Raw genomic sequence first — 72,089 nt, forward strand, 5'->3', positions numbered from 1 at the left:
TTATGTATTAAGAATCTAGAATAGAAGCTTAAAAGAGTTAGTTAATGGATTTTACCTATATTAGAGCCATACGTTTCGACTCTCCCATCTCTTAGATCTCTTAGGTAAATGGGGCAGCTTCGTCTCCAATGCCCTTTTCTCTTGGCAATAAAAGCAAATTGATTCTTTTGGAACATGACATGAAACTAATTCAGACATTTCCTTTCTCTTATGATTAAACTTTTCGATCATAGCATGTCTTTCGTTGCCATTGTCTATATCCATAGAGGTCTTGAAGGCAGATTCACCAATCAACTTTGCTTTTCTATTGCGCCAAACCATTGCTGATTCAGCAGCAATAAGCATATAGGTGAGATCTATAAGGGTCACGTCGTGGTTCATCATATAGTACTCTCTTAAGAACTCACTATATGAGTTAGGAAGTGACTGAAGAACCCAATCAACAACCATCTCCTCACAGACAACGGATCCCAACATTCTTAACCTATCAATGTGTGACTTCATCCCTAGGAAGTGTGCACACACCGGCTTTCCTTCTTTATGTTTACTTGCCAAAAGGGCTTGAGTGATCTTGAACTTTTCAAGCCTTCAAACTTGTGGGTTAGGGAGAATAATTGGAGGAGGAGGAGGAAGTGAAGTATGATCTCTTGTTCCTTGATCGAATCGTGGAATATCATCTTCATGTGGAAAGCTTGTCCCACGGGATTTGGGAAGACCATAGTTGTCGAGCTTTGACATCTACAAAACAGGAGAAAACGAATTCAAGTTAGTTGATAGATTGAGTCCTTAGTAAATCACCCAAATGAGATACTAAGGCTAGGACCCAACACAATATTCTACAACTCGGGAGAGGGATGCCGTAACCCAAATTGCAGAACATTTGAAGGTAAGTGAATGACGATTCACTAATTTCCACCATCAAAAACAAAAAAGAAATTTAAGTTTTAAATCTATGAAAATTCCTAGATCCTTTGAGATTCATTGAACATTTCAATGGCATGTTTAAATCTCGATATGCCCCTCTTGTTTGTGACTGGGATGCCGAAGATCACAAAGCGGGTGTGAATAACCAAGCAAACTTACATGGTGCCCTCACATGTTACAGTCACCTATTCGATGTGCCGGTAAACCACACACGCTCCACCGAACTATGACCAACATTGAGTCACCCTTTGCTACCTTTGCTTAGAACCATTTAGTGTGCCGGTAAACCACACACGCTCCACTAACGTCTTCGCAAGGGCACAAAGTGTAATTTCATGGAATTGCATCAATTCACTTTGCCTAAGTAACTAAGATTGGGAATTTGTAAAACATTTAGTTACTTTTGTACTTCATTATACTTATAATAGAAGGTTTTGTCCTATCCTACCCGTTCGGCTAATGACCCTCCACTAGTCAAGAGTGCGGTGGGTAAGAGTGGATACCCATTCAATCGCCATTTTATAAGCAATTTCCTTAAACACCCCTTATAGACCAGCTTCGTGAATGAGGCCTACTAACGGTAAGACTGACTTTTACTCATACATATATATAATGTTAGACTTTTAATGTTATATATAGTATAGGGTGTATTTTACAACTTTTCAAATACTAGGTGCTCAAATTTAATAATTATACTTTTAATTCAATTAAATTGTAAGCCAAACCTTTTATGGATTTATTAAACCTCTTTTAATTATGCACCTTAATTAATTAATAAAACCATAAAGGGTGTGATTTGAACCTTTTCAAAACAATACTAGGGTTTTAGAATTTAACATTCCTAATTAAACTTTTAATTAACTTTTAAATTCCAAAACTTGAGGGCAAGTTTTGAAACATTTCAAACATTAGGGTTTAGAATTTAAATACACATGAAAATTAAACAATTAATCAAAATTTAAATTCCAAATCTTGAGGGCAATTTTTGAAACCTTTTTTTCAAAACATTAGGGTTTTAACTATTTAAATTTCAAAACAACAAAACTTTTGGGTTCAAATTTAAACTATAAAACCTAAAGGGATTAATATGAAACTATTCCAAACTTTGTCAAGAATATTCTAGATCACATAATTCAAATAAGGCAATTAACTATAATTGGTGGTTATCTAATTAGATCTAGTTCAAATTCTTGCAAGATAATGATCAAATAATTTCCATAACTTAACATATATAAAATAAGGTAACAATTATCTAATTAGATGACCAAAATCTTTTATTTTGACAAGGATAATCATAAGGGATTAACAAAATTCGAATTTTATTAAGTTTAAACAATTATGGCAATTATCCTAAGTCAAAATAGGTAAAAATCCCGAAAATCCGCCTGTCTGACAGCTAAACTCGCCGAGTCCCCTTATGGACTCGTCGAGTAGGGGCCTACTCGCCGAGTCCACAATGGGACTCGCCGAGTACATCAGGCAGGAGGAAAAAACGATTTTTTCAAGCATGAACAAATTAACAAGGCATCAATACAATAGAAACCAATCAAGGCTCTGATACCACTGATGTGTTTTGGTCCTAAGAACATCCTATGTGCTCATACAAACCCTAATGCTTGGATCTAGGTTTCTCTATTGTACATGCAAGTTATCCAAGACTATAAACCCTAATTCTAGCATACAAGTAATCATATTAACATAAGAATGGGTTTAAGATATTACCTTGATTGTTATGTAGCAATAACAATCCCAAATCTCCTTGTATTGACTTTAGAAAGCTTAGAGTCACAATTGTCACTCCTCTAATGTCTCACAAACACCATAAGCAAGAGGATGAAGAGGAGAGAGGATGGAGGCTGCCCAAAAACATGTGAAACCCTAGAACAATGCTTCTCCACGTTTTTGGGTCATAAGGGGTCTATATATAGTGAGGCTATTAGGGTTATCTAACAAGGAAACCCTAATTTGGATGCTTAAGCCCTAAGCAACCCATGGACTCCTTTAATAAGGGCCTTGTACGATTTCCTTATGGGTTTCCCCATAGAATTCGTCCACTCCTTAATATAAGACAATCCATGGCTCAAATTTCAATTATCTTATAATTACAATTCCAGTCCCTTAAGTTTAATTAATCTCTTTTAGTCATAAAACTAATTACCAATTAATTATTGACTAATATTAATTAAACAATATGATTTCCCCTTTAATATATTATTCTCATAATATATTAATAAATCATATTTAATCCTTTCTCTCCATAATTCATCCTATCAAGTTGCTTTGGTGAAGGCAACCCAAAAGGACCATGCACCATCGGGTCAAGTACATACCAAAATAGTTATGGACTTAGACACTAATCCAACACTTTCTGGGGTGATTCTTCCCCAGGATCATTTTGGCTTCAAGGGTTGGCCTAGGATAGATCTACCTTGCCTTATGGAGGGCAATGTTATATTGCTTGATGGGAATTTGTTTGTTTAGTGGCTTGGCCACATTTTTTGGATTTGTCCCGCTTGCAACCTTATAAATCGTATTCGTCTATGGTCATTTGGTCTTATCCTGGGAGCTCGCACTGTGGGCTAGGGATTAGTCCCTTCTTTAGGTCCTGGACCAATTTTCTTAGAATAGGGCATTTTGTCTAGTTTTCTTTGTTAGGATGTCCTTTTTAGCTAAGGTTTATTGATCACCCCTTTGGGACTTTGTTCTAAGCCTTGGATCTCAGAGGTTCGTACTTCGAGCCCAATCGTCTAAGTCATGCCGAGTTCGTCACCTCGATGCTTGGGGAGTTAGGTGCTATTTGTTTCAATGGAAAGGTTATGATCCTTTGAAGCCTTTATTTATGCCCTGACTAGGAGTTGTGGCTCTTTTGGCTTAACCGACACATTTTAGGGAAAGGTCATGAGCCTTTGAAGCCTATGGTTGCATCCTTACAACAGTTTCGCTCAAACGATATGAATGATCAGTCCTTGTTATCATTTGGTAAACATTTATAACCTCTTATGTGAATTATATCAAGCTTGAATAGAAACATTCTAATAGTTTTTTTTTTTTTTGAAATTTCAACTTTCATTACTTCATTAGTAGTGTTTGGAGACATCTACATTGTTTGGTAAGTAAAGAAAGAGAGATGATTGTGGTGCAAGCCAATTCCTAGCTCTTTAGATGGCCAACTGGGATGTGATTATCCATTCGAAGTTTGATCACATTTCCCTGTCCACGGATGTGATTTGACTGGGATTTTAGGGGTGGTGGTGCGGACTGCATGCTCCCTAGGTCACAGGAGTGGATCCTTCGCCCTAGGCTCTTAGGGGCATGAAATCCCCCTTGATGTGCATTTACAGTCTTGTTTGTACATTCCCTGTTGAAATCCTTTTTGTTGAGCCTGCTCATGTCTAAATGTTGTTTCATCATGTTGGTGTTATCGCCCAAAGTTTGGCGTTCACAACGACCTGCTTGCAACCCTAAGTGGTGACATTGATGTTGTTTCTTTTTTCAGGTTGTAAGGCACTTCTCCGATGGGGGGTGGTCCTTTGGTGTTTGTGACCTAGTACCCTAAATATTCACCATTCGTGCTTCCCTGGGGCTTGACCGTGTTTCTGTGCATGCCGGGGCTTAGCGTTCCTGGCTTATTTGTCCTCCTCAAGACGATTCTCAGCTCCCTTTGTGTCTCGGTTCTGCCTGCCTAGCTCTTCTCTAGGGGTGAGTGTTTTTCTCTTCTTGACTGCGTTCTCCTTATCACAACTCTTAGGCTTCCATGTGCACCGTTATTTGGGGAATTGACTTGGAGAGGCTCGTACACATGGTGATCTAAGCATGATTTGGACCAGTCGAAGATTTTTGTGGCCTCACCAATTTGTTTTGAGTTGATCTCTTTTTTTTCTTGCCCAATGATGTTGTGTCTGTGCTAGTAATTTCCTCTTAGGGAGCTTGCTCAACCTTGGGATCCCTGCGCGTGCGTGTCACTCTTTGCTCTATGGCTCGTTGTCTTCAAACCTTTTGGTTTTTAGACTTGAAGGTGAGAAGGGCCTCACTGATGGTTGGCAATCGTCTTACTTCACTTTTCCATTCTTTTCACGGGTCCGTCCCGAGCTTTTCTTCGTTTGTTGTGTTACTTCTTAGGTATGGTTCTTGAACCTAGTTTTGTGTTTTTGCTAGAGCTTGGGGGTTCTTTTTGGTGTTGGAGGGTAGTGCATCCTCGCTCGAGGTGGAATGACCGATACACTCCTGATGCTACCCACAGTGGTTTTTTTATTGTCGAATGGTGCGTAAGTAAGTATAAAGAAGTCAAACCCTAATGAGTGTTCATGCCCATTGTTTGTGCGAATTCCGGCATAGTTGTGTTGCTGCTACTGCGCCCTCCCCCCATTTTCTCTAATCGACACATTTCCTCTCCCGCTGTCTTGGTCTCGTGTGGTAGTCGTTGTGATCAGATGCTTCTTCATGCGGTGGCATGTTCTTCATTTCTTTGGAACGTGCATTGTTTCCAATGTAGCTATGGCTTGGCGGCACTGTGTGTGAGGGTAGAAGGCAACGATTGTGGATGACCCTATTCTTGTACTAAACTTCACCTTGTCGTGAATCGTTGATGGTATGGCTTGGAGCTGGAAGAGTGTTAGTCGTCCAAGGAGCATATCATCGTCGGCTGGGCGATGTATTACCAAGAACTCTATTAACCTTGTGGTTTTTTGCTTTCCTTCATGGCTGACTAGGGTGAGCGGAAGGTTTATGGTGCCTAGCAGCCATAACTGATGTCCCATGATCCCGACGAGTGGATCACTGGTTGAGGGTTTTAGGCCTACTTTCCAGGAGGCTGGGAGTTGGCAGATTCAATGCTTGTAAATAATGCCGGTGTTACTGCCGTTATCGATTAGCACTCAATAAATTTGCTTTTGGTGTATGTAGGCCATTATCACGAGTGGATCCCTAGGGTTCCACCTGAGCATTTGTGGATCTTTTGACGAGAAGCTAATACTGAGGATGTTTTTAGGTAGTGCCTCGATATTACCGTCAGCTTTGTGACATCCCCAATTTCATGGCCAGAAAAGACCGATTTGTTTATGCTTTGTTTTTAAAATCAGAGTAATCGTTTAAAGAAAATTGTTGCGGAATTTGTCCCCAAAATAAAATAAATATGATAAGAATTTATCAAAGCATTTCTTAAAGAAAAGTATTTTCATTATATAACAAAATCTCGGGATGTCATGTTCCGATACAGACACATAAGCATAAACAGAACTTACATTTATTTACACTAATGATTTACATCTCCTTTATTCTCTCAGTGAAATATGTCTTCGTATTGATACCTGTGATACAAAGAAAACTGAGTGGGTCAGGCTTGAGAGTCTAGTGAGCATATAGGGTTTTCAACCCACAATAATACATTTATTATATTCAATTATCAACAATCAACCCAAATACCCATCCCCATTATCTTCTTTATTTATTAAGGTTTTACCCTAAGAATCGATTATACTTTCTTCATTCATTCCTAAGGGTTTACCTAAGGAACTGGCACACAGTCCATTTGCTACCACGGTTTATACAACAGGCACTACGTCGCATAGTCACCAGGGTTCATAAAATTGGCACTACGTCTCATAGTCACCAGGGTTTACACAATAGGCACTACGTCTCATAGTCACCTGGGTTTACACAAAAGGCACGAAGTCACATCGTCACCAAGGTTTATCAAATAGGCACAAAGTTGCATCGTCACCAAGGCTTACTCAATAGGTACGAAGTCGCATCGTCACCAACTATTCCATCTACCCATGTTCTACCCAACATTTTTGTAGATATAAATACAAACACAATTTAAATCATTTAACACCCTTATAAAAACATCAATTCCAAATCCATCTCAAATAGATAATTAATATATAACACATAGCACGTATTTTATAAAATACTTCATATTTATGTGTAAGATGAAAGTGACTATACACTCACTTGATCAGAAGATGATCGGGCAGCACTACGGCTTGCAGAAGTAGTGTTTCTCCGTCGATCTGGAAGATCTTTATAAAAACCGGCTCCTCGCGGGCAGCGGTTCGGCTCGGGAATAACCCTCTTCGGGATCCTCGGGGCTTCGGATCTTTCTTCGGGGCTCGGAAATATTACCGGGGCTTCGGGGTATAAACGGCACGCAAAACGAGGCAAAAACTAGAGAGAAGAAAGAGTTTGAACAAGAGAAAATGGCTGATTTCGACTTCCATTTATAGGCTGAGGGTCTGGGATTACGCAGGGCGTAATCTCAAATTACGCGGGGCGTACTCGAGTTACGCAGGGCGTACTTTGACTTCATTGCGTGCGTCGACTGGTGGCACTCGAGTATTGGTCAGACAAGTTGCATCCGACTGAGTACGCTGGGCGTACTCAAATTACGCTGGGCGTAATTGACTAGTCGAACTTCTAAATTGCGTAACTTTCGCATACGAGCTCCGTTTTTGACGTTCTTTATATCCACGCGTAGGTGAGGATACGCTATATAACTTTCATTTAGACTCCGTTGGCTAATTTTGACTTTATTTTTATTATATTATTTTTAGTAGGCCGGGACTGGAAAACTCTGTTATAAATTCATAGCTTCTTCATCCGACGTCCGTTTTCGCCTATCTTTTTATCGTTTCACTACAATTGACGAGATCTTCGATTCTCGTTTAGATTGTTTTGGCTAAAAACCGCTCGATCTCGAATCGAGTATTCGGGCTGCATACTGCTAAGCTGAAACTTAGAAAAATCATAACTTCCTCATACGAAGTCAGATTTGGACGTTCTTTTTATGCACGCTCACGGTTTAACGAACTCTAAAACTTTCGTTTAGATCACTAAGGCTAAATATCACTCTAACATAAATTCACTTTTTACGTCGCGCTGTGTCGTGCTGGTTCTGTCGCGAAACTTCGACAGGTCATAACTTCTTCGTTATAACTCGGATTTCGGCGTTCTTTATATGCACGAAAACCTTGTAACATATACTATAAATTAGTTAAGATTATTCATTCTAAATAATCTTTCATCAAAAATTCATTTTTGACGCTTATCGTCTTTAAATTGACTAGCCCTGATCTACGGGCGTTACAAGCTTCTTGGCGTTCGCTCCCCTTGTGGGGTTCCACAATGGTGAAGATTTCTTCCTTCTTAACCATGTGCTTGGCGGTGTCCTTCCGAGCTCGAACCTCTTTGTGATCAGCTTTGAACTTGGAAATTAGGTGTTTTGCAACCTCCACAAGGTTGCCAGTCAGCTATTTTTCCTCCACTTCTTTTTTTTTTTCAGTACCGTGCATTCACCGGTATCGTGAGTCTTGTTCTTGTGGTATTCCCAATGTTTCCCTTTTTCTTTGTTCGACTTCAGCGGTGATTTTTCGAAGACACTCACCTCAGACTTACTGCTTCGGGACTCATCTTTGCCGAACGGACGAAATCTGCTAGATGGGTGCCTCGAGTGTTCACTATGTTTATCATTGCCCCCGTCATGGTGATCCCAGTGGTTGGCGCTAGAGCAGGAGCCTGCTTCTTTCTGTTTGAAGTATGTATTCACCACAACTTTGAGGTTGACTTCTTTTTTTTTCTTCGCCCTCGATCTGCCTGAGGTACTTTTCCACCCGATACTTGAGTTCATCTTTAGTGTTTTGGCACTATTTCTTGCACCTTTTTGGATAAAGGGTCGGAGAGAAACCCTTGGGCGAAGGCACCCGTAACATGGAACTCTTCATGACCTGGGACGCTGAGCGTTGCGAGGGTAAACCTGTTGTAGTATGCTCGCATGGACTCGCCCTCATTCTGTTTGCATGGGATGATGGATTTTCAATCCTCTTTCCCCTTTCTAAGCTGCATAAAATTATTAAGAAAGAGGTATCGCAGTTGTTCGAAACTTCAGATTCTCCCTGGGCGCAACGCTTTGAACCACTTACCTGCATTCCCTAATAACGTGATAGGGAAATACGTGCAACTGAACCTCTTGTCCATTCTGAGCGATGTCATCATCCACTCGTAGGTGTCGATGTGCTCATCTGGGTCGGTTGTATCATCGTATTTTGGTATGTTTGGTATCATGGCTGAATGAGGTATCTCATACTTCAGGAGCTCTTGGCAAAATGTCGAGCTGGTACTTCACACTAAGCCTTCCATCTGGGGGAAATGGAATCCACCATATGTCATGAGATGCTGGGAATGGTATGAACTGTTGTATCCCTCGCCGTACTCGTAGTTATACCCTTAACTGTACATGGATGTCTCTGGGATATACGGTGGTTGCAATGCGTTTTCGTACATTAGCTGATGAGATTGTGAGTTTAACTTCGGCTGTTTTGGTGTGTGCGAGTTTGTCCCATACGTTGGTGTTTCTTGGACATAGTATCCTTGCCATTGTGCTGCTTGAGGGAGTACCCTAATGGTGGTGGGTGTAGGGTTGAATATCGGTTGTTTCACAAAGAGTGGGATGTGTGGCATGCTCGCCATGGGGAAGAACTGGTAGCCCATTATCAGTTGCTACGAGGAAGGCGAGATGGTGCTTGGAGACCAAGTGCTCATCCCTGTTTTCTGTGGTGGAGGCTGAGGTTGGTTGTTAGCTAGTTGTGGTTGATGGGCTGGTGTCCCTTGTCACGTTGTGGTGATCGTTGTGACTAAATGCCCTAATGTGGTGGGAGGCGGTCACCATAAATCATTTATGAATTCTGCCGCGAAACCGGCTGTCGGGGTCGCTGGTGTTTGAGTAAGTGTTTGCGCCTCTAGTGCAGATGAACCAATACAATCGAGGGACAACATCGGTTTGACCAGGTTGATTTCACCACCGTCTGGTGGTACAAGTCCTCCATCCGGCATCGCCAAAGGCTTGTGTCGTTTTATAGGTTGTGTAGCACTTAGTACACGTACGGATGCCGCCAGATGTTGTGATATGTCACCGGGACTTAATATTGTTACATGATGTCTTGATTGGGTTAAGCTTGAGAATCACAACAAAGAAAGAATATATGTCATTCGTCTCCGGGAGGGGATCCCGGAACGGAGTTCCGACAGTCTAATAAGTATCTAGATGAGAGAATAAGGGTTTGAGTTAATATGGAGGAAGAGGCAATCCCTTCTCTTAGAGGAGAAGGGTTCTTTTTATACCTGTTGTCATGGGGACAGACCCCAGACTACGTTTTTGTCTTTTTTGAGCTGACAAGACGTGAGGGTGTTCGATTGGAGGATCGTACTCCATTAGCCGTTGCTCACTATTGGCGCAGAACTACTAGAGGGCAGTGTGTTGCATGCTACACCTGTCGCTCTGAGAAGCGTCTAATACTATTTTGTTTTGCTATAGACCGGAGCTTCTCGTCCTATGACTGGCCTTGGCTCTAGGGCACTGAGGTGTAAGTGCGAGGCCGCGAAGGCGAGGGCCCAAGCCTAACACTTGTCGAGCAGCGACCATTGACTAGGTTGTCCTTAGGTGATGGTTTCGTTATCTTTGACGTATTCCTAGTGGGATATGTTTATAGTTATGTATGAAGAAGATATTGCCACCTTTGTGTTTGGTGTTAAGATTGAAATTGTGGTTAAGAATAAGAATGGTATTGTTCATAAGATACCGTTAGAGTCTAAATAAGGATGATTGATTATTACCAGACTTATACGTCTGGGTTAATATGAAATGTAGTTGGGAGAGGATACTCATGTATGTGTTATGTAATTTGTGTATGGGTCATATGAAATGACTAGAATATTGTTATCACCATGTTCGATAAATACAATATAAAGTGTTGTTATAAGCCGCTAGGCATATTGCTTATGATGTATAGTAAGAACTTGAATAAGGGATTAGAACCATAAGATTATTAAGAGTTATGCTATCATGTAGCAATGCAAGTAAAGTTGGGTTGTAGGCATTAGGAGCGCCAAGAGAATGCACAATCTTTCATAAAGACACTCGAAGAATTCTAGGTGTTTGGAAAAGGAATAGCATGGTGTATGGTTAGAACTGATTTTTCCTATAAGTGTAGTGAGATTATGTTTAATGTATATCATTAATAATTTTGAAGATATCATTAATGTTAATGATATGTTAGACAAGATCGATCTTGAAGATATCATTAATAATTTTGCATCTTAAAAAGCTAGAAATTATATTTTTCTTTATATATATGGATTTTTGTAATTAAATATATTATATTTAGAAACTAGTATAAATAATTATCTTACAATTATTGAGTTGTTATAAAAAAAGTTAATGAAATTTATGTATTTAAATTTTTTTTTTCTTCTCTTGTTTTAAGCCAAAAATATGTTTAGAACAACCCTAATTCAATTCAGGAAACCACAAAAGTGATCTGAAACATGTAGGTGTACACAGTAAGTGAAAGAGAAAGTGGGTCTTGACCATTGTTTGATGATGACGTCAAATGGTACTCGCTATGCCTTTTGTTTAAACAAATGTCATATATCCTTTTGAATACATCGAGATATAAATATTTTAATTTATATTAGTGTGATTTTTCTTAGGTATGTACTCATTTGAAATTCAATCAGGCTGATTAGAATTATATGGCTTTTGGAATTATAATGAATCTTTCTAAGATGGGACACGAGCTCTTAGACAAGTCAATAGGTCTGATTAAATTAGTTCAATTAGGTGTAAGCTATTTTTATATTATTTGAGTCATGGATTAACTCTATATATATATATATATATATATATATATATATATATATATATATATATATATATATATATATATAGAGAGAGAGAGAGAGAGAGAGAGAGAGAGAGAGAGAGAGAGAAAGTAGTAGTAAGTCCATTAAATAATCAAAAGGTTTGAGATAAATTATATTCAATCCAGCAACAATGTAGCATAAGCACTTTCTACTCTAATATTCAGAAAACATGTCTAAATAAGGGGTAAATAAGGGGGAATCAACTATATACTACATTTTTTTTTCCTTCATTAAAGTTTTTTCTACTAGGTTTTCTTTAAAATATTTTAATGAGACAGCACTTCAAGTTTGAACTCAGATAGAAAAATTGTTATCAAAGGGAAAGTGTTATAAAAATTGCATCAAATTATTAAGGTAGACAATGCATATGGATGAATAATTTTCACCCATTGAATAATTTCATTTACCTGCTGAATTACTATTTTGATGATGTATGAATATGATGTTATATAGTATAAATACCTATCAAATGTAAGGAGAAAATCACAGCATCTTAATACAATTAATTTTCTAAGTGTTCAAAAATCCTCTCAAATCTTAATACAATTTTCTAAGTGTTCAAAAATCCTCTCAAATCTCTTTCTTTTCTTTATAATGTTTTAGTTTTATTTTTTTAGTTTTAGTTTTAAGCGTGTCAAATTTATAACAATTTCAACCCTTTTCAAAATTATAAGAGATTAAAATCACAAAAATAAAAATCCAAATTTAAACCATTGATTTAAATATATTTTTTTTGAATTGAAACCATAAACAACAACTACAACAACTACCAGCCCATCTTTGCATTTTCCTCTATACATAACATTGATATATATTAAAAAAATTGATATAATTTAATTACATAATTTTTAAAATAATGCATAATGGAAGCTACTTCGTACCACATTCATAAAAATTGTTAAATTATAGGGTTATCCTGGAAATGCAAGCAATATTCCACACACAAAAGGATGCTCAGGGTATTACATATTTTGCATAAGACAATTTATGTACTGTATAGTAAAAATTAAAATGTTTGTAATGCAAAATATAAATAAAAAAATTAGTGAGTTTCCTTTGCAAATTACCCTATTTCGACAAACCAATTCATAAACCAGCTTTCTCAAAACCACCGCTTCTCTTACATTTCTCTCTACTTCTCTTTCATTCGTTAGTTAATCGGCGCCGCCGTGTTTTGCTGCTTCTTTTCAACTTCTCTCTGTTCATTGACTGTTGTTCTTAAATGGAAAAAAGAAAGCAACTATTTAACCTCTTGACTCATCCATTATAAAACGATATCCACAAACTACACATACCCAACAACCATCTTCATCAATTATCCTCTATTTGATTCTCCGATTCCATTACATATCAATCGAACATCAACTCATAGTTCCAACAAAATCCGGCATGGATTCACCTTCACCACCAACGACAGAACCGAATTGGGAGTGTGTGGATCACCCGCTGCATGCAATCGGCTTTGAGATCGATGAGTTAACGCCACACAAAGTCACCGGTCATCTTCAGGTCACCGAGAAGTCTTGTCAGGTGAGATTAGTTTTTTCAATCTTCTCCCAAATACGAAACTGAAATCTGAATCATACTCCAACAATCAGCCGTTTAAGGTGTTACACGGCGGAGTATCCGCGTTAATAGCAGAGTCCCTGGCGAGTAAGGGAGCAGTCCTAGCGTCGGGATGGAAGAGAGTCGCCGGAGTACAGCTCAGCATCAACCACCTCAAACGTGCTGACATCGGTGATCTTGTTTTTGCTGAGGCTACACCTCTCCACGTTGGCAAAACCATTCAGGTTCTTGATTTTTCCCTTCTTTCTTGATTATTTCTTGATATGTGATATGATGAGAATTGGAACAGGTATGGGAGGTCAGGCTATGGAAGATTGATCCTCATAACTCAGAAAGTAGATTGCTTATATCGTCATCAATGGTTACTCTTGTCACAAACTCACCTATTCCAGATAATCTTAAAGATGGTGTTGAAAATTTCAAGAAGTATGCTAAGTTATAACTTAGAAGTTATAATCTCCTGTTTCACTTCCTTCATACAATGACTTGCATACTAAAAATGTAGAGTTATTTTGGGGCAGTTTTCAAAAAGATTAGTAGAAATGGAGCTGTTTTGAATGCCTTTGTAGAAATGGGGCTCCTGACCCACTAAATGAATATGTAAATATATATTTTGATCCTCACAGCTTACAACAATAGTCCTTAGTTTTTTATAATATGTTCAAACTTTATCCTTTTATATATTTTTTTCTATATTTTTACTACATCTTATTATATTTACTTATTATATTTACGTAAATATTAAATATACAAAATAGTCCATAAAAATATTCAACATTGACCCTTATTTTATGAAATATGTTACCACTACATCTTATTTTATTTTTTATTTGTATTTTGTACATTTACTTAATTTAATAATATTTAATGTAAATATATTATTCAATTTATAACTAATGCTTATTAGTTTTCAATACCAAATATATCTCATTTATACATTTCCATTAATACTAATATTTAATATTATAACAATAAGAAATAAGAAAACACATAACTAAGATTACATTACTAAAATTTAAAAATCATAATACAAAATCACACAGAAAATACAAGATCAATGAAACATGAAATTACAACACAATAAAACAAAAACATAGTTTACTACTCATTGAATCTTGGTTGAGAATTTGAACAATTTCTTCTATTATGACCTGGCTGGTGGCATAGTGTACATCTACGAGGTTCATCAGGATGACGAATGTCCATCTCATTATGAATTCGATTTGCACGCCTTCGTCCTCGATGAACAGAAAGTTTTGAGTAATCTGCTTCAATCGCCCAGTTTGAATCCAACCAATAATCAACATGAGGAAGTGGTACAAACCCAAAATTATATTGTTGTCTGTATGTCATAGTAGTGTACACATTGTTCACAATGGAAAGAGGGTTGTCCCCTTTATTCCGACAAACTGCAAGTGCATGTGAACATGGAAATCTCTCCATTTGCCACTTACCACAAGTACACATATGTTGAAAATAATTAACAGTATGTGTATTTCCTCCGGTTCCATTTATCTGTGACCTTGTGACAACTCTGTAAACACCTTCATTATAGTGAAACTCAGATAAAACATGACTTTGTGCACGAGTGTCACATTTAAGAAAGAGACGCCACATACATTTTGGTAGAGGTGTAATGCAGTTCATTGCAATACCACTATGCTTTCTGAAAAGTTGCACAGTTCTATTGAATGTAAGGTCAATACACGCCCTAATTGGCAATTGTCTCGCTCCTCGTAATGCATTGTTCATACTCTCAGAGATATTGGTCGTTAAGAAACCCCATCGGTGATTTTCATCATATAAAAGACACCATTGACTTCTTTTAATTTCCCTCAAATACTGCCAAGCTTCCATATTGATTGCTTTTATTTCCCTTATATACTTAGTGAACTTCCTTTTTTGTGTGGTGCTACCCATAGACCAACAAATTTTTTTAAGGTTTACATTCTTGTACCTTTTCATGAGATTACTTCTGACATGCCTCAGACAAAAACGATGGTATGCTAATGGCTCTTTCCACTCCTCTAGATTTTCCATTGCATGAATGATTCCTTTGTGCCTATCAGAAAGAACACATAATTGTCTATTTGGAGCAACAAAATTTCTAAAATGACCCAAAAACCAACACCAACTATGAACTGTCTCCTCGTCAACAATGGCATAAGAAATTGGTAATATATTATTGTTAGCATCTTTTGAAGCAGCAACAAGCAATTTTCCTTTGTAAGAACCCTTCAAATGAGCACCATCGATAGAAATTACAGGGTGACACAAATGAAATGCTTTAATAGCTGGTCCAAAAGCCCAAAAAATATATTTGAATTTTGCCACTTATGATGAGCTATTTTGGTTATGAAACCACTTGACAATTGTATCAGGGTTTGAAGCCTGCAAAGCTCAAATCTATCATCACTCGGCAAAGGAAATGGTACTTCAAAATTACGAAGGAGATCTACCAAACTAGTATTTGTAGGTATCACTATTTTCTCAATTTCAACACAAACTTGACCCCAATAATTTTCATCAGTCGCAGCTAAATAATACAACATGTGTAAGTTTGAATCATTTATAAGTGGTGCGATATTAGATCTCCCAGAATATTGGTAACATAATGACATATTCAACTTATATGAAGATTTTTCGACTCCAACAAGTGCATAAGCCAAATCTTGAAATTGTTCATACCGTATTTTTTGCCTAATAATGTCTGAAGCAGACATAGTTGATTCGTCGCCCTTGATGATTCCATTCTCATATTCAACATTGCCACCCCCAATAGAGAGTAATCATAAATGGACGATTTAGAGCCATAAATATAACTGCAAGACAAATTGTATGATAACAGATGTAAATTAGTATCATATATATAGCGTTTTGACAAAAAAATATGCAAAAATATTTAGAAATTATATATACCTTATGTTTAATATATGAAAGAACTAATAATGTGAATATTATGGAAGCATGAAAGACTGAGAATGTATATTTGCGTGGAAACAATTTTGTAAGAATGATGAAGAACCTTGGCTCGTAAGATCAAATTTATAGCATCAAAAAGTAAATTTAGTTCAATTAAAACTTTTAGACATGACAGTTCATGCAGCTTTAGCTTTTTAAGAGTTTTCAATAAATAGTGACATTTTATTTTGGATAGAGTGTTGCTTTTGTTTTGGATAGAGTGTTTGCTTTTACAGATTCACTATTTGATTTGACAAATCATATATAAATATTACTATTTATTTTTTAATTTATATGATTCTAACAATATTTATATGTTAATTGTATTTGTATAATTAAAATAGTATATAATATTCTAAAATTTTGAAATATAAATGAGATCGTTTGTGTAGTAAGAATAATTAAATGCTATATATAAAATTTAATAATATATTTAAGCTACATAAATTAGGTAAATAGTTAGGTAAATGTAGAAAAAATATATAAAAAGATAAAATTTGAACATATAATAAAAAAGAAAGGACTATTGTTGTAAGTTGTGAGGAATCCTTCATTTCAATATATATTTAGGTATTTATTCTGTGGGCGAGCCCCATTTCTACAAACACATTTAAAACAGCTCTATAGATTTCTACCAAGCTTTCTAAAAAGTGCCATCTTTTTGCAAATAACTCAAAAATGTATGTAGACACGTGATAGTGTAAGTGTTAGTGATACAAGAATGTTTGTTCCACAGAATAAATCTAGTTTTACTTAACTTTTTTTATATAATTTCAGGATTAGGAGGGGAATGGGGCCAGATTCATGTTTCTTTGAAGTGACAACCAATTTGGTTTCATTAAGTCTAATGCATGAATAACTAGTTATACAATTAAAAAACAAACAAATAGTAAGACGTAGACGCATACAATCGACATGTGTACCTGTCATTAATTGTGATTTGTTGTATTGACATCATTTTGAGTTTAGTTTAATATACGTCCAACACAAGAGTCACAAGAGTCGTCATAATTTGTTCCGAGATGTTCTGTTATTCGCATAACAAATTAAAGACAGTCAAACTATATTCATCATCCACACAAATAAGTACAATCGTTTATTAAAAAATATTCAATCGTTTTGATTATTGTCTATATAATATAAGACTGAACATAGGGCCGAGCTTCACCACACCTAAAATTTTATATTTTTAGGCCTAATATTTATAAAATTAAAGTATATGGACAACTTCTAACCAAAAACTCAGGAGGAGTCATAGCCCCCTTCGTCCTAACAAAGCTCGCCCTTGATTGAACTACTTAAGATCATGGATAAATGTATTCTAAGATGTTAGAATAATGAGTTTTATAATATGAACTTTCGAACCATATGGTTTATTTATTATTAGATAAAAGTCATATAACTATAAAAATGGTCTCTTTGATAATTATTATTATTATTTTTAATTTGGAATGTCCAAACCCTTTAAAAAATAGATGAAGGGTCATTAATTTTCAGCAAGTTTATTTGCGGTTTTGATCCATGTTCAAATTAAAAAAACTATTATACACTTCTTTACTTTTAAGGATTTTTTTTAATATTTAATAAATAAGAAAAAAAATGTGCTTACATCTCTCTCTCTCTCTCTCTCTCTCTCCCCTAACCCTAATCTTTAGGCCTAATGAAGTTGCATCAAATTCCATCCGCTCCTTTTTGTCATCAATGGCAGACTCATTAACTAATCTATCTATAATTCCTTTCAAACTTCATCTACCGTTATTTAAAGTATTGTAGTGGGGAACGACTTTCACTTTAACTTCTCTAATCCTAATTCTTCCTCCAACCCTAACTTCAAATTCAACCTACGTCCAGCCACCTGCCAACCTCATGTTCAGGTTCGACTGATCCATAATTTATGAAGGGTCTAATTAATGGTTTGGTCTAGGATTTCGTTGTAATAGGTTCTTTTTGGTATAAATGCATTTTTGGTAGCTTGTATAGCTGTTTACGGCCAGAGCATGAGTTTATGGCCGTAAGCCCAAGTCGGCCCATGTCAATATATATAGAGGTCTTGTAAGTCTTTTATTGGTTGTTGATGCCATCAAAGTTCACGGTTGTTGTAGACGAGTTGTACCAGACGTTTTTCATTAATTGGAGCATGTGCAAGCTTGTTCTAATTTCTGTTTCTACTTCATTCTCTTTGTTATTGATTGTTTTGTTTGCTTGATCACTGGGAAGATCCGTTTCAGGACCTTACAATTGGTATCAGAGCAAAACTAGTGTCAAGGCATCTTACAATCGAGTTTTTCGCGATATTCCTCACTGCTTGAGATTGGAATTGGTGTTTATTGCGAAAAGGAATCAAAGTTTAATCCAAAAATCGTATTTTCTTGAATTTATGGGAGATTAAGGCCAAGAGCTTACGATCATAAACACAGCTTACAACCGCAAACTAAAGATATTTCTTGAACCGTAAACAATGTTCGTAGATCGTACATCAAGAACCTTCATTAACCGCAAAACTGCATTCAAAAACCGTAAACTTGGATAGACCGTAAACCGAGTTTACGGCCGCAAACTAAATCTGACCGTAAACCTATGTGTTGACCGGAAACTCATATTTTTAAAAAAAATTTTTAATTAATAATAATAAATAAAATTTGTGTTTTTGAAATTAATGATCAATGGATTCACAAAGTCAAACACATCACCATGAGCTGGACTCTGTAATGGGCACAACCACTCACATTCCAAGACTGCTGTCTGCTGAAGGTTTTCCTGAATGGAAGTACAAGATAGAGAAGTACATTAAAATGAAGGACTTCAAAATTTGGAGAAGCATCATTAAAAATCATGTCAGAATAACCGCCACTGTTGCAGGGCAAGTAGTTGACAAAGTGGTTGAAAATTACACTGATGAAGATTTTGAGAAGGTTGAGGAGCAGGAACTGGCTTTGGCCACTTTGACCATGGCCTTGTCTCCAGATATTGCTCAAGGCTTTAGGGAGTATGCTTCAACAAAGGCTCTGTAGGAAGCCCTAATTGAGGTATATGAAGGGAATGAAGACATGAAGGAGAGCCGACAGGATATGCTGCGGCAAAGGTTTAACATGTTCAACTACATTCCTGGAGAAACCCTGGAGGCACAGCTGCAGTTATTCACAACTCTTACCACTGAGATGACTGTAGCTGAGATCTTTTTCACAAAGTCTGAAATAAATAAAAAGCTACTGACTGCTCTCCCAAAGTCATGGGACATCAATGTGGCTGTTATTAAGAAGACCAAGGATCTAAGTCGGCTTACTCTTGCTGAAATGATGGCAGTTATCAAGGCTTGTGATATTGATGACAAACAACAGGAGATAAATCATGTGAATTCATACTCAGCTGCAAACCTTGGGATATCATCTAACAATGCTCTTTCATCTCTCACCTTTTCCTCTGCAGGTCAGTCATTTGCTGCTCAACAAGCTCAGATTCAATCCTTTTCCACTCCATTAGCTACCTCACTTCCCGCTGCATCAGTCATGCCTTTCTCTCAGAACCAATCATTCGTTGCTACTCAAGTTGCTTCTCTTTCTAATGTGGCTTCTTCCTCAAACGGCAAGGAGTGTGATGAAAATCTTGCTCTCGCTACAGGACTTGTTAACTGCTACAATGCTCTTGTAGTTGGAGATCTTTCGCCACAACTGTCATTTGCTGATCATGATCAAATTCATCCTGAAGACGTAGAAGAAATGGATATTACATGGCAAATTGCCATGGCAGTTTTCAGGGCAAAACAGTTTGCAAAGAAGACCGGGAAGAATAACTGAGGGATGAGTGCTGATAAAAAGGTAGGGTTCAGCAAGGGAAAACTGCGTTGTTTCAACTGCCATGAGCCATGTCATTTTGCTCGTCAGTGCCCGAAGTCGGATAGAAGATTAAACAATGACCGGACAATGGTTGCAGTAGGAAACAATCGAAGCGGTGCTCAAGTCAATAGTGAGAAGGCTATGGTTGCGCAATCATTTGACTGGGAGGATCAGATGCAGGCCCTGAATATATCAAGACTTGAAAATGCTCATTTGGCTCAAGTTGGTGGTGAAGCTTCCGCAAAGAGTGTTACAGCTGAAGATCAAATGATGGAGCTGCAGTTTATGCTGATGGTCTCTTCTGCTTCTGAACCAAAGAAAATTGAGGTAAGTATGCCTTCCTGCTCTCAATCTTGTATTGATTATGTTAAAATTCTTCATGAGTAAATTGAAACACTACGTAGAGAAGTAGAGGACCTTAGATATTAGGGTTATCAACTTAGACAAGGACAAAAACCTCTTAAGGCCCAGTTAGAAACTAAAATAAAGGACTCTAGAAGACTTCAAGAAGACTATAGTAATAAATGTGAAAATTATGACTACATAAAGAGACAAAACGTTAAGTTAGTTACTAAACTTGAAACATTAAAGGGAAAATTTGAAACTGCTGATTTTGATTTTAGAAAATTTGATGTATCAAGTGAGGTAGTTGCCAATATGATAGACCACTGCATGAAATTTAAACATAATCAATCAAAGGGTCTAGGGTATGATAAAGTGCCTCCTCCTTTCAACCATTCATATCAATTTCAACCTTTGTCCAATGAGGACATTGCCAATGAACCATCCATGGTTTATGGCAAGCCATCTGGTTTTGTTTCGGGAGGATTCATTAATGTTGAAAGTTTTAACATTTCTACTTCTCCTGTAGATCAATCCTTAAATCAGTCAAAGCATGAAGTTGAAGGATCTGTTTCTGAAAATAAAACTGAGTCTGAACCTAAAGTTTTAGTTTTAAATAAAGACTTTAATTTTTCTGATGTTGAAAGTGACAATGTTTTTTGTGATTTTCCTACACCTTCTGATACTGGTTTGAATGTTTTTAAAGTGTTTGATGAGATGGTTGATAATTCTGATGCTTGTAATGATACTAATGAAAATACACCATTTCCACAAGCTTCTCCATCTGGTACACCCTCACTTATCTCACAACCTACTTCTTGTTCTTGTTCATGTGAGAAAAGCAAGGGTGTCGGTATGGAAAGCAAATCTGAAAAGAGTAGTATAGGTAACAAACATATTTGTTTCAATAGTGGTATTGGTGGTCATATAGCTAGGAATTGTCTTAATAGAATGTTTGTACATTATATGTCACCAAGTGGAGAGAACGAATTTAGAGGAAGGGCTTTAACTAGAAAGTCCTCTAGAACTCGTTCTCGGAATAATCATTGGACAAACGATCGTAGTAGAAAACGGGCAGTTTTTCAAAAGCATAAAAAGGTCTTTCATAAGAAAGTTCCAAACAGTTTGAAAAAACCGAACATGGCTAAGCCAAGGTCGGTTTCGTCAAGAAGCAGCTATGGGTCTTCAACCAATTCATGTAAAAAGCCTAAGTGCTCAATGCAAACTGATAAAAATCCTATTTCAAAACCATCGGGGACTGTTAGAAAACCTAATTACCAATGGTTGCCCAAAATAACCTCCAAGTCATCATCAGTATACTCTAGAAAATTAGTAAATAATGATAAATTTGAAGAAGTAATGGGTCCACCCAGGAAAGTGATGACCTGGGTCCCCAAATCTGAATGATCCCGCACATTTTGCAGGGACAGTTGCGAGGGAATGTTGTCAAACCCTGGTTCGTCGACAGCGGCTGCTCCCAACATATGACAGGAGATATCTCTCAACTAAACAACATTTCATCTTTTAATGGGGGATGTGTTTCCTTTGTGGGTGGAGAAGGTGGCAAGATCAGTCAAAGAGGAACCGTCACAAATGGGGTGTTAAGTTTCGAGAATGTCAACTTTGCTCCCGAATTAAAGCATAGTTTGTTGAGTGTGTCTCAAATATGTGACAAAGGCTATTCTACTCATTTCACTAACAAGGAATGTATGATCCTCAATCCAGGCATTGTCATCCCAGAAGAATGGTTTCTTGTCAAATCTAAGAGGGATGGAAATGCTTACAGCATTGATTAGAATAGCAATCTTCCAGAACAAGTTACGTGCCTCTTTTCAAAGGTCTCAGAACAAAATGCACTGCTGTGGCACCAAAGACTCGGTCATGCTAACGCCAAAAACTTGAATCATCTTGTGAAGAATGAGATGGTCCGTGGTTTGCCTGTCAAAGACTTTATAACTTTTGAAAAGTGTGTGTCATGTGCACAAGGAAAACATCATAGAAAACCACACCTGCCGAAGCAGGTTAACTCAATCAGTCAGGTGCTTCAATTGCTACATATGGATCTGTTTGGACCAGTCAACATTCTCAGTATTAACATAAATTCATACTATCTAGTTGTGATTCATGATTTCTCTCGTTTTACGTGGGTTTTCTTTCTATCCAACAAAGCTGGTGTTGTTGATCTAATTAAGAAATTCATTGTGTTGATTGAGAACCAAACTAACAACCGGGTGAAGGCGCTTCGTACCGATAATGGAACAGAGTTCAAGAATTATATTCTAGATCATTTTTGCATAGAAAAAGGTATTATGCATCAATACAGCTCAGTTCACACCCCTCAACAAAATGGTGTTGCTGAAAGGAGAAATAGAACTTTAAAAGACGTTGCAAGGACGATGATGTGTGACTCCAAGTTACTAGTTTTCTTTTGGGCCGAAGCGATTAACACTGCCTGCTACGTTCAGAATCGTGTGTTGATCAACAAAGCTCAGATGAAGACCTCATATGAGATTCTATATGGTCACAAGCCTTCAGTCAGTCATTTCTGTGTATTTGGCTGCCCTTTCACACTTCTTCACCTAGAGACCAACCCGAAGTTTAATGCCAAAGCCGATGATTGTTACTTCGTAGGGTATGCTGCACGCACCGCATATAGGGTCTACCATAAGAAGACAAAGAAGGTTGTGGAATCTTATGACGTGTGCTGGTTGGAGGAGAATGAGACGGATGCTCGAGTGGGTCCGGATTGGTTATTTGATTACACATCGCTTTTCAAGTCCATAAATGTGTCTTCGGATAGCTCATCTGGATTTGTCTCTGGTTCGAAGAATGTTTCTGAAGACGAAGACGAAGAAGTTGTCTACAGACCCCCAACGATATCCTCTTCACCGCCTGAGGGGGAGTCCTCTGCTTCGCCTGAGGGGGAGTCATCTGTACCACTTGATAGTCTAAAATCTCCAGTTCAGAATGATACTCCTGATGCTGAAACTACACCACTTACTCCTGTAGAAAGAGAGTTAATGTATAAAGATGCTTCCGTTGTCACTTCAACCTTTATGGAACTACTCTTTCCTGAAAACATTTCTAATGAGTTTGTAGCAGAGTCATCTGGTGTGGCACAATCAGCAAATGCAGGAGGTGTCAATATTCACAATCTTCCTGTCTCGCTTAATGAAATCAGCAAGGAGATACCCTCAAGGATTCAACGCGATCATCCGATCAAGAACATCATTGGTCAGCTAGGCGAAGGCGTTAAAACCAGAAGTCAGAGTGGAGATGTCAATACCTGTCTTTACTCTTACTTTATCTCTCAAATAGAGCCCAAGAATGTTGAAATGGCTCTGAATGAGCCCAGCTGGGTAGATGCTATGCATGAAGAGTTACATCATTTTGAAAAACTCGGTGTTTGGAAGTTGGTTGAGTTGACCAAGGGAAAAAAGTCTCTTGACACACACTGGGTATATGAAAACAAGCAGGACGATTCAGGGGTTATATTGCGAAATAAAGCTAGATTGGTGGTTCGCGGGTTTCGACAAGTCGAGTGTCTTGATTACACTGAGGTTTATGCTCTAGTAGCTCGCTTAGAGGCTATTCGTATCTTCCTTGCATATGCCTCTTACATGAACTTCACTGTTTATCAAATGGACGTCAAGACATCCTTCTTGTATAGCAAGGTGAAGGAAGAAATCTACGTTGATCAGCCCCCTGGGTTCGTTGACTCGAAATTTCCTAATCATGTCTACAAGTTGGACAAGGCATTGTATGGGTTACATCAAGCTCCTCGAGCGTGGTATGCGACTTTTACAAAGCACTTGCTCGAGCATGGATACTCTCGTGGCACTATCGATCAAACTTTGTTTATCAAGCATGTCGGTAATGATCAGATTCTGGTTCAAATCTATGTTGACGACATTATTTTTGGGTCGACCCGTTCGCAACTTTGCAAGGAATTCGAAGGCGTTATGAAAAAGCGGTTCGAGATGAGTTCATTGGGGGGATATAACCATGTTTCTGGGGCTTCAGGTCAAACAAAATTCAACCGGAATCCTGCTACATCAAGCCAAGTATGTGGAGGATATTCTTGAGAAGTTCGGGTTTCAAGACGCTAAACCTACATCGACACCAATGGCTGAAAGACCTCTTCTGACTCCAGATACTGATGACGATTCTGTAGATCAGACACTCTACAGATCGATGATCAGATCATTAATGTATCTTACTACAAGCCGTCCAGACATCATGTTTGCAGTTTGTCAATGCGCACGTTATCAGGCTAATCCTAAAATTTCACATCTTATTGTTGTCAAAAGAATTTTTTGGTATATCAAAGGCAGCCCAAAGTTGGGTCTTTGGTATCTGAAGAATTCTGAATTTGATTTATATGCTTTTGCTGACAGTAATTATGGAGGCTGTGAGCTTGACAGGAAATCTACTTCAGGAGGGTGTCAATATCTTGGTGACAGGCTAGTGTCGTGGTAGTACAAGAAACAACACACTGTCTCAACCTCAACAGCGGAGGCGGAATACGTTGCTGCATCTGCTTGTTGCTCTCAAGTTATCTGGATCCAACATCAACTGTTGGACTACGGTTTGAATTACTTAGAAACCCCTATTACTGTGATAATGAGGCCGCGATTCAAATTGCCAAAAATCCTGTCCAACATTCCAAAACCAAGCATGTCGATATTAAAATTCATTTCATCAGAGATTGTTATGAACGTTCACTCATCCAGCTGGAATAGTTTCCCACTGCTAATAATGTGGCGGATCTATTAAAAATGTTGCTAATAGTTGCTAATAGTCTTGTTTGTAGGTGTTGTGATGGGAAGTGATATTATCAAGTGATAACGGGCAATCTGAATCTGCATAACGTACCAAAATTGAATTGTTTACGCTCTGTGCTTGATGAGCTGGTAGGCACAAAAGATTTTAAATGGACTTGACTAGGAAGAGTTGAACTTAAGGAATTCAAGGACTTGACAAATATTGAACTAGTTAGATCCGTTTAGCCTGACAATACGACGCTCGGATAGGTTGAGCAGGGAGATATACATGAGAATCTACCGGTCACATTAAAAGAACCTGTATCTAGAACTGTGGATTAACTTTTCCTCGATGTGCATATTCTGTCCTTAATTCCGGTTTTAATGGGGTGACTAGGGAATTCCGATAAACTAGGTTTGTAGAAGGTTATTTTCTTGCTTTCTATCTGTTAGTCATATGTTGTCTCCTCTGTGTGATCGAGAGATCCGACCTGGACTGTAACATATGCAATTCTATCTCTCTGCATCTTCTCTCTATGCAATTCTTTCTATCTGTTAGCCATATACTGTCTCCTCTGCGTGACTCATAATCCGACCTGGTACACAGTATATGCATCATTCTCTTCTCAATCCCTCTAAAACTCCAGTTAGTCATATGTTTCATCCTCTGCGTGATTGGAAGAGATCCGACCTGGATGTATAGCATATGCATTCTAAATCTATCTTCTCTCTTAATAATTGTCTGCTCACTCGGTGTAAGGAGTATTCTGAAAGTCCTTGATTGCTGGAGCATATCAGGAAGCGGGAAACACGTTCTAATACAATTAAATTAAACACATACAGATTGTCTGTAGATCTCGTTGCTCAATTTAGGTGGACAACAATATCCATGGTTGTAATCAGCTAAATGGTCCCAAGGAAATTTATTTAAGAATAAGGGCTAAAAATGTCGTGTCATTCGTAAATTGTCCAAATTCTGTCACAAATGCTTCGTGCTTAAGTGGACCACAATACTGACGATCGATCAGACGAAGATATGAAAATAAGGGTACTGACAAGTGGAATAGGGCTGTCCAACAACTTTGATCCCAATGTCACAAAAATTATTTTCAGTAATTAAAACTTTTAGGTTGTTTATTTTATTTTATTTTATTTGTCTTATTTATTTTTATTTTTATTTATTTATTTAACTGTTAATTTTTAAATTTTGAAAATTAATTTTATTAATTTTATTTTATTTTTAATTTTAATTTTAATTTTAATCCTCAAAAGTTTTGTTTTTGAAAATATTGGACTGTGCCTTACACTGTGTGGTCAACAGGTAAAATGGTCAAAGGTATAAATAGAGTTTACAGCCGGAAACCCATTCATTCTTCTGATTCCGGCTGCAAACTCTCTCTCTCTCTCTCTCTCTCTCTCTCTCTCTCTCCTCAAAAAAATTTCTTGTTTTTTTGTGAAATTGCTTCGATCACTTCGAAGGTATCATGATTCCGTCCATAGATATGTGTTTACTTCTGGGATTTGACGAGTTTTGAGCCTAAAATCGACGAAAAAGGAATCGTCGGAGTTTACGACCCAAGCTTACGGCCGTAACTCCATTTGCGGCCATAGGCTTACGGTCACGAGTTTACGGCCATAAACCCACGTTGACCGTAAACTCCCAGTTGACTTTAAACTTAATTTAAAAAAAATTAATAATTCACTTTTGGGCTCGAATTTAAATCATTTAAAATATTATTTGCTCAGATATCTTTCTTGTATTACTTAGTATGTTTTAGTGCAGATCAAATGACAGTCTTAAAGTTCGCAGACATGCACAATCTGGCAATGGTACTGGCTGATCCTCCGGTGGCCCATGTAGATTTCAAGTCAATGATTCATGGACTAAGAGAATGTTGTTTGGCCTTCACCATCACCATGAACGTCGTTGTTTATCGGGAAATCATAAGAGAGTTCTGGCAGACTGCCAAAATGACAAGAGACGATGATGGAGCTGTGACTGTAGACGCAATCGTTCAAGGATGCAAAGTTGTGATAAATGAGCAGTTCACCAGAGAAACTTTGTTGATCAATGACCTACCGAGTTTTCCCACCGAAATTGGTATTGAAGATGCTCAGAAGATTTTGAGGAAGATGGGGTATGAAGGCGATTCTCCTCCTACAATGAAAAAGCTTCTGCCACCCTACTGGAGATTCCTAGCCCATGTGTTCATGAGCTGCATCTCCGGCAGGAGGTCTAGTGCAAATGAAATATCCCTGAGAAACATTGTAGCTATAGTTTCTATTGCTGCAAGAATTGGTTTCAACTTTTCAAGGTTTATCCTGGATGAATTTGTGGTCAACATCAATGCCATCACACGGGATACCTTTTTGATGTATCCTAGATTCATTAAGCTCTTCATCAACAAACAATTTCCTGACATGGTAAAGGAGGGAGATACACTTGATATGAAGTCCTTGGGCCCTCACACTATTGGTCTAATTAAACAAAATCGCAATGGAAATGTTACTTTTCAAGGACTATATCCGTCGGTTAAATTCAGAAGATTTGTCGAGCCGAATGAGGCGTCCGAGTCCCACGGATCTTCTGATAAGATATCTTCAGAACACACTTCATCAGAAAGGGTGATCTCAAAAGGAGATGTGATCACTATATCGGATCAGGAAGGGGAGGAGACAGTTGCTCCTAATGTGGCTGTAACTGAGGAGCATGACCTGCGATCAGTTCGAATTGAAAGTGACTACAATGAAGGGTCTTCCATGAATGCGAATGAGACTGATCAATATGAAGACCTTGACCTTACAGGTTTTGATAGAGATGAAATTCCTACCAATTTTGGAAGCAATGATGACTTCTTGTCGAATGTCAACCTCAACACTTTGCTTGATAATATCAGTGATGTTTCTCTCCCAGCAACGAAGATAAGGGATTCTGAAGACGTTCTTGATTCAACACCCATTTCTACAAAGCAAGTGGTTGGTTCTACAACTCCAATGGTGACAGTGTTAGGGATTCCTCCCCTTGACGGTGCCTGACCTACATTTGAACCACTTCAGGGTGATCGCACAACAGACCAGACCTTATAACCTCCATCCAAAAGAAGAAGACGTGATCCTAGGTTTGGGCCTCTGGATTCTAACTTGACTCATGGTTTGCCGATTACGCCAACAACTACCCCTACTATTGTATCAACACAACCTTTATGTGGAGGTCCTAGCACCATTTTTGAAGCCGGTGGCTCCTCTGCTCCACCAGGATTTTCTACTCCAAGGGCAGATCTTGATGAGGCCTCTGTGCGGTTAGCTTTGTATCTTGCCCATGAACAAACTGTTGCACCTTCTTCTAAAGCTAAATGAATTGCTTTTAGAGAAGGTCATTGAGGAGAAGATGACTCTGTGGTTGATGAGCTTCAAAGGAGAGTGAATGTGCTTGACCAGAAGAATATAGAGCTCAGTATTCGAGTCGAAGATCTTTTGAGTGAGAATACAAATCTGAAGATTCAAGTTTCTGATCTTCAGGAAGATAAGGCAACAAAGACCAAGCAAATCTCTGAGCTTCAAGCTCATTTTAATCTCCTGACCTCTAGTTATTTTGATCTAAAGAAGAAGCTTGAAGAAGATATTGGTGCCAAATATAAAACATATGTAGATGAGTACAAAATCAATCTTTATTCTCAATCTCATCCTATTGTTGTGCCAACTGCTCAAACTTCACGGGTCGTGCACCGTTTTGAAGAAGAACCCGCTCATGCTCCACATGTTGCAAAAATTATTCGTGATAGACAAGCTAAAGCTGCTTAAAAGGGACAACTCTTGTTCAAGTGAAGTTCCGACAAAAACGCACCAGGGAGTCAATCCGCAATCACTGTTACGGATCTTGAGGCCGTACGGTTTAGAGACACGTATGGTGATCGATCAGAGATCATTTCCTGGGGATTTCATGACACCCTAAATATGTGGATCGTGCGGAGAAAGTATGGTAACACGGAGCTCTATAAAGATTGTCATGATTTTAATTCGTTGACTAGGGTGGATCTTTTAGAGCTGTCCCAATCTCCTTTTGCAAACCCTTCAGATAATCAACAGGCAACTCAGTTCAAACATTTTCTTGAAGATCCTGTGAAAAACGGCTTTCCCTCCATGAAGACTGATGAGTCTGTCATAAGAATTATCTTGATGTCATAGATCCCAAAACTGGTCATCCACTTCAGGTGGTGATGTGGCCTACAACAAATCAGGTCAAACAAATCCTCGTGCTTCAAAGTTACCCGGATGGATACCTAAGCTCCATGCTTTATTGGGTATTCGATGAAACTACAACATCTACTGTTATCAAACTAAAAGATGGATGCATCCGTTTGTACGATCGAAGGGATTTGTTCCAGTTCAGGAAATGGGACATTCATCATCTAAGCCTTCATCAAATTAAAGTTGCTGAGGAGATATTTGATTTAGTCGTGAAGGAATACACATCCATGGTTGCCGAGATCATAAATAAACGCATGTGGCATGGGACAATGGGGCAGGCAGATGTGATGGTAATTGACAAAGATTAACTTCAAGCTAGCACCAAACCAAGGGGAGATTGAAGGGTCTAATTAATGGTTTGGTCTAGGCTTTCGTTGCAATAGGTTCTTTTTGGTATAAATGCATTTTTGGTAGCTTGTATAGCTGTTTACGGCCAGAGCATGAGTTTACGGTCGTAAGCTGTTTATGGCCAAAAACATAAGTCGGCCCATGTCACTAGATATAGAGGTCTTATAAGTCTTTTATTGGTTGTTGATGCCATCAGAGTTCACGGTTGCTGTAGACGAGTTGTACCAGACATTTTTCATTAATAGAAGCGTGTGCAAGCTTGTTTTGATTTCTGTTTCTACTTCATTCTCCTTGTTATTGATTGTTTTGTTTGCTTGATCACTGGTAAGATTAGTTTCAGGACCTTACAATTTACCTCAGAATCTTGTGATCCGTTTAGATAGTACATCAGACCACATAAATATAGTGCCTTCAAATCTTGAGGGTGAAAACCACTACCCCCAAATCCAGATAATGTGTGGGATACCACGTATCGTGAGGCTTCAGAGGCCGCAAAGCATAAGTTATCACCCGTCCACTCTTCATGAGGACTTCCCTGAAACCAATGATGGATGCATCACAGAATACCACAAAATCCTCAATTCCCTCAGGGAGGGTCAGAACCGGGGACTCACGTAATCTCTGTCGAAGGGTATCAAATGCCGACTGCTGCTCTAGGCCCCATCGAAAATTCACCCCTTCATCATTACACGAGTGAGGGGTACTGCAATCTTGGAGAATCTAGAATGAATATCCAAGATTACCCTGTTGGGTTTTGAGCATTCTAACACTCCTAAGTGTACATGCAACCCTAAATACCTTGGATCTATGTTTTCTCTATTATACATGCAAATAAGAACTTCCAAGGTATTATCCTAATCTAGCATACAAAAACAATGACTATAGCAAGATAGAATACATACCTCTTTGGTGTAGAAAGTCTTCATGAAGCTTGAGTGCCTAGTGCCCCAAGTGTGACACCTCAAATGGTTCACACAACACCAAATACACATGGAATGACTTGAGAGAAAACTACAACTCATGAAATCGGCTAGCCCTCTTACACCACACACTAGTGGCCGATTTTGGTCAAGAATAAGATGCTTATATAGTTAGGGTTACACCATGTAAACCCTAATTGACATGGCCTTTCATTTCCATGATCCATGGGTACAAATACACCATGGAGCATCCATGAACCATCCTATGGGTTTTAGCCCAACTTGATTATCCATGGAGCATTAGCCCACTATACAAGTATGGATGATTTACACAATCAACCCATATATTTAATTAGTCTACTTTTGATCACTTAATTAATCCTAGATTAATTCTTGATCAATACTAATTAAATAATCTTATTATTCTTATTATTAATATACTAGAACTTATAATATATTAATAACCATAAGTGTCTTATTTCTCTCATTAAATTCTATCCAAGTGCATGATGCCATGCAACCCAAAAGGACCATGCCGGGTCGGGTCAAGTCTTACCAATTATAGTTATGGACTTAGACATTAATCCAACAGTCTCCCACTTAGATAAGTCTAAAACTATTATTACGTATGACTTCAGGAACCAACTGGCAATCGTAGCTCTCAAAAGCTTATGTCGAACTCTGACCTTGTCGATGAACTCTGACCTTTGTCAATGACTTGTCCATTAGATAAGGGATCATATATTCCTCCATTCTAGATATCATATGGACTGAGACATGGATTATAATCATTCTCTCTGTCCATTTGTTGTTTCCCGATTTGCGATTTATGACGACTGACTAATTGAACAAATCAAATCAGTCCTGGCCCGGCCGAGCACTTCCATTTGTCATCATCAAATCATCGAGGGGCCCACAGATATCGCTTTTATCCCGAAGGTAAAAGGAACGGATAAACTTCGACTCATATGGCTTGTTCTACTACTTGTTGAATCATACACAAAGGCACGTTTTATAGCACCGAGTTACCAAATGCGTTTTCGTGCAATCAATGTACTATCAACTCATAGTAACAACTCATATCTCTAGGTTTGAAGAATATAAGATATTATCGTCTCATGATCACTCGTGATAAAATCCATGAAGTGATTCCAATGAGCGCAGGTTGAATCCAATACTCAGAACTTATGAGCACTCATGAGTGTTGTAGCCATTTGTCCAACACCTTAGACCTCTACAAGCCAACCCATGACAGTCTTAATTCATATCTACTTCCAACATATGACCGACTGTGGATGGTTTGAATAACTTAGTCATTCCGGAAGAATAACCCAGTTTATTCGGGAAGTCAAAACATGCAAAATGAAACACAATAATAATTGAATCCAATATGGTATCAACCCTTTGAACATAAATAAAACACCTTTTATTTATCACCATATGATTACACATTATTCATTGTATACTGTTTCAGCTATCAACTTTATTCTTGAATTTAAAACAGTAGTTGTCCCATGCTCCAAGCATGTACACTATGTTTTCTTAAACACTAGTCATGCCACACACCAAGTATGCATACTATGTTTGTCTATGATCTTTACTTTGTGAACTAGATCAATTGAACATAACTTCAATGATTCTTTTTTCACACTCCCAAATCCTTACTGCAAATGCAAGAATTCCAAATTCATGCCATTTACTGAAATCTGTTAGATTCTAAACTTATATGCATTGATCTTCTTGTAATGATTATGTACAAAATCAGAAAGACTTGACAACAATCATTACAGAGCATTCCAAAGGAGATCAACTCCTTGGAAACATCCTTCTTGCATTAAGTTTCCTTAATCTTACACAGATTGAAAATTCTAACTTTGAAACATTTCCAGATTCCATTTTGACTATCACTTCTGAACAAGAGTTGCCTCCTTACAGATTATGTCAATATGGTCCTTCCAGAATTATCACTATACTTCCAACTGTCCTTGAGCAACCAATCTTTGGTAAACCTTAGATTGTCCTCGACAATTGTTTAATCCTTTTAGTCATATCCAGTTCTAAACCTTTTCCCTTCTTAATGCCCTAGGCATTTGGAAAAATTTAGAAAGGATGAATATAGCACATGTAATCGATCCTATATCCGAAGCATATGGGAATCGATTAATGATGTCTCACATAAAGACTAAACCAGTCTTTTGCTATAATATGTCCATTTCAATTTGCCAAGTTCTCATAATTCAGATTATGAAAAGGGATCCCGTAATCATAATTGAATTTTAGAACGCAAATAATGGATCCATATACAGAATTTCCTTATGTTGAGCCATTCCAACATGAAATTCATATATATCCTTGACTAAATGATTGAAACCTCACGATCTAAGCTTATAGATTTGAGATGAAGTATAATTTCCTCTCCCTTAATTATAGCAAAACAACTTTTCCAACCCCTGCAACCTCACGAATTGAAACTTTTTGTTTTTTATAATTAACATTGCTAACTTGCAATAATTATCATAATTATCATTCTCCCACTAACATGATGATTATTAGCATAACACTTATACTCCCACTAGCTCTGACATGTACTCAGAGATCAGCTGAACTTCTAGAAATCAATACTCTATTGACTTTCTTACCAAAGTTCAGAATTCTGAAACTAGATTGTTTTGATAAGACTTTATCAAAATCATACACCTTCCCTTAGAGAACACACTTGTGTGTCTAAACAATTATGAAGAGGGATGCCGTAATCATAATGGTTAGACCTTTTTGCCACTTCTCACAAGTCCAAGTTAGTGTGCCGGTAAACCACACACGCTCCACTAACGACTTTGAGAATGCAAATATCACAATTGCTATCTAGCTAAAATCTACTTAGTGAAAGTGTTTCCTCACCATCATTTTCATGAATCGGAGAGAAACCTTATGACACTTAGATTTGTAATGGTGTATGTGTTCTTATCCATTTGAATTGTCAAAACCATAGCCACAAGGCAAGGATAATGACAAATCCAAACTCATATGGATTGAACTCAATCTTAATTTCTTGCCACCTGGCAGCTCAAGGGCCTACCATTGCTTCCAAGTTGTTGTGCAACCAATTGAGAACTCTAAGAACTCATATGCAAACCCAACTTTAACTGGAATGGGCACAAAATATGTCAACACGATAGGTTGTAAACCTCAAGTCGTGTGCTAGTAAAGAACTTCAGGTTTTATTCTTGATTAGTTCTTGAGACTTTCAAGACCTTTAAGACTCCCACTGTCCTCTTGACCTATAAGACTCCCTTGTCAAACATCCAAGAGATAGTGAGGATTCTTAATCAAGACAAACACTTCACACAATTGGCCTAAGTTGGTCTTTGTTTTATCCAAAACATCACAACTTACCAATTTCAAATGTACATAGGAAACTTTTACTCTTACATTTGACAAGTGTTTTAAACCTTCTTTGAGACATGTCACTCAACTTACAATCTTGGAGTATGACTCTAAGACTTGTATTGGAACGAAGTATGACTCATCTTCTTGATTTAACCATTTTAACAATTCAAGATCCCTCTTCTTAGTCATAAGAATGCACTAAGATTTCCTTAGAGAACTAATTGTGATATGGTTTCTTAATCATTAAGATGATCACAAAACTGATACTAAAGTACTCTCCCATCTTTTCAGATTTGAGAAACTTTTATCCTTCTGCCTAATTTGATTCTTCTTATTCGCTCTGCCTTACATTGGAACCTTTTTCCAATTTCTCAGAATTACACTTAAGCTTGTAAGTATAATCATATTTACTGAGCTTTAGTAAACTATGACGAATAGTTTTATCAATCTTTTGTGGTCGACTTGACCAGTGCACAAGAATGTGTACTCGATCCCTTAGTCCTTCACTTGACTTACACATCCATGTGAACAAGTAATTAGTCTTAATTTTCCAATACTTGAAAGTTCTCATTCATCATGCTATACAACTTGCATGATTCCAAGTTCCGGTCCAATTGAAACTTGGGTGATGAGAATCTTTCCTTATTTGGTAAATTTTGACATTACCACAAATGAAAGAATCAATTTCATATTTCCACTCTTGCTATTAATGGAATCAAATAAGCAACAATTTTTCCTCAAATGCCATTGTAAGGATATTTTAAAATAAATAAAATCAAAAATTTTCTTTTATTTTAAAACTTTGCGGAAAACTATCCTTACAATCCATATGAAAACTTGTTGTTATCTATTCCTAAGCAATATCTCATAACTCCTAAGAAGTAGCTCAAGAATCCGATTTTTCAAACTATGCGATAGAAATCCATCTATGCTATCAGATTCAGCATATTCTTTCTTTAAGTTTCTCCACTTTTTCTTTGATTCTTAAAACATCACCATGTGACCTAGTCACATCATGTATCAAGAATCTCAGAATAGAAACTTAACAGAGTTAGATAGTGGACTTTACCTGAAGTAGAGTCAAACTTATTGACTTTAACATCCTTAGGTAAATTTTGGCAGCTTCGCAATCAATGCCCCTTCCTTTGGCAATATAAACATATGGACCCTTTGATAATGGTACCCGAGACTATCACAGACTTAGCTTTTTCTCTTTACCATTTGGTCAACCAAGTTGACTATGGCCGATCCCTTTCCATTGGGAAGAGAATGCTTTACTGGATATCCAATGTCATCATTGTCAATGTCCATAAAGTTTTAGGAAGTTGATCTTAGCAAATAGATAAGATCATTAAGGGTCTTGTTATAGTCTGTTTCATAGGTGTCCCAAAGGAACTCACTATGTGACTTAGAAAGTGATTGAACCACCAACTTTCTCAAGACTTTGACACACAACTCTCCCGACTTGTCAATACGTGACTACATCTCCAAGATGTGATCACACCTAGACCTTGCCTTGCCAATAGGGCTTGAGTGACCTTAAACTTTTCAAGAACTTGTGGGTTGGGGAGAATAATTGGAGGAGGTGAATGAAGTATGATTTCCATGGGACATCATCTTCATTTAGGAAAGCTTGTTTCAAGAGATTTGGGAAGATCATAGGTGTCTAAAATAGACATCTTTTGGGAGATATTCAAGATAGTTGATTTAAAGTCCTTAATATGACACCCAATATGAAATATTAAGGCTAGGACCCAACAAACTATTTTATAACTTAGAAGAGGTATGCCGTAATCCAAGCTATAAAATATTTGAAGGTAGGTGAATGACGATTCACCAATTTCCACCAAGATAAACGAAATGTATTATTAGGTTTTAATTGGTTTTGAAACTCCTAGATCTTTGAGATTCATTGAACTGTTCAAAGGCATGTTTCAATCTCGAGTGTGCCCTTCAGGTTTTGTGACTGGGATGCCGAGGATCACAAAACAAGGTGTGAAGTAACCATGCAAATTACTTGGTACCCTTAAGTGTTTACCCCTTAATCGATGTGCCGGTTAACCACACACGCTCCATCGATACTATGATAAACATTAAGTCACCCTTTGCCTACCTTGTTAAATACGCGTTAGTGTGCCGGTTAACCACACACGCTCCACTAACCGACTTAAACAAAGTGCAAAGTGTAATTTCATGGATTAGCACCTTATTCACATTTTTCCTAAGTAACTAAGATTGGGTATTATTAAGAGTTTAGTTACTTAGTATTATCATTAATACTTTTAATGAAGGGAGAATTCTAGTCCTGTCAAACCCGTTCGGCTAACGACCCTCCACCAGTCAAGCAAGCGGTGGGTGAGAGTGGACACCCATTAAGTTGCCATTTTATAGGCAACAACCTTATACCCACCTTATAGACCGGCTTCGTGAATGAGGCGTACTAGCGGTTAGACTGACTTTACTCTTATACATTTATATATTATTAACTTATAATATTATAAAGTATAAGGGTTGAATTTTAACTTTTAAAATTCTAAGGGCTAACTTGGAATTAAAGTATTCATAAGTGAAAACTTTACAAATTCCAAAACTTGAGGGCAAGTTTTGAAACTATTCAAAACTAATTAAATCCATAACTTATGTGTTTAAAGTAGTTTTAATCCAAAAACTCTTCAAGTTGCATAACTTGAGGACAAGTTATGGAAGACTTTAAACTAATAAAAGAACTAACTTTTTCTTTATTTTATAACTTATGGATTTAATTATGGTTACATATTTTCCTTTAATGAAGTGACTCTTGAACTTCCATAACTTGAGGACAAGTTATGGAGTCATAAAAAAAATTATTCAATGACACAAGACTCTTCATTTTGTAACCATTGCCAACTTTTATGAGTTTTATGAAACTTAAATGTGACTTTTCATATAACTTGAGGAAAAGTTACACAAACACATTTTAGAATCAACTCTTAGATTAATTTGGATTGAAAACAATAATTTCACATAACTTTCCTATTAATCTAAGCAACTCATAAGAACAAGATAATTCAAATCAAACTTTTTCATGTAATTAGTCTAAACCTTAAACTAATACAAAACATGAATCTATTGACAATTATCTTTGAAAATGGATTAGCATGAACATTACCACATCAAAAATAAGTTTATAAGTTCAAAAACAACTTAGGGTAATGTTCCTAGTCCATTTCTAGCCAAAAAAACTCGAAAATATGCTGTCTGGGGGTCCAACTCGTCGAGTGCATGAACCAACTCGGCGAGTTGGATCGAATTGATCACATTTTAGGCATGGACTCGCCGAGTCCTCTGATGGACTCGCCGAGTCCTCTGATGACCAGACAGCACCAAATTCGTTTTTTTTTCAGCTTCTATTGCAGGTATAACAAGAAAACAAGCCTAGGCTCTGATACCACTGTTGGGTTTTGAGCATTCTAATACTCCTAAGTGTACATGCAACCCTAAATACCTTGGATCTATGTTTTCTCTATTATACATGCAAATAAGAACTTCCAAGGTATTATCCTAATCTAGCATACAAAAACAATGACTATAGCAAGATATAATACATACCTCTTTGGTGTAGAAAGTCTTCATGAAGCTTGAGTGCCTAGTGCCCCAAGTGTGACACCTCAAATGGTTCACACAACACCAAATACACATGGAATGACTTGAGAGAAAACTACAACTCATGAAATCGGCTAGCCCTCTTACACCACACACTAGTGGCCGATTTTGGTCAAGAATAAGATGCTTATATAGTTAGGGTTACACCATGTAAACCCTAATTGACATGGCCTTTCATTTCCATGATCCATGGGTACAAATACACCATGGAGCATCCATGAACCATCCTATGGGTTTTAGCCCAACTTGATTATCCATGGAGCATTAGCCTACTATACAAGTATGGATGATTTACACAATCAACCCATATATTTAATTAGTCTACTTTTGATCACTTAATTAATCCTAGATTAATTCTTGATCAATACTAATTAAATAATCTTATTATTCTTATTATTAATATACTAGAACTTATAATATATTAATAACCATAAGTGTCTTATTTCTCTCATTAAATTCTATCCAAGTGCATGATGCCATGCAACCCAAATGGACCATGCCGGGTCGGGTCAAGTCTTACCAATTATAGTTATGGACTTGGACATTAATCCAACATACCCTGCCAAAGCAAAGAAACACCTGATATCCGAGAGAGATTTCGGAATCTCCAACTGCATCACAACCTCGATCTTGGCTGAATCGACCAATATCCCATCCTGGTTCACGAGGTGTCCAAGGAACTGAACCTCTCATAACCAAAACTCGCACTTCGAGAAATTAGCATAAAGCCGTTCTCGCCTCAAACCCCTTGAAGTTCACGAAGATGCTCCTCATGCTTCTCTCCGGTCCTGGAATATACCAAGATATCATCAATGAACACAATAACCAAACAATTGAGCATCGACCTGCATACTCGATTCATCAAAACCATAAATATTGCAGGCGCATTAGTGAGCCCAAACAGCATCACTACGAACTCGTAATAACTATAACGAGTTTGGAACACGGTCTTCTCTACGTCCTCCTCTCTCGCATTGACCTGATGATACCCGGACATCAAATCTATCTTGGAGAACTAAAATGCCCCTGCAACTGATAAAAAAAGGTCATCAATCTACAGAAGGGGATAGCAGCTCTTCACCGTTAACTTGTTCCACTCTCGGTAATCAATGCACATCCGGTGTGAACCATCGTTCTTCTTGACAAACAAAATCGGTGCTCCCCACGGTGAATTGCTCGGCCTGATGAATTGCTTGCCTAGCAGCTCCTGCATCTCAGGCAGTGCCAAGAGATACGACGCCTTGGCAATCAGGGTCACCCCTAGCATAAGTTTAATCCAGAACTCGACCTACCTCTCATGAGGCACACCGGGTAACTCCTATGGAAACACATATGTGAACTCTCTGACCACCGGAACCTCTGAAACTTAAACCTGATCCCCAACACGTGTATCCACCACATAATCCAAATAACCCGCACATACATGCTGAATATACTGTTGAGCTCTAGCTGCAAAACAAAACCTTAAACCAATCCTGGTTCCCTCTCCATAGATAACAGTTCTCCCCCACTTGGGGTTTGTACTACCACACGATGGCCCTCACAATCAATCATAGAAATGAAACGAATTAGCCAAACCAAACCCACAATCACGCAAACATCCCTTATGAGGATAGGGATCAAATCGATCGAATAAGGTACCTCGAAGAATTCTAGAATACAACCCTGATATATTGACGATGTAGAAACCCCATGTTCGTTAGCGATAGAAACTTGCAACGGACACTCTAACTCCCCAATGGGCATATCAAACTCCCTACAAAACGATCGAGATACAAAGGACCGACTCGTAACCGATTCAAACAACACTAGAGCAGGAAAAGAGTTCACTAGAAACATACCTAACAGAGGCAAATACATATAAGCATAACACAAAACATAATCAACAAGATAACGGATAGAAACATACCAGTCACAACATCTGGAGCTACTCTGGCCTCCTCGACAGTAAGCTAGAATGCACGACCTTGAGTCTTTGGGGTCTCTGCCCTCCCCTGATACCTATTCATGATCAAAGCCTATGCCGGCTTGGCGGCGAGAAATGGACAGTTGACCTTCATATGGCCAAGCCAATCACAATGGTAACAGCTCTTAGTACTCAGATCAGGGTGCTACTGGCGGCAATCCCTCACATAGTGCCCTCACTGCCACATTTGTGGCACACACCCCCTAATCGACCCCCAGATCTAGAATCAATGGTCTTAAACCGCTTTGGCGTCGACTGCGACTGTGTTGTGGCCGATCTCTGCTCCCTTTTTTGAAGCTCTATCTCGATCTCACACCGCCTAGCGGCCTCCTGCATCTCCAACAAAGAGTCATATCGCTAGGTGAAAAGAACTGCCTGATATTCGTCTTGATCATGCCACTACAAGAAAAAAGACCTTTAATGACGCGCTTTTTTACGACACGCGATAATTAATGATACGCAAAAGGACGTGCCCTTAAAATAGTGTCATCTCTCCAAAAAATTTAAGGATTTACGTCACGCTTTATTGCGTGCCCTTAATTTGGTGTCTCAAGAAAAAAAATTAAAAACACGGAGGGCGCTTTATCTTAAACGCGCGTCGTCTGTACCTGTCGCTTTATAATTTTAATGAAACGCGCTTTTAGTAGACAAGGGGGGAAATGAAATCCCCAAAATTTTGAAAACCCGCCTTTTTTTTTCTATCTTCTATCTATCTTTCATCTTCAACCTAACAAGGACGAGCATTGCACTCTTGATTTCCCTAACTCTTTCTCATTTTCTGATTCAAACTTGAAAGAATCGAAAAAAAAAATCTATCAATTTTGAAGCCTAAAAAAATCTAACAAGGACGAGTATCCATCGATCCGACTTCCAAAAATAGAGGGCATTGATTCCACGTCTTTCGGGGTTGGGAGGAAGGAAAAACTGTTGGTCCCGTGTGATCTAATTGGTAGAGGGCATCGATTCCCTAACTCTTTCTCATTTTCTCCACCATCGCTGCTTTCGCTAATATCCACTCCGACCTATTATGAACGCAAATGGTAAAGATCTGCTTCGATTTCCCGATTGGTCTTCATCGACGGTGGTGGTGAGTCGGAGGTGCCATGTTGATGTGATTATTACAATCGATTGCAGAAAATGAGAAGATTTAGGGTTTTTTCTTGGTCCAGTGGAATACTTTCAGGTTTCGTCTCGACTCCTTTTATTTTATTTTCTTTCTTTTCCTTTCCTTCTGCCATCTGCTTCCTTTCCCCACCTCTTCTTTCTTATTTGGATTCTCCAGGCGATATGCTACTGTGGCGATTCAGTCGGTGGCGGGTCAGCCTCAATTTCATAACATTTTAAGGGATTGCTGTTGGTGTTCATCGACGGTCGTGGTGGGTCGGAGGTGCCATGGTGATGTGAAGAAATAGAGAAAAAGGAATATAGTCATCACTTGCTGATACCGACGACAATCCGTTTTCTGCATTAGCCAGATTGAATGACTTCAAAGGAGGTCCGTATTTCTTTTGTATGTTTTTTTATCCCAATCAATGAATGGATTTTTCCCCTGTATACGTTGGGCATCTTTCTTTTTTTTATCCCAATCAATGAATGGATTTTTTCCCCTGTATGTTGGTTTTACAAGTGCAAGTATATTAATCTACTAATAATCCCAACTTGACATGAAGTTGATAAGTAACAAGTAAGAATAAATTGTGTTTCAGTGAGTTTGTGTTCGACCCAATTAAATGGCAGCGAAAGCAAATGAACGAGGACTTACTTGACCTATCAAAGATGTTCAATGCAGTTAAATCGCTTGTTCGAGTGCCTTCTGTAGACCCCAAATATAAAATCGCTCTTCTTGCTTCTAAGCAGGTTCTTCTTCTTCTTTCTAGAAAAAATTGTTAGTGAAAACCAAAAATAGTATTACATTAGTAAGGAGGTTGCTGGTGCAGGACCATTGTCTTGTTGATCTACTGCATGCTTGGCAAGATGGAAAACTTCCGGTTCAGATAAGCTCTGTAATCAGGTAAAGCATGGAACTTTTTTTTTATTTGTTATCTTTGACCAGTAAATGATGTGTATAATGTCTGTATTTTGAACAGCAATCATGATAGGGTGGGGAATACCCATGTGATGCGGTTCCTTGAAAGACATGAGATTCCATATCATTATCTGTCCAAGTCAAAGGAGAAGAATGTAGAAGATGAGATATTGGGGTTGGTTGAAGATACAGATTTCTTGGTCCTTGCTAGATACATGCAGGTAAATGTTTTTCTAGTAGTAGTATAGCAACAGGATTGGGAAAAAGGTCTTATTTGTTTATTTACCCAGGACAGGTGTTGTCTGGAGACTTTTTGAAAAGATATGGGAAGCATGTGATCAACATACATCATGGCTTATTGCCATCATTCAAGGGAGGAAATCCATCTAGGCAGGCAGGTTCTGTGTTCCAATTTCCAAATTCTGTTTTAAGCTTTTTATGTTTTTATGTTTTTTACTGGAGAATGACAGGCTTTTGAAGTTGGGGTCAAATTGATTGGTGCCACAACCCATTTTGTCACGGAGGAGCTTGATGGGGGCCCAATCATTGAGCAGATGGTAATCAAAGAGTTTTAAGTTTCTCAGTATCAGTAGTATGCAGTATATATATGCTAAGGTGAAAAGTCAAATAGTTTATGTTTGGGTTTGCAGGTTGAGAGAGTCTCGCACAAGGATAATTTGCTGAGTTTTATTCAAAAATCTGAGAATCTTGAAAAACAATGCCTTATGAAGGCAATCAAGTCATATTGTGAGTTACGCGTTCTACCTTATCAACACAACAGGACTGTTGTATTTTGAGTAAGCTCAAAATGATGCTGATCAAAACTACAGAGTCCATTATATTCCTTGTGTTGCAAAGTTTTTGTATTTCATTTTAATTATTCCTTGTGTTGCAGAGTCCATCAAGTCATGATGCTGATCAATCCTCTCACGTTAAAGAGTATTGTCAAATTTTGTTCTTTAGAATGTAAGGTAAAAATGGTCATTTGGTCTAGGATATTGTCAAATTTTGTTCTTTAGAATATTGTCATGGGTTTGATCAACTGGTAATGGCTCTTTAGTCTTTCTTTTTATATCTTTTTATGAAATCAGCTTATGATATGAGCTCTGGGTTCGATAGTGCCTTTTTCATGAGATTGTCAAAAGTTGAATAAAATAAAAAAATAAACAAGGGTAATATTGTAATAGGGAGGGTCTTAATACATAATAGGGAGGGTCTTAATACATAAAGTGACCAACCTCTCACTTAGCACGACAAGTCATTTTGATTTTATTAAGTAAAAAAGAAACAACCTTATCAATCTACATGCATAGAAGACCCTGCTGTCCCATAATTTTTAACAATTTGTATTATCATTATTTGATTTTAATAATAATTTGTTTTGTTTTATTGTTGAGGTTATAGACTGATAGCCTTACTTTTCATGTCATTATTATTTATTTCTTTTTTTGTTTGTAGTTTCTTGCAGAAACTTTGGATGTTGTTCAAGACATTGATTGGGTCATTTCTCTTGGAAATGCTTTTGCAAAGCAGTATGAGCTTTATACATATGATGATGAGCATTCTGCACTACTTCACAGGTATGACCTCATTATCATTATCATTACATTTTTTTAATTAAATTATCTTATTGAGAGTATTCTTCTCCTACAAATGTCTTGCTATACTTCTCTGTTGCTAGGTAACCTTCTCAACAACAACATTCTACTTAAGCAGGTGAGTAATCAAGATTAAGGGAGACTTGTAATCATGTTTGACATTCCTTTCCAGTAAGAAACAGAGTTGTATGATTATTTGTTAGTTTTATAGGAATGTATAACCCATGTTAGCAATGTATTATATTTGTTTAACATTTGAATGATTCTTTGTATGACATTACAATTTGTGCAATTTATTTTATTTTTTGAGTATGAAATTTTATTTTATATTATGCAATGGATTGTATTTTTTGTATATGGTATTTTATTTCTATTATGAGAAATTAAATGCAAATTTAATTTAAAAATTAATAAATATATAAATTTATTTTTTTTAAACATTTAAAATTACGATACGCAAACATGTGTGTCATCTTCATTTATGACATGGCCTTTCTTGACAGGGGCTTTCTTGATACACATTGCGTGTCATTAACACGCGCGTCGTAATTGCGCGTCGTAAATGAGCGTCGTAAATGCGCGTCGTCTATAGACGACGCGCAAAAGCGCGTCGTCTCTCTTTATGACAGGGCCTTCCTTGACACGCATTTGCGCGTCGTCTGAGCCTTTTACGACGTGCAATGAGCGTCGTAAAAGGCTGTTTTTCTTGTAGTGTGCACAAGTAATGGGTCATATGAGCCTAATCTAAAGCAAACTCATGACAGAACATAGCCCTCTCAATAAACATCATGGTGATCTCTGTCTCTGACTCCGTCCCCTGCCTCAGGTCCAAAAACACCTGCGCCAACCTCTCGCGCTTTACTCGTGGCACATATCAAGTACAAGTCTCCACCAATCATTTGCTCCAGACAGCAGGAGGTTCAGAGTGCACCTGACCTTCTGGTCAGCTAGGCAAGAGCAGGTGAAAAAGCATCCCTCAAAATCAGATAGCCATCTCATGATCGGATCAAGAACTCCATTGAAAGTCGGCGGTTTTGTATTTTCGAAGTCCTGATACTGAAAAACCCGACCCGATCCAACTCCTGTAGCTGCAACGGCTACGGTGGTTGCATCAGCATCAACCTCAGACAAAACAGCATAACGCTCGTCAAAGTACTCAATCATGGTGGTCTTAATCGACCCAAACATCTCTAGAAACTAAGCTCAGAAGTGAGCAACAACTTCCTCCTGCAGGATCTCCGTGATCCTTTCATCCCACGCGCGTGACCCACCCTGACTACCAGCTCCTGATCCTGATCCAGACCCAACCTCAAATATTCGCGTAGTCGCCATATAGAAAATAAAATAGGAGGATATTGGATAATACATATATTATATCAGGGTAACCAACTCCCAACAAATCCCTAGGGGTTGTGACTTCCCTGTTACACGTACGGGTCCAATACTTTCAGTAGTACGGGCCCATACTACCTTCCCCACCTACCCATATTTGTCTTAGAGGAGCATCACAACACGATAAAAATACATACTAGCATGATCATACACTCAATCTCTACTCCCTATAGGAAAGGCTAAACATCTCGAAATTTGCCAGGTGACCCCACACAACTCATCCATGAAACTTACACCAACCCTGCAGCACTCATGTATGGTAGCCATACATAACACTGGACACTATAGACAGTCGAATATCTGATCCTACACTAAGCCCTTCATCAATCAAGAACAAGAAATAAGGCCAGACCAAACATTCTCAGGATACAGAATCTTAGTTATACATGACCACAATGCATACACTAAGCAACTACAGTAATGGTGTGTAATGCTTGTTCCAGGTATCACTTATTTTTGCAAGTTTTTTTTTAGGGTTTTTCACTGGGACTCGACGAGTTGGGGAGGCCAATTTGAAGAGTAGAGATCAATATTGAACGCGAGACTTAGGGTCTACTCGGCGAGCTGGAAGGCCCCAACTCGACGAGTAGCCGTGCTTTAGTCCTTTCTTGAGTGTGTGTGATCTTTGGAGAGTGAATTTTGTGCTCTTTAGAAGAAAACTCAAAGTTTGAAGGGATTGAAGTGAGGAGAAGGCTGTAGATCCGACATCTACCCTGTGTTAGCATCCATTGGAGGTAAAAAGTCTCTATCTTGACCTTTTGTTTCTTAGATCTCCTCCCATGGGAGTTTGATGCATTTTTAACCCACTTTCGGAGTCGAGCATGACTTGAAGTTGTGACTTCAGATCTAGACACCTTAGGCCTCCTTGCGCCTAAAGATTCAAGCTTTGGCCTTTCCCTATGCCATAAACCCCTTCATAAGCTTAGTTTTGAGTGTTTTAGCCTCTTAAGGCCTTGGATGCATGTAAAGTTGGCAACTTTACATGGTAACTACACCCTAGGGGACTAGATCTGTAGTTTGGAGCTTTGAAATCAACCGAAAAGGACAGAACATGAAAAGGGCTGAAGGAACTCGGTGAGTTGCATAGCCAACTCGATGAGTTAGGCTGATTTTACCTGCCTTTTTGGATTCTGAGTGAACTCGGTGAGTGGGTGCGATGACTCGACGAGTTGATGGGAGTTTACGGTCTCCTGGATACTGAAGAACTCGATGAGTTACTCGGGTAACTCGGCGAGTTGACTTGATTTTTCGGTTTTCTAGACTCGGAAGGAACTCGAAGAGTTTCTAGATGCACTCGACGAGTTGGGGTCAACATGGACTGTTGACCTTGACTTTGACTATGGTTGACCAAGTTTGATCTTAAGGGTATTTCTAGTATTTCGGGACTTTGACAAAGTTGGTCACATAATGAGTGTAGGCGGTTGAGTTGGAGCTGTAAGTTGGGATTGACTTTATCGGTTCAGCATTTCTTGAAAGGTGAGTCTTCTCACCATACCAATGGTCCAAGGCACCAAGGCCGACCCATTATATGATATTTGGATTGTTAGTTGATTATGTGATATTTCAGTATAACATTTGAATGGAAGTGCCCGAGGGTTCCAGTGGCAGTAGATTAAGACCATGAGGACGTTCCTATGACATTTGGTATAAGTCCTTGGAGGGTTTCCACGGCTTCCTAGTATGTTTAGATGTTTAGCTCATATGTTATTTCTATCGTTAGAGAAGATCGTGTGGAGGTTCCCACGGTAGGTAGCCAAGACCACGTGGGGGTTCAAGTGGAAATTAACAAAGACGATGTGGAGGGTTCCCATGGCAGATTGTTAAGACCACGTAGGGTTTCCGGTGGCACTTGGTGTAAGACCTTGGAAGGTTTCCATGACATCCTTATGTATATTTGTATGCATGGCTTTAGTATTATATATAGCTTATAGAGATATTCTGGATTATGTGATTATGTGGGGCATGCTACGGGGAACTCACTAAGCATTATCTTATAGTTTGTTGTTTGTTTCAGGTACTTCAGAGCCCAAGGGCAAGGGCCAGACTTGATGGTGCAACGTGCACTCTCTCTGGCGATTTTATTTTTGGGACACTCTGATATATTGAATAAAATATTTGATATTATGAATTTTGAAAACAATTGTTATTGGGATTTCATATTTATGGGAATGTTTTGGTTATCCAAAATTGAAAATTTTATTTGGAAAATTTGGGATGTTACAAGATGTCAATTCCATTAGAGAAAAACCCTAGGCCATCAGGCATCATATAATCATGTAATTCCATAATGCAAAATCCTGAAGATCCCGAGCCTATCATTAGCATGCTGTTTTAACATATCATAATATCAAATAACAATATGGTATTTTGGGGTCTACTTACTGACTTCGACTGATCGTACACATCACATCCTCCTTGATTATTTTGAAAACCATTTAAAAATCTTTTTCCTTAGTTTGAGACTGGATTCACACAAGTGTTCCTCCAATTCACTTAAACCAAGGCTCTGATACCAACTTGTAACATTCATAAATTCATGACAATTTTAAACTTTTCAAACAATTCCGCAAACCACCATTATTTACAAAATAGTTTTCAAAACATGTTTATTATCAGAGTTTTCAAAACATGTTTATAAAACAAAACATGAGGAGGTGCATGATCATGTCTTTGCCTTCCGGCGATCATTTGAGGTAGCTGAAACATAACACAAAACTGTAAGCCAAAAGCTTAGTGAGTTCCCCCAAAATACCAACCCAATACAAAACCAGAATAATAATCATAAACAATATGCATACAAAGCTTTCAGTCTGACTGTAATGCCCCACCGGCCTGTAGTCTATCTGGTACGCTAACAGAACCTTCATCATGACTGGTACGCCACAATGGGCCTTCAGCCTATCTGGAACGTTCTCCGAGCCTTCGACCTGATTGGTACGCCCCATTGGCCTTTAGTCTATCCGGGATGCCCTGGGTCTGTTCTCCTTCAGCACAAAGCAGGACAACCTGAACCCACCCACCATAACATATATCAACATATATCATATCAAACACTAGCTAGCATGCACAGACAGTCATATAGATCTAACATATCACTACATATAGCATCATCCTATATACCATGGTATAAATCTAACATATCACTACACATAGCATCATACGATAAAATAGGATAACAATCCAAAAAGCACCGACCATAGTGCCTTTGACCCAAAATTATAGTGAGGAAAACTCACCTCTCGCTGCTGAATCACACTAAAAGTCTCTGACTGATGGCTCACTAAAATCTCCGCGCTATCACAATAGAATAATCATCCAATTAATACTTGGATTACAATCTAAGCTAATAGCCATCATTAGGGTAAAAATGCCACTTTACCCTTTCCCTAGTTGGGCTAAGACCCTGGCCCAAATCTTGATCTAAAAGGCCCAACACTAAGCAATCACTTAAGGCCCATAATCGGTCGAATTTTCCAAATTGTGCCCACAATCCTACTTGGATTCTTTGACTTCAATTTCATGGCATATTCTCTCAAAATACCATACTGCTTTTCATAATCACCATAAACAAATTGTTGTTCCATAGCTTTTGCTGAAATACTTTCATCTTTGATATTGAAAGTGAATACGTATGTACTAAGTCCTCCTGTAATGACCCAAAAATTAAGGGTAAAATTTTATTTTTAATATAGCTAAAACATTGATACCATTTATTTCAAACACCTCAAGTCATCATTAAGTACAACATTTCTCAGAGTTCATCCCAAAATCAATCCTTACGGAAATCATAGGTGTGAGCACTGCGATCAATCCGAGCCCTTCATTTCCAAATCGATGAAACCTGAAACCAAAAACTGTAAACCGTAAGCACAAAGCTTAGTGAGTCCCCCAGAGCATACCCCACACACAATCCACATAACACATAACATATTAGCTTTAAAAGCTTTCTCTACCGCATACCACATATTACATTAGCGATAAAAGTTATCTCTACCACATAACACATTAGCTACAAAAGCTATCTCTACCACATATCATGTTAGCTACAAAAGCTATCTCTACCATGTATCCCTGCATAAGGATGCTATGGGCTCCCCCACATGGTCTTACACCTAAGTGACATGGGCTCCCCCCATAGCCTTTCCCTACCGGACAGCCATGGGCTCCCCCACATGGTCTTACATCCAAGTGCCATGGACTCCTCCATGGTCTTTCATGAAAATATCACATAACAAATAGCATAGCATAGCATAAAGCATATAATCGACTGGCATACCACCTATCACTACATCAACTAGTGTACCACATAACTCTACACAATAAGTATACCACTATAAAATGGGCCGACCTTGGTGCCTTAGACCCATTGGTATGGTGAGAAGACTCACTTGGCACTGCTGAATTCTCGCGGATGAACTTCCAACTGCCGGTTGACAGATTCTCGAACTGCCAACATCAAACAATACCCAATTAATAATTAGGTTCCAATGCATAATCACAACTCCATACTTGGGGTAAAAGACTACTTTACCCTAACTCAGCTTTATTCAGTCCAAGGCCCAAAAGTCAAACCATTGACCAAAGCCCAACATATGGCCTAATTTTCTAAATTGGGCCCAACCTTTACATGGTCTCATTCAAAGACCCAACCATTTAGTCCAGTCCAACATTTGGTATTTCCAATGGCCCAATATCTCGTAATCATATAGGCCCAAACTATGGCCCAATATTCCAAATTGGGCCCAAACCCCTTACATGGGCCTTGCCCTAGGCCCATTAAATTATTCTAGCCTAATTGCTTGTTTTTGGTTAGCCCATTGTTATCCCAATCATCAAAGCCCAATAGAAAGGCCCAACTTAAGGCCTAAGTGAAATTAGAGTTTCACATAAAATGATGATTAGGTTTAAGTGTCCCTACTTAACCCCTTAAGGACTTAATTCATTAATTCCAACATGGGCTTAGGTTAATTTGCAATGATTGTTAGTTAATATTTTAAGTTCATTAAATAATCCCGTTGTGGTCTCGATAAATCCCAAATTAGGGTTTCATGACATTAGGGTTTTCCAAACCCTAGTTAGTGTTTCCAACCCATCTTAGCCCAATAGCTAGGTCCTTTGATCAATTAGGGTTCATTAGGCCCATTATGGCTTCATTGGGCCCATTAGGGTTTCAAGCATCCCAACCAAATCAAACACGAAAATGCAAAGCATATCGCTACCCAACACGGCAACCGGTGGCGGCAGCCACCACCTCACGGTGGTAGTTAGTGTTTCTTTTTTTCATTATTTCACTTTCTAATACATTTTACAAGGCTTTAGTCCCAAAATAACACATACACACACACAAAACCACCTTGAAGTGGCCGACAATGGAGAGTGGTGGCAGCTACTACCAGATGGTGGTGGAAGTGGGGTTTTCCTTCGGATCTCCGACCAAAAAGTCATTCCAGCAGCCTCACACCATCACCATAATCGAATACAAACACCACAAATCACATATGGCCGTGAACGAGTCGAGCCACCCCTCCTGGTGGCACAAAACGACGGCGACAATGACGGTAGTCTTCATGCATGACCGCAAACAGAGATAGAGGGGAGTTTGTGGTGGGGAAATGGTAGCAATCCACCCTGAAAACAATAACTATAACAACACAATAGCCTCCGACAGCAACAATGACGTTTACAACGTCCAACACTGAGAGGAACGATGAGAAAGAGAGAGAGAGAGAGAGAGAGAGAGAGAGAGAGAGAGAGATGGAGGTTAGGCCCACTATAACCCCTTGGCTATTCATAGCTCACGACTCACCGTTCACAGCACCATAACTGAGATATCGGTTCTCTTCTGGCTGCCCGCGACGTTCGGTGACGAGGTAACCGATGGCTGCACTTGGCAATGATGCTTCTGGTGGTTTTCGGCTTCAGCAAGTAAGGGACGATGACCGGTGATGGGGGTCTTGAGGTTTATGGCCTCAATTAAGGGAAACAAGGGTGGTGCGGCTGAGGATCTCCTTAGGTTTAGGGTTTGTATGCTTATATACCCGACACACAAACATATTGCCATAAAGTCAAGATCAGCCCCTCCAACCAGAAATCATTTCAAAATAAGTCTACAAATTACCATTTAAACACTGCCTTGAATTCCTTTACAAAATAAGTCTGAATTTTACTAAACAGCCCCCATCTTCTAAAATCTTTACAAAACTAATCCTAAAATTTACCTTTTTAACCTTGCCTCTATAAATCCTTAAATATTAAGTCCCAATAATACCAAACACCCCCTTGAATTCTAAAATCCCTTGCGAGGTAAGTCTTGAACTTACACTTTAACACCCCGAATAATCCAATTTATAACATTCGGCTCCCCAAACCAATAATCCCTTAAATAATATGAATTTATTGTGACTATTTGTTCATCAAATTTTATCTATTTATTTATTAAATAAACAGAATGTTACAACTCTCCCCCACTTAAATTGGATTTCGTTCTCGAAATCATTCCTTTCCATCCCTTACACACCCGACAACTTGGACGACATGGTCAAAATTCTAGGCACACCCTAGCCTTCCCAAGGTAATCGCGGCCAACGTTCGTAAGGTTCTAGAACCCGAAGATGAACAAGTCTCCTGCAACAAGATCACATCTACTATGTCTAAATTTATCCAGTCTCGAGAGGGTCTGTCTCCCTGACAGAGCGCCCACACTGAATCATTGGCGAATTCATTACGCGTATCTACTAACTAGCTACGCAACTTCTGATAACCTGAGGTTCCCACTAGAAAGTAGAGTCACATACCAACTTTCCCTGCCATACACTTATATTTGACCGAAGCCTAGATAATCCCTCGAAACAACGAACATCTTACTGATTGCTGAGCCAAAACATACTCAGCTATCCCATGTGGCCTCTGAAGGATACCTTGTCTGACAATAACTGCCCTAACTATACTGCCACTCATGGCTTATCTTATCCTTATGATCTATTTGATCATGATAGGTTGGCTACCCATCGCCACTGAATTCATCGCAAAGAAGTGAATGCTACCAGAACGACTGTAGTCTTACATCATACCCGGTCCCCTTCGACCTACCGCTTCCTGATTCCAGTTATGTTGCAACCTATTCACAACCTTGCAAAATGGCCCACAATGCCCTAAGTTATCCAAAAGAATATGTGAATGTCATAGCTACACTGCAGTCTGTCGGTATCTCCTACACTATCTGGTCATTGTGAATGCTACGAATCCCCCGTAGTCTTACAACACTTTCATTCCATCACAACCGTAGCCCAACGCCTTACCCCTAATCTATCGATTTAAAACGCATATAGGGACGAGCACGTACTCCACCGAACACTCGAACTGAACTCCATTAATGACTGGATCCCCAGCCTGTCTCCCCAAATTCTGTTATCAAGCCCCCAAGAAGACACGGTTCACATGATGGGGAGTCTTACTGGACTCCAAACTTGCACAACCCTCAAACCAAATAACCACTTGGGCTGCCATTTTCCCCTCGATGGGGACGAGAAGCCCATCCCGGTCTCATCATGGTTCTCCCCTACTTAGATTCAATTAATTTTTCGCAATACATGAGATTTGAAGGATTCCAGATCCTTCTTACTCTTTAATAACTAATTGTCGACAACCTGTTTCTTGTCTGTAGGCCTTCCGCATCAGGTCCATAAACCGCTCTCAACCCTAGACCCAGATAACATTGAACGCTCCAAACCAGCAAAGAGGGAATCAACTTTTCACTAACCACCCCGTAACACAAGGTATTCAAATGGCATATAACAAATTTTTGAATGTATAGTCCAAACACAAATAGGGAAACACACCCAGAGATACACTTACTAAAACCCTTGAAACGAAAACTCCCTTGTGCGGTTTCCCGCAAGTACCACACTAAATCCGTCCCTGCAGGCCCTTCACAACTAACTCGGACCCTTGGGTCCCTTTCTGGGACCCTCCAATGTATGTACCTGATACGATCCCCTCTTCTCAATGCGCTCCAAATCAATCCCTGCTCTTGAGCTCTAGAAATCATATCATTCAGGGTTTTGCACCCTGGCACACTCACCAACTCAATCGTCAACGACTGAATTGCAATAGTTGGAGCAACCTCTGCTCTATAACAAGCCACTAGCCATACCAAAGACATAGTATCCAATCCCAAAAGTGCAATAGAACGCACAATCAATATGTGTCGTCCGATACGAGAGATCCACGACGAACTCAAAACCCTAGCAGTCCTTCCACTAACTGGCTCACTACCGGAGCCGAGACCAAACCCTGGTCCTTCTCCTTGCGTGCTCATCCGCATTCTGCCTAGCAACTATCCGCATTATCAGAACATAACCAAGAATTCCTCTTCCTATCAGCTTCTTAGATTCTCCAAGACTCTCACTGATTCGAGTATGGATCATGTACTTTCAGTATTACGGGCCCATACTACCTTCCACACCTATCCATACTTTCCTCAACGATCCTCCCGAATCCTCTAAGTCACCTACCCCACTGATGCACTGATTATCTACCAACATCAATGCTTTATCCACCAAAGCACCCCTTAGGCTCCTAACCTCACTGAACTACCTCTACTAAGCTAACTGGAACATATCCTAGGCTTTCCTAGGTTCTTAATCTCACCCTGCCATTAGCTACTAAAGAACTCCCCACGATGCCAGTCGTCTACCTCCTGTATATCGTTACATCCGCTTAGTAGCTGACTCCTATCACTTAAGAGTTCCACAAAGCATAAAGAAAGCAGCATTCATGTAGATGTACTCCGACCCAAAGAACTGCCATAAATATTCAGCCCACATATCGCAACTCACGCTATCCACATCCATCCATCCTCACTGTCAGTTGCCTTATGCATGCAAATTATACACAAAACAGGATCTAATAGACTGTCGAATAATAGACTCTACCCAAGGACCACAACCAAACAAGGAACAGGAAATAAGGCCAAATCAATTATTCTAAGGCTATAAGATCCTAACTGTGTACAATTTTAAAAGCATACACATAGCAGTTACAAATACCAATAATCATTTTCAGTCCAGCATGGCATCCAAATATTCTCGCGGCTACAAGAATCACATATCAGGCCAACCTATTGCTGACTACTCAGCACCAACATGCGAGTCTACCATCTCATACAACATATAAAGGCATCTCCCCTAGCCCTAACTAGCATGCGATTCACAGATTCATAATCAAATCATAACAGACAACATATGTGGGTATTTTGGGAAACTTGCTTGAGCTCGGCTGATTGCATGCACCACACCCTTTCTTGTCTTAGAAATTCTTTACTTAAAAAAAACATTTCCTTTTGAAAACTTTACAGATCCTTAGTTTGAGTTCAGACTCACCTGAAAGTATGTCCGAATCCCTCAAACCAAGGCTTTGATACCAACTTGTAATGACCAAAAAATCAAGGGTAAAAGTTTTATTTTTAATATAGCTAAAAAATTGATACCATTTATCTCAAACACCTCAAGTCATCATTAAGTAAAAACTTTATCAGAGTTCATCCCAAAATCAATCATTACGGAAATCATAGGTGTGTGCACTGCGATCCGAGCCCTTCATTTCCAAATCGATGAAGCTTGAAACCAAAAACTGTAAACCGTAAGAACAAATCTTAGTGAGTCCCCCAGAGCATACCCCACACATAATCCACATAACACATAACATATTAGCTTTAAAAGCTTTCTCTACCACATACCACATATCATATTAGCTATAAACGTTATCTCTACCACATGACACATTAGCTACAAAATCTATCTCTACCACATATCATGTTAGCTACAAAAGCTATCTCTACCACATATCATGTTAGCTACAAAAGCTATCTCTACCATGTATCCCTGCATAAGGATGCTATGGGCTCCCCCACATGGTCTTACACATAAGTGACATGGGCTCCCCCCATAGCCTTTCCCTACCGGACAGCCATGGGCTCCCCCACATGGTCTTACATCCAAGTGCCATGGACTCCTCCATGGTCTTTCATGAAAATATCACATAACAAATAGCATAGCATAGCATAAAGCATATAATCGACTGGCATACCACCTATCACTACATCAACTAGTGTACCACATAACTCTACACAATAAGTATACCACTATAAAATGGGCCGACCTTGGTGCCTTAGACCCATTGGTATGGTGAGAAGACTCACTTGGCACTGCTGAAGTCTCGCGGATGAACTTCCAACTGCCGGTTGACAGATTCTCGAACTGCCAACATTAAACAATACCCAATTAATAATTAGGTTCCAATGCATAATCACAACTCCATACTTGGGGTAAAAGACTACTTTACCCTAACTCAGCTTTATTCAGTCCAAGTCCCAATCTAAAGGCCCAAAAGTCAAACCATGGACCAAAGCCCAACATATGGCCCAATTTTCCAAAATTGGGCCCAACCTTTACATGGTCTCATTCAAAGGCCCAACTATTTAGTCCAGTCCAACATTTGGTATTTCTAATGGCCCAATATCTCGTAATCATATAGGCCCAAAATATGGCCCAATTTGCCAAATTGGGCCCAAACCCCTTACATGGGCCTTTCCTTAGGCCCATTAAATTATTCTAGCCCAATTTCTTGTTCATGGTTGGCCCATTATTATCCTAATCATCAAATCCCAATAGAAAGGCCCAACTTAAGGCCCAAGTGAAATTATAGTTTCACATAAAATGATGATTAGGCTTAAGTGTCCCTACTTAAACCTTTAATGACTTAATTCATTAAGTCCCACATGGTCTTAGGTTAATTTGCAATGATTATTAGTTAATATTTTAAGTTCATTAAATAATCCCGATGTGGTCTCAATGAATCCCAAATTATGGTTTCATGACATTAGGGTTTTCCAAACCTAGTTAGGGTTTCCAACCCATCTTAGCCCAATAGGCCCAATAGCTAGGTCCTTTGATCAATTAGGGTTTATTAGGCCCATTAGAGCTTGATTGGGCCCATTAGGGTTTCAAGCATCCCAACCAAATCAAACACGATAAGGCAAAGCATATCACCACCCGACACGGCGGCCGGTGGCGGCAGCCACCACCTCACGGTGGTGGTTTGGGTTTTTTTTTTTTTTTTTCAATATTTCACTTTGTAATACATTTTACAAGGATTTATTCTTAAAATAACACACACAGCTAAGCTAAGCACACATACAAACACAAAACCACCTTGAAGTGGCCGACGATGGCGAGTGATGGCAGCCACCACCACACGGTGGTGGTAGTGGGGTTTTCCTTCGGATCTCTGGCCAAAAAGTCATTCCAACAACCACACACCATCACAACAATCGAACAAAAACACCACAAATCACATATGGCCATGAACGAGTCCAGCCACCCCTCCTGGTGGCGCAAAAAGACAGCGACAACGGCATAAAACAACGACGGTAGCGGCGATAATCTTCATGCATGACCGCAAACAGAGATGGAGGGGAGTTTTCGGTTGGGAAATGGTGGCAATCCACCCCGAAAACAATAACTACAATAGCACAATAGCCTCCGGTAGCAGCAATGACGTTCACAACATCCAACACCGAGTGGAATGACGAGAAGAAGAAAGATATATATATATATATATATATATATATATATATATATATATATATATATATGTATATGGCGGTTAGGCCCAGTGGAACCCCTTAGCTGTTCACGGCTCACAACTCGCCATTCACAGCACCATAACCGAGATACCGGTTCACTTCCGGTTGCCCGCGACGTCCGAAGACGAGTTAACTGATGGGTGCAATTGGCGACGACGCTTCTGGTGGTTTCCGGCATTAGAAGGTAAGGGATGATGACCGGTGATGGGGGTTCTTGAGGTTTACGACCGCAATAAGGGGAAATAAGGGTGGTGCGACTGAGGATCTCCTTAGGTTTAGGGTTTGTAACGCTTATATACCCGACACGCAAACATATTTCCATAAAGTCAAGATCAGCCCCACCAACCAAAAATCATTTCAAAATAAGTCTACAAATTACCATTTAAACCCTGCCCCTTGAATTCCTTTACAAAATAAGTCTGAATTTTACTAAACAACCCCCATATTCTAAAATCTTTACAAAACTAATCCTAAAATTTACCTTTTTAACCCTGCCTCTATAAATCCTTAAATATTAAGTCCCAATAATACCAAACACCCCCTTGACTTCTAAAAACCCTTGCGAGGCAAGTCCTGAGCTTACACTTTAACCCCCCCCCCCCCCCCCCCCCGAATAATCCAATTTATAACATTCAGCTCCCCAAAACCAATAATCCCCTAAATAATATGAATTTTATGCGACTATTTGTTCATCAAATTTTTTCTATTTATTTATTAAATAAATAGAATGTTACACCTCCTATAAAGCACGTGTAGGGATCTTGGGGTTACTTTCAACTTGATGCAATATGTTGTTAGCTAGAAGCTTAGATGAATAAGCCCTCATTGTCCTTATTTGCAAACAAGAATGACAATCTTCGTATGTTTTGTTTGTCCAAACTTTTTTTTTCATCTGCCCTAGATATAAAAAGAACCCATGGACAAGTTGTTTTCTTGGAAAGTTCTAAATTGCCCCTACCTTTATTACTGTCACCAGTCAATTCAGGGACAAGACCCCTACACTTTACCCTAACTCTTGTCTTGTCATTCTTTACATAATGTAGATCCCTCCTTTCTTTTACAGAGTAGTTGGAAATAACTTCTTTGGTCTTTTCCTTTTCCTTGAACGTCTGACCAATTTTAAAAGCTTTAGTGTGAACCTCACCAGATAAACAAGCAACTGGTTTTAGAATGGACTTTAACAATTTATTTCTAGGCTCTTGTTCACTAACAGATGACTCAAACACATCATTATCTAAGACTTATAAAGGTTCATCTTCAATGTCTTCATGTTCCTCTGTATTATTGTTTGTCAGATCAGGCTGCCCCAAGTCAATGTCTTCATCAAGTACACTACATAAGTTGATCATGTTCACCTCCACATCATCTATTAAAGGTTTCCCATCAAACACTATTTTTTTTGCATCATGCTGACTATCAAATTCACTTTGATATGCACTATCCTCACAATCATATTCATCATCTATAACTGGTTCATTATCCATAATTGGCTTATCATATTCATCATCTATGATTGGCTCATCAGTCACAACTGGCTCATCATTCATAACAGGTTCATCATTCATGACTGGCTCATCAGTCATGACTAGCTCATCATTCGTAACTGGCTCATCATCCATAACTGGTTTATTACCATATATCACTTGTGAAGGTCCACCAAATGTTCCATATGGCATAATGGACTGGGAGTAGTCTAATTTTTTCCTAGAAGATCCAACAACTTATCCCTTCTCTTGGTTCCTATCTAATTCAGGGGACACATCATTAACCAACTCCTTAATAATAAACTTGGCGGGGGACAAAAAATAATTGTTAACCCTTGTATGTCCATGCTCTATGTAGATACTTAAAAGGTTATTTTTTTCCTCATAATTTGACAATACATGCACATCCCCATCATTTCCTAGATGTAAGAGACCAAAGTCCAACTCTACTTCCGGAATAAGAAAATGATAATACAAAGTTTTCCCTTCTACGTACCCTATTTCTTGAACCATTGTATCCAACTCATGCACAGAGAAAACGTCAATATCTACGAAGTCAACATAGTCTATTGTTCCATCTACGTACCTTCTCCCAGGGCTTTTTGTGAATATCCCACCATGATGGATTTTCAGTGTGAAATAGTTACTTATTCCCTCTGAAATAAAGAATAACAAAAAAAAAATTTCAACTATTTGGGCATACTATCAAATCGACAAAATCAAAGATCACTTTACTAAGTCACTTAAGGTATATCCTTTCCAAAGCATAGTTTGATGCTTTTGTGTGTTTGGAACGAACTGACCATAACGTTATCACCATTATCGTTTTCAATCGAACTGGAAGATGATCCTCGCCTTGTGTTGTGTTGGAGAAAAAGAAGATGAATGCGAAAGGGTAATGGGTAGTTGGGGAAGATGATCTTTGTACTTAATTGCAGAGGTCATGCGTATATTATGTGCATAATGAAGGATTATTACAGTGACTGCGAGATGAAAAGACAAAATTATCCCTGCATTAACGGTACAAAAGTGACGGGGTTATGGTTAAGGACTAATCGCGTAATGAACTGAAACCTTAAGGACCATTCGCTTGACTTTTTGCTAGGAAGTCCTCAAAGTGCGATATTCTGTAAACCACGGAGACCAATTGTGAAATTTTGTCATCCCAAAATCATATAGTTGCGGAAACATGGATAGATGTGTTACGATCAAGCCGGACCCTTCCGTTTCGAACCGGAAGTACCTGAAACTATAACTATAAAAATCGTAAGCATAAAGCTTAGAGAGTTCCCCAAAATATCACATACCATACATACCATTGGGTCTAGCCCGCACATTATGCCCAACCCACCATAATGGGCCTATCCTTCCAAATCAATGGGCCCAACCCGACATACAAATGTGAGAGTCATAGAGACAAATAGCACCCAACATAACAAACAATGGGCCTAGCCCTTCCTGATCCATGATCCCAACCTAACATACAAATGGGCCTAGCCCATCATACTGAGGGCCTAGCCCAACATACCATGCAAGAGTTACAAAGACAATTAGCATAGCATATCCTAGTAGGAAGGCATTGGTGCCTTCGACCCACAGGTATAGTGAGGAGACTCACCTGAATTGCAAAATCGAATAACACTCAGCTCAAAAACGTGTCGACCACAACTAACTGCTCTCCTGCTAAAATATGGGTGCAAAACACCTCCTGCCAATCCACACAAGGCAACCCCTAAAACTTCCAAAAAATAGAGATTGACCAAAAAGTTAACCCATACCAAAAGTCAATGATCAAAGTCAAAGGCCAGAGTTGACTTTAGCTGACCGCATGTCGTGACCTTCCTTGGCCACGTCAGGGCCTTCACCCATCCAACTTACGAGAAATTCCAAGTCGTCATTCCATGGCGACTTATGGCCACACCGTAGGCACTGGCTTTCCAACAACTTAATGGATTAAGTTGCCTTCCTTGATTCTAAGAGCTCCAAAGCTCAAATCTAGTCCAAACTATGGTCGAAATGAATAAAGTTTCCAACTTTATCCATTGAGACACCCAAAGAGATCAAGATCTCAAGCCCTAGGTCCAAATAAAGCCAAAATCTATAATGTGTTAACCATTAAGCCCTTAATCCGAAAAAGTCCTTAACCCCAACTCTTCCAAAAGCTAAAGGGGTACTAAAGGTCCATAAAAATGAGTACTTGGTGGACATCCATGACCCATGCATGTCCTTAACTCCACTTAGGTCAAATGGCAAGAAATGACCTAAAAATTATGCAAGATTCACAAATCACAACAAAACTCCAGATCCATAAGATATGATGCTCAAGGGACATTAGGGAGCAATAAAGTTGCCAACTCAACTCAATGAACCAAAAACGGGACCAAAATCACCTGGATTTAAGAGAATAACTCAAAAGATAAATACTTGAATCCTTACAAATGGTCAAGAAGATGATAACCAAGATGATAAATTGTTGCTTGTTTGATCCTTGCACCAGTTCTTCCTCAATTCCTCCCCAAAAGCACCAAAACCACCCAAAATGAGCCAAAACCACCAAAAGGGAAATAATTAGGGCTTATCTGAGGTTGAAGGGGATAGAGGCTGAGAAATGAACCCTAGAACTGAGTTAGAAAGGCTTAAATACAAATGGAACCCTAAAAGAGTCATGGGCTTGGGCCTGATCAGTTGTCACGCCATGGATTTCTTTAGCCACGCCGTGGTGGCTCAATAAAATACGTGCGCTACTTGTTGAATGCCACGCCATGAGCATCCTTGCTCCATGCGATGGCATAGAGTTTTTCCCAAAAACTTCATCTTTACACCTAGAGAACAAAACTAAACCTTAATGGAACACGGGTGTTACACCCCAAGGATACATAAAGTTGCCAGCTTTATGGAATCCAACTACTCAAACTATCCCAAACATGAAGAATAAAGCATAAAAGCCTAGATCTAAAAGCATGACACAAAAAAATTAGAACTTTAGGACTTACAAATAGTCTAGAGGATGCACACAGATGATGGATTGCTTGTTGGATCTATGCACCAAACTTCCTCCTTCCTTCAAAATCACCAAAACTTGCAAAAATGAACTCTAAAAGCTTCAAGTAGGCTAGGGTTTCACTTTGGGATGTTGGAGGCTGAAGATGATGCTTTAAACTTTGAGTTAGAGGCTTTAAATACGAAAAAAAGACCTAAAAGATCATGGTTTTGGGCTGCCAGAACCACCATGTCATGGCACACTACTTTCCACGTCATGGTGCTCACCAGAAAAACACGATGATCGAAAGTCATGTCAAGTCGTGGGTATCCTTACAAAACATCGTTGCAAATATTTTTCCTCAAAAACTAAAAATTTGACTCCTTCAGATCACCATCAATCTATCCTACACAACAGGTGTTACAGATACAAATACAAACTTGTTTTTTTAACAGAAACCAGAAAAAAAGACAACAACATGGACAATTTTTGTTTTTTTCTCAAACTATTTTGCCATATATTAAAAAGGGAAATCTCCAGAAAAACCCCAATATTTTACCCTAATTTACGAAAAAATCCCAAACTAAAATTGGTTTACGAAAAAGTCCCAAAAACCGGTAAAAATGACGATTTGACCCTATTTTTCCGGTTTACTGGTTTCATTACTTACCCGGAAACATTAAAGAACCATTATTTTACCATAATTTTCATTAAAGTCCTATTATTTTACCATAATTTGGGACGTATTCGTAAATTATGGTAAAATAATGAGACTTTATTAAACCGGTTAAGTAATGAAACCGGTAAACTGGGAAAATAGGGCAAAATCGTTATTTTTACCGGTAATTAGGACTTTTTCATAAACAAATTTTAGTTTAGGAATTTTTCGTAAATTAGAGTAAAATATTGGGACTTTTCTGGGGATTTCCCTATTAAAAAAATGAATATAATTTGATTATATAATTTTCTAAAATAATGCATAAATTATAATTAAATATTTTGAAGAAGACAATTTATATACGGTATATAATAAAGTAAAAGTTGAATGTTTGGTAATGTTATTAAAAAAAGAGAAAAGAGAAACTGAATTAGTGAGTTTCGCTTGCAAATTACCCTATTTCTACCCACCAAACCAGCTTTCTCAAAACCACTGCTTCTCTTCGATTTCTCTCTACTTCTCTTTCATTCATTAACCGGCGCCGTTGTGTTTTTCTGCTCCTCTTCGATTCCTCTCTGTTCATCGATTGCTTTTCTATGTGGAAAAAAGAAACTAACGAATTAACCTCTCTTGACTCTTCCACTGTAAACCAATATCCACACACCACACACCCCCTATCTTTCTGACAAGTCAACAGCAATCTTTCATCAATTTTTCTCAGTTTTATTCTCCGATTCGATTACACATCGATCCAACATCAATTCGTTACTCCCGACAAAATCCGGCATGGATTCACCTTCACCACCAACGACAAACCCAAAGACGAAATCTTTGGATCCCCCGCTGCATGCATTCGGCTTTGAGATTGACGAGTTAGCACCACACAAAGTCACCGGTCATCTTCAGGTCACCGATAAGTCATGTCAGGTGATATTAATTTTTTCAATCTTGTCCCAAATACAAAACTAAAATCTGAATCATACTCCGACAATCAGCCGTTTAAGGTGTTACACGGCGGAGTATCAGCGTTAATAGCAGAGTCGCTGGCAAGTTCGGGAGCATTCATAGCGTCGGGATTCAAGAGAATCGCCGGAGTACAGCTCAGCATCAACCACCTCAAACGTGCTGACATCGGCGACCTTGTTTTTGCTGAAGCCACACCTCTCCAAGTCGGCAAAACCATTCAGGTTTTTCATTTGTTCTTCTTTCTTGATAATTTCTTGATAACTTGAAACCTGAAAAAGCAAATTATATGTGACATAATCATGAGAACTGGAACAGGTATGGGAGGTGAGGCTATGGAAGATTGATCCTCATAACCCAGAAAGTAGATTGGTTATATCGATATCAAGGGTTACTCTTGTCACAAACTTGCCTGTGCCAAATAATGCTAAAGATGTTGTTCAAAATTTTAAGAAGTATGCAAAGTTATAAGTTATAAGCCCCTCTTTCACTTCCTTCATGCAATAACTTACATACTACAAATGTATGTAGACATGTGATAGTGTGTAACTATTAATAATACAAGAATGTTTGTTCCAAAGAATAAATCTAATTTTACTTTAACTTTTTAATATATTTTTTTTGATGTTGATCATATTAGGAGGGGAATGGGGCCATTCATGTTTCTTTGAAGTGACATGAGACCAAGAGTGTATCTTTTCCATGTGCATTATCTTTTTGGATGCTACCAATTCCGTTTCAGCTGTCTAATACATGAATAATAAATTATACGATAACAAAGATGCAACAGAACTGTAAGATGCAGACACACATAATCGAGATGTGTAACACTTATCAGTTATGATTTGTTGTATTGCAATATTGAGATCATTTTGAGTTTAGTTCAATATATCTCCAACACAATACAAAACAATCATAATCTATTCCGAAATATTGTGTTATTCGCCTAACAAATTAGGACATTAAAACTATAATTATCAACAAACCTGGTAAGCCCAATCGTTTATTAAAAAAATACTTAGTTTTTAACGTATCAAACTCAACCATTTTTCTCTTTGATAGTTTATTTGCAATCTAACCAAATACGACCTTTTATTTTAAAATGTTATTATTTATTATCGTTTTTCTTATTTTAAGTTTATAAGAAAATATTTTATTGTAAAACAATTTTTAGGATTATTAAAATATATGAAAATATAATTGTTTATTGTGAAGAACAATAAAAATTATGAATTATTATGTATTTTATTTTATTTTACTTAACAATAAAATTTGTTTTAGAATTAGATGAACTCATTACATATCTTATAAAAACCAAAGTCGGTGGGTGTTATTTTTTGTTTCTCTCCCTTGCACTTTTACTTACCTGTCATTTAATCCCTTTACTTATAAGTCGGTTCCTTAAAAAATTCTGTTGGACCACTTTATCTTTTTCTATCTTGATATTGATTTGTTATTTCTAGACAAAATTGCAAAAATGGTCCCTGTGGTTTGCCGATTTCTGTGGGTGAGGTCCAAAAAAAAGTTTGTTAGCAAAAAACGTCCTTATATGATGTTTGAGCTGTGGATTTGGTCCCTGCCTCTAACTGCCGTTAGAGGCATTCCGTTTTCTTCCCCACGTGCCATGCACGCGAGGGTATTTTTGTCCTTTCATTTATGGGGGGAATGCTCATCTATTACCGCGCATTTAACGATGCCCAAGAACATCAAACACTCCAGCTTCTTCCTCATTCAATTTCCATTGACGTTCGAACCCTAAGTCAACGATTTCCACCCCGATTCTTTTCTTTAGCTGAACTGGAGTCCAGTAGATAGAAGGAAAAAATGGTGCATTCACTGTGGACTATATGTCCTTCGTCAATGGAGTTTGATGCACTGGAATTGTATGGTGAGTGTTATTATAGGTTTTTAAACTTAAATTTTTTGAAATTTCACACAATATGCTAACTACATTTTGTATTTTTTGTTGTTTGGGATAGTCGATCATCCCCATTTGTTCACGATTGAACTTCGCCATGGTGGGAAGTTCACACCTTTTCCAAATGTAAGATATGTTAAGGGGAAACTTACGTATAATGATTTAGTTGATATAGATGAGTTTTCAATGTATGAACTCGACGCTATGATGCTAGAACTAGGATACGTGGTTCCCCCAGTAATATATTATCACTTCAAGATTCCTAATGAAGACTTGATTTTTGGCCTTAGAGCTCTAGGTAATGATCAAGATGTGTGTAACCTCGCTAAATATACTGGAGCTAACAAGGTGATCCAGGTGTATACTGAGCATGGCACAACCAACTTGGTTACATACTTCATGTCACCAAATAAGAGAAACAGTGTTGTCATTGAAGAACTAAATGAAGAAGATGAAGTGGCAATTGAACCAAAACAAAGAAAACAAAAATTAGTTCATGATCCCCAACATGAAAGTTGTAGTTCATCATTACCACTTGTGGTTTATGGAGGTGAATCGAAATCACTTTCGCCAGAAATGAGGAGAACAAGAAATTGGAAGCCAAGAGAGGGTACTAGGTCATGTTCTAAGTGGTTATACATGGAAACTGAAACAGGGGATAATCAAGACAAGGAAGCACCATCAAGTGAAATCAGGGATAATCAAGACAAGGAAGCACCATCAAGTGAAATCAGGGATAATCAAGACAAGGAAGCACCATTAAGTGAAATCAGGGATAATCAAGACAAGGAAGCACCATCAAGTGTGACAAGAGATAATCAAGACAAGGAAGTACAACAAGAGCATGAGCTTGATGCAGCAACTGTGCATGTACCAATTAGTTTATCTAAAATGTTGAATGTAGACTTTGATCCATTTGAAGGGTTGCATGATAGTGAAAACAACAACTAAACAGACCCTACAACAATCCACCTTGGTAGTGAATATCAAGACTTTGATCAAGATAGTGGGGGTTTATTTGATGGTCAATCAGACGAGTTCAATTCAGAAAAGGGTGAAGATGATTATAGTGATGATCATAGTGATTCTGATAGTGATGTTATAGTAGAGATAGACAATGAAGTTTATGACATTGATGTTGATGAGTGACTTTAGAATGAACATTGATGAAGGTGTGGAGTATTCAGGGTTTGGGTTTAACAATGATGTAGAAGACGAACAAGAAACAGATGAAGAAGAAGACCTTGAAGTAATTGATTGTGATGGATGGGAGTCATTAAGAGAAGACTCTGATACTGAAAAGAACAGGAGGGTTCTATTAAAACGATTGGGTAAGGAGAAAGTATGTTCACATGGTGAGGTGCATAAATCTAGTTTTTATGTGGGACAGATGTGGAAGTCAAAGAAAGATCTTAAGAATAAAGTGGATGAGCATGCACTTGAAACAAGGAGGAATCTTTCTTTTAAAAAGAATGATGCAACAAGACTAAGGGCATATTGCAAAGGAGTTGTGCCTGGTACCAATGTCAGTGGGCCACATGTGGATGGTGGGACAAGTGGTGCAAGTAGGTCCCATGTGTTAGGTGGGGCAGATAAAGTAAATAAAGGCAAGGGAAAAGCAGTAAATTCAAAAGCTACCACTTGTACTTGGCACTTATATGCATCTAGGTCTTCGAAGGATGGGAATTGGTATGTGAAAACGTACAGTCTGAAGCACACGTGCCTTCAATCAAGGAAAATCCGAGCTTGCATAGCCACTTTTCTTGCAAAACATATTACTAGACAAGTTCAATCAAACCCCACGGTTCCAATTCAATCCTTACAAGAAGACTTTCAGCAGACATACTCAGTGGGGATTTCAAAGCATAAGATGTTTAGGGCTAAGGCAAGGGCTACAAAGAATGTTGTTGGGGACTACTCAAAGCAGTATGACTTGCTTAGAGATTATGCACTCGAATTACAGTCCACCAATCCAAACACCACAGTGACGATAAATGTTGTAAGTGAGCCTAACCCGAACTTGGCCATTAGGCAGTTTAATAGAATTTACATATGTTTAGGGCCACTGAAGTTGGGGTTTAAAACTGGTATGAGGGACCTTCTTGGTCTTGATGGTACCTTTATGAAAGGCCATTGTCATGGGAAAATATTGATAGTTGTAAGCTTAGACTCCAATAATGGTATATATCCACTTGCATATGCCATAGTAGAATCTGAAAATATTGCAAGTTGGAAATGGTTCTTGGAATGTCTAGGGGATGATTTAGAGATGGGGTCTAATTCTAACTTCACATTTATCAGTGATAGGCAAAAGGTAATTCTTTATTTATGCATAATGCCTTTACAATATTATAATTAACATGTATTGATTCAATCTTATATTTACTTTTTAGGGTGTGATACCTGCTATTGCACAATTATTTCCAAATGCAGAGCATAGGTATTGTTTAAGACACATCCATGAAAACATAAGGAAATAGTGGAGAGCTAGGGAGTTCAAGGAGTTTATTTGGAGGTGTGCAACATCAACCACAATTCAAGAATTTCAATCTACAATGAGGGAGTTAGATGAGTATGAGATGGCTGCACATGATTGGTTGAATCAAATACCACCAATGCATTGGGCAAGAAGGCATTTTACAGGTAAATAAAATTGATCTTATTACTTGATATGCAACTATTTTTTTATTGGCCAATGATTTTAATTGTGGATTATGCAGGTAGGGCCATCTCAGATATGCTTATAAATAACATGTGTGAAGTTCTGAATGGTAAGTTGGAGAAAGGAAGGGATAAGCCAATCATTACATGCTTGGAATTTATAAGGGAATATCTAATGAAGAGGATCTGCAATGTGGTTAAAGAGCAAAGGAAATGCCAAGGTCCTCTCATACCTACTGCAACCAAATTGTTAAAGAAGAATGAGCAACAAGCAGCTGAGTATATTGCAAGGTGGAATGGTGGTGGAAAGTATCAGGTAGCTGGACCATGGAATGATCAACATGTTGTGGACATTAACTAGATGACATGCACCTGTAGGAAGTGGGAGTTGATAGGAATCCCTTGCAGGCATGCCATAGCCACTTGGAGTGAGATGACAGACAATGGGGAAATGGTAGGGGAGCTGTAAACTTGGGTACACAAAGTTTATTTACTGGATACTTGGAAGGTTGTGTATGACTTTAAAGTTGAACCTATAAAAGGTACTGCAATGTGGCCTAAAAGTGATTGTCCCACTAGAATTATCCCACCCCCATACCACAAAATGCCTAACAGGCCAAAGAAGAAAAGAAGACAGTCCATGGAGGAGAGAATGAGCCAAAAGGAAAAGTCCAGTCAAATTGAAAGTGTGATAGCAAGTCAAAGTCAAACTCAAGGATCCAAAGAAGTGGAGAAGCTTAGTAGGAAATTTGGGAGTGTCACTTGTGGTAAATGCAAACAAAAAGGACACAACAAAAGGACATGTAAAGGTCAAGGTGCAGGTCAACAAGAGGGTGGAGGAGCTAATGAGGGTCATGGTCAAGAGTAGTTTGAATGGTCAAGGGTAATGTTAAGTTGTTAAATCATCTTTTGGTCTAATTTGTTTAATAGTTATTAGTATGTTAAGTTATTTTGCAATTCCAAAACTCATGTGGTTGCTTCTATTTTGTTGCACTTGGATATTGTAATGACAATTGCTTTTGGTTATGTGCAATGGTATTGTAATTTGCATTGACTTATTTGGATTATATCTTATGATTCAATAGCACTTAGTAAGTTCCAAAATGGTATTGTACTTTTCTTAATACCGTTTCCTGTATTGTATTACTATTATAGTCTCCATAATAACAACAATTAAATAAGATAATATTCCATACATTATAATTCGAGGTACAAGGTTCATGAAATGACCATTATAGTATACAAATGCCTATTCATCAAAACAATAAGATCCCTAAAAACCTTAGCACCATAGGTAGAACTTAACCCTAATCACTAATTCCACATCCAGAAAACAAGAAAAAAAATCCAACTGCACCACAAGTAGAACTTCAATTTACAAACTTCATCTTCTAATTCTTTCACTGTCATCTTAAGGTAAAACCTCAAATTCTGAATTTCATCTTCTAACTCTTTCACTGAAAGCTTCAAATTGTTCATGCTCTTCAGTAGACCGGGAATGATAGCCGTAGCACGATCACACATTGGAGGATCAAACCATCCAAGAATCGACATTTTGAGTCCTTTCAAAGATGAAGCACACAAAATTAGGGCAACAATAAGGTGTTTGATTGCAAAAATTAGAACGCTACTTTACCGGTAGAGGGCATGCGTAGAACCATCGGCCTGGATTGAGTGGAGTCCACGATGTGCGCAACACATAATTGTTGCCACAAAAGCATATGATCGTTACCATTTTCGCAGAGAGAGCCGTTGGGTAAGATGGGTTTAAGTCGAGGTTAAATAGAGAAATTAGATTGCAATTTTGGTCCCATAAATGAAAGGACAAAAATACTCTCGTGTGCATGGCACGTGGGGAAGAAAACAGAATGCCTCTAACGACAGTTAGAGGCAGGGACCAAATCCACAGCTCAAACATCATATAAGGACGTTTTTTGCTAGCAAACTTTTTTTTGGACCTTACCCAGAGAAATCGGCAAACCACAAGGACCATTTTTGCAATTTTGTCTTATTTCTATCACATTCTTCCAGACTTGGCAAAACTGCTGCAAGTATCCTTCCTCTGCCCTCTTCCTCACACAAACACCAGTTGGCCAGGTAAAAAAATTGTTTGTTTCCTTTAATATCTTTTTACGCTTATGTACATCGTCTTTACTTCTCTTCGTTACTCAACCTTCTCTTCCTGACCTTTTTCTACCTTCACAATTTCTCGCTTCCAACTTTTTTTCAAATTCCGAATTACTACTGCCTGTTGTGCAATTTTTATTATTCTCTGATGTTGTTTGACTTTCAGCCTTCCTGATTACGTTCATGAACTAAAGTTTCAGTACATTTGAAAATTAGGGTTACTTGCTTCTCTATTTCGTATTCCTTTAACAATGAATTTCCATAAAGGCTACTATCCAAAGCTATATTTTAAGATATTTTTAACAGCTACTCATTTGTAGTTTTAAAGCGTAAGAGCAAAAGAAATGTAAATTTTAAAGCGGTGTTGTAAAGACCAAATCAATGTTGGCTTTACCAGGCAGTGTCTTTTTCTCAGAAGCAGACAACTGCCACGTTTAATCACCCCCAAACATTTACCACAAATGGTTTATATGCTTTAATGTGTAAATCACTTACAAATTTTAATTATATCAAATGAAGATTCATCATATTAATCTACAAATATTAGTCTACAGTAATTAAATCATATTACAGCAATTGAAATATGTACTTTTAGTCTTCTTTTTTAATATCATATGTAAGAATAACATATCATTCAGCCAAAAAGGTAATGGTTTACTTTTCCTCTTTTTCTTTTTTCTAGGAAAAAAGTTATGAGAATTGAGGTGCATCAATGGACCAGTACAAATAATCCCAATTTATTAATATGAGATTCTATAAAAGTATATAATTCTTTGAAATGAGAAGCTGTAATTAGGGGTTTATAATTATGATCAGAGTAATTACCTATAATTTACTCTAATCACAACTATATACACTGCTAATTACAAAAACCCCAATATTCATTAGATTCAAATTCACATTTACGATTAGTTTCTGGTTTAGTTGAGTACTAAAAGGTGTGATGAGTTAAATACTATTTATTTAATTTCATCATATGTCCTTTCTTTATAAAAAAACCAAATACTTTTTTTTTTACAGATCGTTTAATAAAATAAACTTCAAATATTTTTCTGTTTCATTTAATAAAACCCTTTTTCTTCCCTATAAAGATTGAAAATGTTGTCTACTCAATTTCATCTTATCTCTTTTGTCAACAAAATTTACATGAAACTTTCTCTGTAGCTTATTTGATTCAACAAAAGTTGATAAAAAATTGTTCACCCAATTGCATGCTACACTACAAAAAATAGGAAACTGGCATGGACATTTTTATTTACATACCATCTAATAAAATTTATTTATGATGTTTTTCTGTTTGATCTGAAAAACCTTTTTTTCCCTTATAAAGAGTGAAAATACTATGTATTCAACTTCATCTTATGTCCTTTGTTTACAAAACTTACATGAAACATTGTTCATAGCTTCTTTCATTCAACAAAACGTGATAAAAAAATTGTTTACCAAATTGCATGATACATTAAAAAAACTAAGAAACTAAAATGGATATTTTCCTTTACAGACCATCTAATAAAATGAGTTTATTCAGATTCCTAACATTCTTAATGTAAATACTCATAATATGCTTCTCTATTTTTGATTTTGCTATTTCGTTTTCCACAGGTACATTGGCTACCTCTTACTCTATGGTGTAGTTAGCCATTTGCTTAAAGCTTTATATTTTGTGTTTTCCGTTATCTTTGTTTTTTACATTATCATATGTTACTGCCTAAGGGTGTGCAAAAAAACCGAAAAACCGAGCCGATCCGGTCAATCCGAAACCGAAAAAAACCGAAACCGGAAAAAACCGAAACGGAAATAAACCGGGTACCTACGGGTCGGTTTCGGTTTAGATATTTCAATATCGGCGGATACCCGAACCGAACCGATATATATATATATATATATATATATATATATATATATATATATATATATATATATATATATATATATATATGTCCTTTAAGAACATTATTTATTTTACATGACAATTTAGTAACGATTATAAACCCTTCGATCACTAAACAGTATGCAAAAACCAAGAAATTAGAATTGGTTAAGCCGAGAAATTAAATTATACTATATTTTTCATGCGTAAACCAAAAAATTACAATTGGTTAGATTTATATATTTGATTGAAATTTGAACATCCAAGAATTTAGAATTGGTTATATTATATTTTTCATGTGTAAACCGAGAATTTAGAATTGGTTATATTTTGATTGTAATTTGAACATCCAAGAACTGATAAATATTTTGAGGCCACATGTAAAAAAACAACAAATAATAAATATTGAATATCATTATATCAAAGAATTTATATTAGTTTGCACCATTGTGTCTACCTAAATCCAGAACTGATGATTGGTTTTATAATTTTAAAAGTATTTATTATTTATAATTAAAGAATTGGCTTTATTTTCAGAAAAAGAATTGTTGAAATGGAGTTTGTAGTTTTGATTGATTATTATTTTTTATATTTAACGGATACCCGTGAACCCAACCGTGGTTACCCGCCTTTATACGGTTCTGTTCGGTTTGGTTTTTTTAGCAATTCGGTTCGGTTACGGTTAGTGCTAGCAAGATACTCGCCCCGTTCTTGCGGTTCACAGTTTTATTATTATCCGATCCGAACCGCCCTGTAAACACCCCTATTACCGCCTTAATCTAATTTCATTTACACAAACACTTTCTTTCCATAACTATTTTACCTATGCCTTCATCACGAAAGAAACGTCAAACACCTAATGAACATATTGCATTGTCTAGTAGCCAAACTACTAATTCTTTGTATATAGACAATGGTGATTGTACCTGTGTATGTGACCATTGGTATGCATTATTTTGGTATGATAAGCGTGTTAGTGCAATGTCATCTAATCAAGCACATTATAATCATTGTTGCAAAAACGGCCAGGTTAAACTTCTTATTTCTAGGATTCCTCCTTTGTCATTGGTAACTTTATTCGATCAATTTCAATTTCTTGCCAATATAAGGGCTTATAACAATATGTTTGCGATGACATCTTTTGGTGGAAAAGTAGACGAATCTTTAAACATT

General features: G+C 38.0%; 4 protein-coding genes across 6 annotated transcripts; 3 read left to right on the forward strand and 1 right to left on the reverse strand.

Moving 5' to 3' along the window:
* The first annotated feature begins 12,736 nt into the window (after nucleotides 1-12,736).
* LOC145062363 (1,4-dihydroxy-2-naphthoyl-CoA thioesterase 1-like) lies at nucleotides 12,737-13,803 on the forward strand. The gene is made up of 3 exons (XM_079009976.1): nucleotides 12,737-13,149; nucleotides 13,218-13,409; nucleotides 13,475-13,803. Exons 1-3 carry the CDS (start codon nucleotides 13,009-13,011, stop codon nucleotides 13,625-13,627), a joined length of 486 nt encoding a protein of 161 aa, XP_078866102.1. The 5' UTR covers nucleotides 12,737-13,008; the 3' UTR covers nucleotides 13,628-13,803.
* A 483-nt stretch (nucleotides 13,804-14,286) lies between these two features.
* On the reverse strand, nucleotides 14,287-15,908 carry LOC145064042 (uncharacterized). The gene is made up of 2 exons (XM_079011570.1): nucleotides 15,632-15,908; nucleotides 14,287-15,479 (listed from the first exon to the last, which is right to left on the reverse strand). The coding sequence occupies exons 1-2, from the start codon at nucleotides 15,906-15,908 to the stop codon at nucleotides 14,287-14,289; spliced, it is 1,470 nt and encodes a 489-aa protein (XP_078867696.1).
* A 25,276-nt stretch (nucleotides 15,909-41,184) lies between these two features.
* Nucleotides 41,185-42,498, forward strand: LOC145064043 (formyltetrahydrofolate deformylase 1, mitochondrial-like). The gene is made up of 6 exons (XM_079011571.1): nucleotides 41,185-41,204; nucleotides 41,302-41,452; nucleotides 41,533-41,606; nucleotides 41,683-41,842; nucleotides 41,917-42,178; nucleotides 42,272-42,498. Exons 1-5 carry the CDS (start codon nucleotides 41,185-41,187, stop codon nucleotides 42,097-42,099), a joined length of 588 nt encoding a protein of 195 aa, XP_078867697.1. The 3' UTR covers nucleotides 42,100-42,178; nucleotides 42,272-42,498.
* A 19,308-nt stretch (nucleotides 42,499-61,806) lies between these two features.
* On the forward strand, nucleotides 61,807-63,210 carry LOC145063373 (1,4-dihydroxy-2-naphthoyl-CoA thioesterase 1-like). 3 transcript variants are annotated; one of them, XM_079010978.1, is made up of 4 exons: nucleotides 61,807-62,283; nucleotides 62,373-62,564; nucleotides 62,659-62,795; nucleotides 62,981-63,210. In XM_079010978.1, exons 1-4 carry the CDS (start codon nucleotides 62,164-62,166, stop codon nucleotides 63,009-63,011), a joined length of 480 nt encoding a protein of 159 aa, XP_078867104.1. In that variant the 5' UTR covers nucleotides 61,807-62,163; the 3' UTR covers nucleotides 63,012-63,210. The 3 variants fall into 3 exon arrangements, with proteins under 3 accessions (XP_078867104.1, XP_078867102.1, XP_078867103.1); XM_079010976.1 differs by having other exon boundaries at nucleotides 61,810-62,304; nucleotides 62,981-63,185; XM_079010977.1 differs by lacking the exon at nucleotides 62,981-63,210 and having other exon boundaries at nucleotides 61,812-62,304; nucleotides 62,659-62,951.
* The last annotated feature ends 8,879 nt before the right edge of the window (nucleotides 63,211-72,089 follow it).

This window comes from Lactuca serriola, chromosome 7 (assembly GCF_051521515.1).
Source record: "Lactuca serriola cultivar US96UC23 chromosome 7, Lser_US96UC23_V15, whole genome shotgun sequence".
NCBI lineage: Eukaryota > Viridiplantae > Streptophyta > Magnoliopsida > Asterales > Asteraceae > Lactuca > Lactuca serriola.

What these genes read in the sequence shown, in the direction of transcription:
- LOC145064043 (XM_079011571.1), top strand. Translation starts at nt 41,185, where the DNA reads ATGAATGGATTTTTTCCCCT. An exon ending in CTCTTCTTGCTTCTAAGCAG is followed by an intron (nt 41,453 to 41,532) that starts GTTCTTCTTCTT and finishes TTGCTGGTGCAG; the next exon opens with GACCATTGTCTTGTTGATCT. An exon ending in CAGATAAGCTCTGTAATCAG is followed by an intron (nt 41,607 to 41,682) that starts GTAAAGCATGGA and finishes TATTTTGAACAG; the next exon opens with CAATCATGATAGGGTGGGGA.
- LOC145064042 (XM_079011570.1), bottom strand. Translation starts at nt 15,908, where the DNA reads ATGTCTGCTTCAGACATTATTAGGCAAAAAATACGGTATGAACAATTT. An exon ending in TAGTTTGGTAGATCTCCTTC is followed by an intron (nt 15,480 to 15,631) that starts GTAATTTTGAAG and finishes CTTTTGGACCAG; the next exon opens with CTATTAAAGCATTTCATTTG.
- LOC145062363 (XM_079009976.1), top strand. Translation starts at nt 13,009, where the DNA reads ATGGATTCACCTTCACCACCAACGACAGAACCGAATTGGGAGTGTGTG. An exon ending in TCACCGAGAAGTCTTGTCAG is followed by an intron (nt 13,150 to 13,217) that starts GTGAGATTAGTT and finishes TCCAACAATCAG; the next exon opens with CCGTTTAAGGTGTTACACGG. An exon ending in ACGTTGGCAAAACCATTCAG is followed by an intron (nt 13,410 to 13,474) that starts GTTCTTGATTTT and finishes GAATTGGAACAG; the next exon opens with GTATGGGAGGTCAGGCTATG.
- LOC145063373 (XM_079010976.1), top strand. Translation starts at nt 62,164, where the DNA reads ATGGATTCACCTTCACCACCAACGACAAACCCAAAGACGAAATCTTTG. An exon ending in AAGTCGGCAAAACCATTCAG is followed by an intron (nt 62,565 to 62,658) that starts GTTTTTCATTTG and finishes GAACTGGAACAG; the next exon opens with GTATGGGAGGTGAGGCTATG. An exon ending in GTTGTTCAAAATTTTAAGAA is followed by an intron (nt 62,796 to 62,980) that starts GTATGCAAAGTT and finishes TGATCATATTAG; the next exon opens with GAGGGGAATGGGGCCATTCA.